The sequence below is a fragment of the Paroedura picta genome, chromosome 1 (genome assembly GCF_049243985.1).
Source record: "Paroedura picta isolate Pp20150507F chromosome 1, Ppicta_v3.0, whole genome shotgun sequence".
In the NCBI taxonomy this organism is placed as follows: domain Eukaryota; kingdom Metazoa; phylum Chordata; class Lepidosauria; order Squamata; family Gekkonidae; genus Paroedura; species Paroedura picta.
The window spans coordinates 146,062,203-146,134,291 of record NC_135369.1 but is presented as its reverse complement, the minus strand read 5'-3'; the positions used below and the strand labels follow the sequence as shown (position 1 = coordinate 146,134,291).

Below are 72,089 nucleotides of genomic sequence, written 5' to 3'. Positions count from 1 at the left end.
GGCGGCCCAACCCAGGCTGGCTTCCAGCTTGGCGACCACAAAACACCACCCCTCCAGTGTAGACAGATCTTCTTCCGTCCCCTTGATCACGGCCCATTCCCTGAGCTTCGGGTTAAGGCCCTCCCGGAAGTACTCGATTTGGGTCTCCTCGTTCCAGGAGAACACCTTGCCTGCTTCCCTCCGGAAAATGTCTATATAGTCCATAACCCCCCTAGTACCCTGTCGAAGTCCCTTGATCCGACTCTTTGCCTTGTCCTCAGCCTGGGGGTCCTGGAATCGTCGGCGGAGCGCGACCACGAAGTCCTGCAGGTCCCGAGTTGCCGGGTCGCCGCGCTCGGCCAACCCTAGGTACCACTGACCCGCCTTGCCCTGGAGACACGAGGCCACCCCCCAGACCAAGTCCTCGGAGTCCTCATACCGGACTCCATACCTCCGGGCATGCGTCAGCGCGTGGAGGAGGAACTGCGGGAGGTCGTCCGGCGTCCCGTCGAAACGCGCCTTAAGCTCTGGGGGGGAACGTTTTGGAGAGTAGTCCGACCCCCTCCGGATCCGGGATTCTCGGCGTCCGCCGTCTCGTCCTGCTCCGCTCCACCGGCTACCAACTTGCCCAACGACGCCGTGCCGCTCCCTGCCTTGCACGTCGCTCCTGCGTTGGTCCGGCTCTCGCCGCCCCGTCGGCTCACCCGCTCCCCCGAGATCCTCTGCTGCCTCGCCTCTCCGCTGGCCGTCTCGCTTACTCGGGACTGAAAACTGCTCCGGGTCGGGGTCCGGGGCCTGCTCACCAGTGCCGGGCTCGTCCTCGTCGCTGGAGACGTCCTCACTCGACGCGATCCCCTCCGCCGTTGTATTACCAGTCCCCCCGGGCCCGGCCCGAGCTTGCTCACGGGCTTCAGCTGCCTGCAAGCGCCTGGCCAAGTCCGCCATGGCCCGCCGCAGGTCCTCTAGGGATTCCTCAGGTCCTACCGGGCGAAGCGCCTGCCTCAGCTGGGTGTCCCAGGTTGGGGCCAACCCCCCAGACCTCGGCGCGCTCCCCGCCGTGCTTGGGAACCCCATGGCCCGGCGCCTTCCCTTGGCCGCCGCTGCCGAGGGTCTCGGGGTCCCGGACAGCTGCTCCTGGCCCCCCGATTTTCGGAGGAAATCTCCCGGGGACATTAAACTCATGTTCCCGGGGTTCGTGGGGGTCGAGACCGCCCCGTTGCTTGAAAACGCCATCTCTGGATCCGTCCCGATGAGCGCTCGGATGCGATGCCGACCCTGGAGTTCGGTGGGAAGCTCTTACGATGTCGGGGACCCGCTTGCTAACTGAAAAAACAGGGTGCCCCTTTGAAGAAAACGTCACGCCAGGCCTGGTGAACGATACAACAGGAACAAGCTTTATTTCAGCAACGTGGAGTCCGCTGGTATGGAGTAAGAGCTTCCACCGAACTCCAGGTGGAAGCTCCCTTTTATACAAAACCCACCTCCTTAGGCTGTATTGCCCCACCCAGTACTTGCGGAGGGAAACATGCTGATACAATCATGACTCATGCACATATGCGAGGTTTTCCGGGGTTCCTGATGGCCCATTTTCCTGGAACAAAGGGCCATCTCCGGGCCCTTGTCAAAAGGTGGAGGGGGACATTGAGGTTCTTTAGCGGCCATTGCCACCTCAACGATCGGGTGGGGCGCCCAGCTGCCGGCTTGCCTATGATCACCATGCCCTACCTCCGTGATCGCGGGCGCCTCTGATGGCGGGGTTCGGTCCGGTTCCCAAGCCACCAAGGACCGAACCACGACACAGTACTGCCCTAGCTTGATAAGTGCTGCCATCTGATGAATGTAACTAACTGCCTGGTGCAGCACATACTTGCTAGCAAAGATGATCTTCAGTGGTGCAAGAGAGGGCTATAATGCTAAATCTCAAGTGAATGAATTTCAAACAACCCATTAACTAATGAGGATATATCAACAGCAGTTACCCAAAAACTGCCATGCTGAATGCTGCCATTGCGCAGATTAAAACATTACTGAAAATGTGTTTTGTTTTGATTTGTGAGCAGCTGTTAAGCTGATCATATAAGGTGTCTGACTTGATACAAAACAGTCATTGCAAACGAAATAAGTATGAATGTTGATCAAGTCTAGAGCAAACATGAAGAAAATGACAAGTTACGTTAAATGAAAAAAAATGAAGACAAATTAAGCTACATCTGTAATCAAGAAAGAAATGGATATAGAATACATTATCTCTTTTGATTACATATTTACAAAAGTAAATGTGAGCTCAGATGCTTAATGGTATTGAGTAAAGCAAGGGAAGGGAAAAGATAACAAAGAAACAAGCAAATAAGGCTTGGACATTGTCAATGAAAAAGTCAATGAAGCTTCATGACATTCACCTATGAATGTAAAATTACTTGAGCAAGCCATTCTTCATAATGGAAATAGTATGGTCTTGGAAGAAAAAAAGATGACAGGTCATAGTCCCTTTATATTTTAAATTGAATAAAGACTGATTAAGGGAATTACAGTCCTATAAACCTTACAATAGAGCCTGTTGTGGCACAGAGTGGTAAGGCAGCAGACATGCAGTCTGAAAGATCTGCTCATGAGGCTGGGAGTTCGATCCCAGCAGCCGGCTCAAGGTTGACTCAGCCTTCCATCCTTCCGAGGTCGGTAAAATGAGTACCCAGCTTGCTGGGGAGTAAACTGTAATGACTGGGGAAGGCACTGGCAAACCACCCCGTATTGAGTCTGCCATGAAAACGCTAGAGGACATCACCCCAAGGGTCAGACATGACTCGGTGCTTGCACAGGGGATACCTTTACCTTTTAAACCTGTACCTGGGAGACATTAATCTTGACAAGAAAACAATTGCATTAGAAACACCATGAGGATGGGGTGCCATGATAGTAATTTTTGTGAAACCGATTTAGTGCTCCTCTTTCCTAAACTATATGAATGAAGAGGGGAACATACCTGTTACAATCTTGAAACATAGCATTCTGTGATCTAGCCCTGGGGAAAGCCAGATTCAAATCCCCATGAAGCTCAATTCCCATCAGCCTAAGCTACTTCAGTGTGATAGAGATAATAAGGGGGGGGGGATCTATGTTCTGCAAATTATTTGTGGGAAGGGTAGAATCATTTATTTGAAAGTCATATAACCCAAATAAAGTTCCCAATAATGTGACAACTAATTTTCTTAGATTTAAGAACAGCTGTTATCTGATGTTTCATATGACATTGTCCTAATATGTATCTTGAAATCCAAAAATGAAGATATTATCATAAAGAGATGGAGAGGAGGATAGCTATTAATAATTCATGTTGGAAAGCCTTCCTCTTCTCTTATTAGTGTATATCAGAATGAGATAGAAGATGTCATAGTATTAATTTAACAAAATTTGAGTCCAATAGGACCTTTAAGGTTTATTCTAAAGCTCTTGTTTTGAATAAATCTTTGTTAGTCTTAGAGGTCCTATTGGACTCAAATTTCGTTGTGCTACTTCAGACCAACACAGCTCCTCACTTGAATAATATTAGCTTGCCTGTTTCCAGGTTGAAAAACACTTGGAGACTTGAGAGGAGGGCCCAAGGAGAGCAGAATTTGGGGATTGAATTTAGCAGGGATTTGATGCCCTAGAAACAACAATCTGAAAGAAGCCTTTTTCACCAAGGGAACTGATCTTTAAAGTCAGGAGATTAGTTGTAGTTCTGGGAGAACTCCAGCCCAAACACCTTGAAGTTGCATGGCATAAACCAATCTAATCAGATCTCAGAAATTAATCAGATGGGAGTACCCCAGAGAAGGCTCTGTAGAGGAAGGCAATGGCAAACGATTTCTGCTTCTTCCTTGCCTTGAAAGCCCCTTGCTGGGTTTGCCATCAGTTGGTTTTGACTTGATGTATGATTTAACATTTTATCTTAAATGAAGAAGTGCTCAGAATAAAGGACATATGCATATTATACAAGAGCATTCGTAGAAATTACAACTTGCAACTAGAATTAAGATTTATTCTCAAGAAATTGAGTCAGATTCTATTATTGTTATAATAGTATGTGAATTAATAATCCCCATGAATTGATGGGTAAATGATCTCTCATGTAAAAGGTTTAATCAGTGTACATTGTCTAATGATGTTTTTCATAATCTGATAATGTAAAATGTCACAAGTGTTGTTCACAACTGGAACAAAACAGCTTTGTTTTGAAGTTGTCCACAATTACCAAACTTGGTCTTCATGAAATCTCCTTTTGAGCAAATAAGTTACTGAAATATCTTCACAAAACTCAAGATGGTGAAGTAGTGCCTCACCTAAAATGAATAAATTAAAAAAAAAACCCTTTGGATCTGTGCTTTGCTACCTTATGTGGAGAATTCTGAAAGTGGGTTCTGATAAACACTTCACCATCTCCTTTCTTCTGAAGCTGCCTAGTGTCCCACACAGGATTCCAGGGACTATATTCTGTACTGAACATCTATGGGTGTTATTTTTATAGCAGTCAATCTAATACCATTGATAAGCACTAAATCTGTTAATTAAAGAAGAAATACGGTGCGTTAGCAAACAGAAGGTAAAATACCCAGAAAATAGCTTCCAATTTCTGTGACCTATTTTGCAGGGAAACAATGGCTCCATGTGAAGTCGATCTTTAGTATTTCTGTCATGCTGATTAATGTAATTGGAGAAATATGCCTGAACCCTGCCTAAGAAAGAAGCAAGTACAACCTTAATGAGTTTCCTTGATACTGCAACTAGCTTAAATAAAATAAGTACACAATTAAGCTTATTCAAATGTAAGAGTAAATCAGAATGTCATTAACTATTGTTCAGAGCACCAGAATATAAAGAATATGCTTTTATGTTTGCTGCAAAGGGGGGGAGGGGAAACCATACAACTTTCAAGGCCCGGGACAGAACACAGGCAAAGCAAGGAATATTAAATGGGAGTTAAAAATAGCTGCTCTTGTACAGTACAACTTTCATGCATAATAAAAGAACCAATATGAATTCACATGTAGAACAGACAAAACACCAGGGAGAACTGGCTTTCTACGTGAAACAATGAAAAATGAGTTACTTGGAAACTCATTTACTGGGACTGGAAAACTGATTCCCTAGTCTTGTAGTTGACAACACACAGGTGTACAGTGCAGCTATGTTGACCTCTTCAATGTCTTGTAGTTTCTGGAGGACTAACAGCCCTCCACACTGCAGCCAGATGCAATGATAACTTTGGGTTTTTTTCCACTTCATACACTATGGCCATTGGTCATATTTATCTGTGTTCTGTTAGCGGTGTCTTCACATATAGCGTACAATTTTGGGGAAAAAATGTAAGAAGGCAGTATACTAAGCAAAACGTCAGATAAAGCACATATCATGACCCACAATAAAGAAAAGGTACTTGCTCAGCTTTGGAGTTAGGCAGCTAATTGTTCTAGTTAGTGGTGTAGGAAGTATCATAAAATCACACTTAGAAGAACAGTTGGTTCTTATATGCCGCTTTTCCCTACCTGAAGGAGGCTCAAAGCGGCTTACAGTTGCCTTCCCATTCCTCTCCCCACAACAAACACCCTGTGTGGTGGGTGAGGCTGAGAGAGCCCTGATATCACTGCTGCTCGGTCAGAACAATTTTATCAGTGCCGTGGCGAGCCCAAGGTCACCCAGATGGTTGCATGTGGGGGACTGCAGAATTGAACCCGGCATGCCAGATTAGAAGTCTGCACTCCTAACCACTACACCAAACTGGCTCTCTTATGGCAACCTCATAGGATGTTCAGAGGTGTTTTGCCATTGTCTGCCTCTGCCCCTATTGGGTAAGTTGAGCAGTTACCTTTCTTTATTGTGGGTCATGATGGCCCATTCCACATGGCAGTGGCTGTGTCAGGCCGCTGGTGTTGTGAAGCATAAAGTTCCGCAATTCACTGTGTCCCCATGGGAGACACAGCACTGGGTCTGCTGCAGTACCAAATGTGCCCCCCAGGAAATAAAGCAGCAGCAGAATAGTTCTGCCATGTCGGGCGGGGCATGTTTTTTTTTTTAATTTTGCAGAAGGGTGGTATTGCGTTCCACACACTCCCACCTCCCTGCACAATGAAAATTAATGCCCTGGTCTAATCTATGTTGCAAAGTGACCAGAGCATCCTGTTGGCCCCTGCAGCAGCTAAGGGAACATGGATTCTCCTGTGTTCCCTTAGCCCAGGGCAACTGAGGGCCTGATCCGCGACAGGCCTGGGGGGGGAGGAACCTGCCCAGCAGCTGCATAATGTAGAAGCCGGGATTTGCCCCGCTTCCATATGACTGCTCTTTCGGCCTTTTCCGCCCATGTGGAATCGGCCGATGGGTGCTTTTTTTCTGGAGTTTTGTTTAGTATACTGCCTTATCTTAAACTTTTTTTTTTCAAAATCGTGCACTTCATATGATGAGATGGCTAACAGAAAACAGATAAGCATTATCAGTGGCCATAATGTGTGAAGTGGAAAAAAGAGTTATGATTGCATCTGGCTGCAATGTGTTGGGCTGTTAGTCTTCCAGAAATTACAGGACATTGAAGAGATCAACTTAACTGCACTATACGCATCCTTGTTGTCTACTACAAAACAATTGTGCTTGAGAAAATTTCAAAAATATTTTGGTACCTCTGCTAAAGTATGAAAACCCAATGAGAAACATATGAGGGATACTACTCTTCTTTAAGCCCCAAAAATGCTGGGGATGTTGACTAAGAGACTACTGGGATGACTATCTTGTGCTAAATTTGAAGTTAGCACATAGAAGACAGTGACTATGTGGGACACATGGAGCAGGAGCTTGCACCTTGTTACTTTGGCCCAGAAGCCACATTCCTCACTGTTCCTGATGATCCCAAGCATCAAAGAGTAACTTCTGAGGGGGGGGCACCAGGAATGGACAAAGAATGGGAAACTAGCAGAATCCATTCACAGTCTCTACCCGACTGCAACACATTTAAAAACATAGATTGAAAAAATCAGTCTAAATGGGAACATGATAGATATTTTTAAGCCACTATAGTCAATGTATTAGCCCTTTCATATTGGAACTAAACTCACTAACCATTTGTTTCTGGCAGAATTCAAAGTGCTAGTTTTGACTTATAAAGGTCTGAGACCTGCAACCTATGACTCCAATATTGTTGCCCAGGGTGAAAAACACTGAAACGTTGATGTTATATTAGTAACAAAATGTATAGTCTGCCTTCCTCCAAAGACTCAAGGCAGGTTACATAAAATATAAATTCCACAAAATCCCATAAACTCCCTAACCTGTATAACTCCCAAGGGCCAGATCCCTCCTGCCCTCCCACATGTGCAATACTTGGAGCATTTCAACACATTGATAAAAATAGTGTTATGCCAGCTGAATGGCGTAGCACTAAATATTATCGTGGTTTCCGGTCTCTCCTTGCCGTTTTGCTGCCTTGCCCTTGTCTGCCACCTTTCTGCGCTTCTCACCCTCCACAAGTGCTGCTGGAAATGGTGGAAGAGAGCAATACGCTTTATACGTGACTCTCTTCTGCCTGTCAATCAATCCAGACAACCAGTCCCCTTTCTCCATGTTTTAAAGAGCCCACGATGCCAATTAATTGGGTTTTTTTAAATTCATACTTCTCCGTTTAAACGCCTATGCATCTAATCATAGATACATAGTGCTTTTTTGAATGCCACTCTTTATGGAATCACAAGTCTTGATACTTTTAAAAATTAATCTCGTTCCTGATTTTGGGGGGGGGGGACTTTGTAGAGGCATGCTTTGTATTGCAACTTTGGGAAAAAATATTTTTGGCATTGCCTGCACGCTTGTCTGCCTATTTGTTGCTCCAGGATGTTAGCCATTTTAAAAAAGACATTCCCGTCCCCGGGAACAAGGGAGAGGGGGGTGGGTGTGAGGGCATTTGAGCTTCCATACCTTCCCTCTGCTGGTTGCTCTCCCTTAGCTAGTGCTATGTAGGTTTATGCGATTCCCCAACTGGCGCTTTAAAATGGAGGATGTAGCCAGCCAGTTACTGCCCAGATGCTGGATGTTGGCAAAGTCATATGGAGGGGCCGGAATATAATGACTACATAAGATAAGCATTTCATTACATTTAACAGGTGCGGAAATCCCTTTATTTTCTTAGCCCATCTACATTTATTTTACTGAGTTAACGAAATAAAATGCATAATTTAACATTTATTTAACATCTAAGACGGAGAAATAGGAAATATGAAAATAGAAAGTAAGAAACAAATCCTGTAATTTTTAGAATTGTATTTGAATAGAAATACTGTCAATAAGTAGGTCTACAAGTATATCTGGATATGAAGTTAAACATTAAACTGAAAACAATGTACTTTTTAATAACTTTTTAAAGTCTTTTGCTTATTTATCTGAAGGACCGCTTGTCTCCTTATGCCCTCCATAGGGCCTTTGGCTCTACAGGTAGAAATCTGCTGGTTGTCCCCAGCCACCAGGAGGGGCACCTGATGGTGACCAGGGCCAGGGCCTTTTCAGACCTGGCCCCTATCTGGTAGAATCAGCTCCTAGAAGAACTAAGAGCCCTGACAGAATTGTCACTGTTCTGCAGAACCTGTAAAATGGAGCTCTTCTGCCAGGCGTTTGGTTGAGGCCGGGCCAGGAAATTTGGCCCCCTCCCTACACAGGCCTATGGAAAAGTTATTGACCCGGATAGTGTCAGAAGCTACCTCCTGGATGACCAACAGTTGAACTTGGGGGGGGGGCTGTGGGAATGAAGGAATATCCTGTATAGATAATGCTTCCCCATGAGCCAGCTGTGCCAGGATTGGCGGTCAAGAAATATAATAAATAAATAAATAAATAAATAAATAAATAAACTAATAAGCATGCTTTGGATAGCAGGCTTTAGTCATTGACCTCTGTCTGTAAAGGCCAAGCCTCTCTGCTGCTCTTATTGAATTTATCTGCAGCGTTCAGTACAGAAGATCATGCCATGTGAATTAGGTGAGGTTGAGAGAACTGAGAACTGTGACAGACCCAAGGTCACCTAGCAGGTGGAGGTGTGGGAAAGAAAACCCTGTTCTCCAGATTAGAGGCCACTACTGTGGCACTGAGGATCCTGTCCCTACAAATGTTGCTGCTTTAAGCAATTATGAGTCAGTTGTAAAACTGCTGAATATATGATAAATGCTTTACCTTGAAACATATGATAATTTCAATGCTTCCTTTTTGAAAAAATTTCATAATTGCTTGCCAAGCCATAAATTATCTTATTCAGATAAGATAATTTTACCAGAGTTCTGCTGTGTTACATTACATTATATAGTTTCAATTCTACCTCATCTTTCATGATCTATTGCTCGGATTTTAACTTAGTTTGAATGTTTTATTATAAACAATTACATATCCTTGTTTCAATTTACCTGGGCCTAGGCTATCTGGAAGTCCACCTGCACCTCTATGATTTATTAAAATCTGCCTTGGAAGTCCTCAGAGGATTTCTCCACTATTTGAAGTAAGACAGGGCAGGATTACAAATAAGGCCCTCTTATAGTCACATACATAGCCTCTTGTGATGCAGAGTGGTAAGGCAGCAGACATGCAGTCTTTGCCCATTAGGCTGGGAGTTCGATCCCAGCAGCCGGCTCAAGGTTGACTCAGCCTTCCATCCTTCCGAGGTCGGTAAAATGAGTACCCAGCTTGCTGGGGGGTAAACGGTAATGACTGGGGAAGGGAATGGGAAACCACCCTGTATTGAGTCTGCCATGAAAACGCTAGAGGGCATCACCCCAAGGGTCAGACATGACCGGTGCTTGCACAGGGGATACCTTTACTTTTACCTTTATAGTCACATACATCTGGAATATTCTTCACTTAGGTTTTCTTACTATATTCATTATCTGTTTTGAATTTTTAGGAAGTTTTTGTGTTTCATGTAATCTTTATTGTAAAATGTATTGGTCTGTCTCTAGGAGATGGAAAGAGCAAGAATCCAGTAGCACCTAGAAGACTAACAAGATTTGTGGCTGGGGATGAGCTTTCTTGAGTCACTGCTCACTTCTTCAGTGTATCTGAAGAAATAAGCTGTAAGCATGATGCATATTTTATGCAATTCTGTTAACATCTTTTGGAATTGTCTGGTTGAATGTGCTTTAAAAATAAAAGCCGCAACGTTCATCTGAGTCCGTAAATGTTGCTAAATTGTTATAACTCTGCATAGGATGGCAGTATAAAATGCATTATTTTATGTAAAATGTTTTGATTTCTTTTTCTGCTTCTCTTCTATCTTGCAAGGTGGTTGTCTTCTTATGTAAACTAGAGGAAGAAATGCAGTCACTCCTTGGAAGTCTATATGGCTTTTTTTTCCTCTTTTGCATGTTCCTGAAATCAAAGCATTTTTTTTTAGGCAGGAGCTGTTTTAAATGGATTTGTGTGACATAACTTTATCTTAATCAACAGTTAAAACTGCTGGTGTTTCTTTGCAAACAGACTGGTAACTTCCTCTTCCTTCAAGCTCCCTTGGCTATGTAGCAAAACCAACTCCAGGCTTTCTCTGAACAATTATTGCCTATTGGGGGAAGGGGATCAGACATCTGTCCTGAGGCCATGACTTAACAAAGCACAGTTAGCCATCAAACCAATGATGATTAGTTTCTGTCCCTTTCCTAGAGGTTACAATGGAATACAACTATCACTGTCTGAAATTCGATATACCTAGTAGGTCATATCTTGGGTATAACCCTTTTACTGTTTTAAGGCTTTTCTACGGTTCCTTGGCATGAGTCTCTGAATTACAATGGCATTTTCATTTTTTCTAATTAATCAGATCATTGACTCAATACCAAGGTCAGTTTAGGGAAGTTGTGTTGTGTTTTTGGTAGAGTGCAATTTCTGGGCAGATGGAAGGCTTGCAGCATATTCTGGTCCTGATCACGTTATAATCGTTTCTCATATTTAGGGCTCTATTTACAACAGTGCTGCCATCTTAATGGTTTGCCTTTACACAGTTTACGCACCATAAACTATGGATGCCTGCCTTCCTTCTATGTGTTTCAAACTGTGAGCAGCAAGCAGCTGATGAACAGAAAACTGGCTACAAACCAGATGGCAGATGCTGATGCTCCTCTTGCAAACAAATTATGAGGTCACAGAGTTTCTGGCAATGAACATTATACCAAAAAGAGAGAGAGAGTAATATCTAAATTTGATGGCAAAGCAGCAAGAGCCATGCTTTTGCATTTATTTCATGAATATGAAGAACATTTGTGAACCAGTAATGGAAGGTAGGTCTTAAAATGTTGTTGGAAATTTAGTCTGTTTATTAAATGACTAGATCAACAACAACAACAACAACAAAACCCCTAGGTGTAATTTTACCCAAGGTAACCTTGTATCACTGATTTGAGATCTTTTAGCACCATATAATTCTACCAAAATATTGGTAATTTAAATTAAAATTAAAAAGATTATGCCTCTTTAAGCATCCCTGTCTTATACAGAAACATTTATATTTCCATACATGTATGTTTTAATTTGTTAGCTACCATGGTGGAATGAAGGTGGAAACACGGGTTATACATTTTGTAAAATAAAACACATTTATATTTTTGCATGTGTTTCTTTTTTCAAAAATATATACATTTAATACATAAACCAGACACACACAATCAATCTGTCTTCACCAAGCTCTCAGAAGTCTTCAAGTGGGTTGGGGTTAGCGTCCAACAGTGATGGCCTATTTATGTGTACAATAAAATATTCACTCACAAGAAGGAACCAAAGAGAAAAAAGAATGATTAATACACATCACCAAAGAGTCAGTGTGGTCAATTAATTAGAATGTCTGAACAGGACTGCAAGATCTGAGTTGCAAACTCTACTTAGTCCTAAAACTCAGTCGGTGAGTTTGGCTAGTCTCAGTCTAACCTACTTCATGTTGGTAGGGTTTACATGTGCAATTGAGGCTGCTTAAAAATGCAATAGTTTTACCAAAAAGATAATTTTGTGTAGAAAGAAGAGAGAGACACCTGTCTAACTGTTCTGTTGTCTTCATTCAGTCTGTGCTGGAAGCTAGCTGGGAGGAAGTATGCTCAAAGGACCAGAAGTATCCAAAACAGTCAATCGAGATGATGGAGGAAGAGATTATTAGAAAGGAAGTTCCTAAGCTAATATGTACAGTCTCCAATGCCCTCTGTCAAGCTTTTGAATCATGCACACTACAGAACTTGCATGTTCCAACATTTCAAAAGTTCTTACAGTGATTGAATTTCTGCTGTCCTGAGCTTCTTGGAAGGAGGAAGGAATAAAAATGCAGTGGGCAGATTGGCATATCCTGTCATTACCAAGCTATGCCTGCACAGAATTCTCTGGTAACCTGTGGTGTTGGGATAATATTATTAGACTGCAGAGGTCACACAAACTCAACTTACCTCTCTCTTCACCTAACACCTAGTAGTATTGGATAAATACCACAGCAGATACAACTACAATGGCTAGCAATGGTGGAAAATGAACTTTTCTGTTCTTTGCATTTGACTAACAAAATATAGCAGAAAATACTGCATATTTTTTGTTCTCAATCCCCAAATGTTGGTATATGCTTTTAGTCTAGTGCCAGGAGTACCAATTATCCGCTAGTGGCCCCCAGATAGATAGAACATCTGTAACTATAATTAAAGGCCTAATGACCTTTTGGGCCTCACAATTTACGGGCCAATGAATGTTCCTGCCTGTGTCATCCTGCCACCTGAGTGACTGGTCACCCAATAGCCGGCCACCCAATCAAGCTGCATCTCCCGCCCCTAACTATTGCGTCCAACCTCTTCACTCACTTTGCCTCAGACTGCTGACGGAGCTGGTGGGCACCTGGTGAGTGAGCTGCCAGGGTTGCATGGGGGCCCTTCAGGTTGGGCTAGTCTAATCTACTCTCCACTCTCAGGGCTTTCCTGCCTCAGTTCTGCAAGCACAAACCATGTTTGAAGGGCCATTAGGGAGCAAAAGCTGTTCTAACAAAGATGTCGGCAAGTTTTGTGAATGTGTTGTGAATGCACTTTTTGTGATAATATATGGACTTTTCATAATCCCCATCCTCTGTACCTTCATGTCCCCTTGAACTTGCTGGGGTCTAATTTTTTCATGTCTCCTACACAGAACATCTGCCCAGCAACGTACCCCTAAGAAGCTTGAAGTCTGTTATGGGGAGATGAAGAGAAGGTGATTGTAAAATGCTTTGAGGCAGCTGAGGCCTGCTGGGTGACTGTGGATCATTCTCAGTTGTCTCAGAGTTCTCTCAGCCCCACATTGCTTACAGGGTGGCTGATAAGGGGAAAGGAGAAGGGAATATGAGTTTAAACTGCTTTGAGACACATGAGGCCTGCTGGGTGACTGCGGACCATTCCAAGTTCTCTCAGAGGCCCCATCTCCATAACAGGGTGTCTGTTATGGGGAGAGGAAGGGAAGGCTATTGTAAACTGCTTTGAGACATCCGTCACAGGTTGTCTATTGTAGGGAGAGGGAGGGAAAATGTGTCTGTAACCTGCAGGTAGTAAACAGCAGGGTACAAAAATTCAGCTCTTCTTCTAAGGGGCAACAGTGAAAGAAGCATGTGGGCACATAACATTTTATCAGTAGTAAAAAATGGAGACAGCAGGGCGAACACCTATGTACTGTGACTATCCCATGTGGATTAGGATAGAGGGACATTTTGTTATCTGTGGCTTAATTTACACAAGAAGGGAAATAAGGTTTAAAGCAAAATGGAGAGGAATTGGCTGCCATGTAATCTCTCCGTAAGAAGAGTCTCCAGTCTGATTTTCCCTTCACATATCTGAAGACATGGCTTTGGAAAGCTCATCTGTAACCACTAAGCCACAATTCCCAAAAGTCAGTCCTATCCCACACTCTACTAAAATTCTAAACCACAGCTTCTTGACACCCATGTCTCCACTCCCACAACCTCATTTGCTACCACAACCAACCATACAACACACATTCAACCCCATGACCTTACATACTAGACAACCACTCCCCTTCCTCTTCTAGCCACCAAATTCTAGTGCCTATTGTATTCCTCGATACAATGGGCTTTGCCGCTAGTAGGAAATATAGGATCTAATCACATCAGAATCAACTCTCTGTGCCAGTGATGTGGGGAAGACTCCTGTGATCAGTATATGGATACATGAATGAGTCATCAAAACATTTTTGTAACTAACTTTTCAATAGTTGTTTATAGAAAATGAAATGACCACATTGAAAGTCCCGTAGCCAACCCCGCCTTCCTCAGACATTACCACCCATATCTCCAGGTATTAGATTAAATTAATTGAAATACAGCTCCAAGGCAGCTTCAAATGTCCAGGTATTTCCTAACCCAGAGTTGGAAACCATAGAAGATCCATTTAATAATGGAAGAGAGAAGGTTTACAGTTTCATTATTAAAAATTGCTGCCTGGTTCCCTATTCTGTATGCAACAACCATTTCCATACTTGGAATCTGCCTCTGGACAACCTTTGAATGTTGGTAGCTTTTAGAGATCCATCCACATGATTGCCTGCATCCCGAAGCTGTCCAGTAGCTGGGTCGAGTTTTGGCCTTTTAAAATTCGCAATTAGGGGAATCATGAAAACTGGATTCACCACCCTAAATCGTCGGTACCATCGGTGAGCAACTAGTGAGAAACCAGGGTAAGCCCATATGGAGTGGGGAAAGCATGATAGTCTCTGCAGATTTGTCCTTCCCTTGTACCCACCCTCCCCTCTCCATGTCTTGCTCCGAGTAATTTTTTTTTATTGAAGCAGTCCATGTTGCAGTATGAATGCCAACCTACGTTGTCAAAGGGAAAATAAACTCTTTAAAGTGATTGAGGGCAAAAGAACAAGGGGATGACAGAGAATTAGGTGGCTGGATGCAGTCACTGAAGCAGTTGGTGCAAAATTAAATGGACTCTGGGGAATGGTAGAGGACAGGAAGGTCTGGAGGATCATTGTCCATGGGGTCGTGATGGGTCGGACATGACTTCGCACCTAACAACAACAAAAGTGTCCACAGTTTTTTGGGATCAGGCAGGCAAAATCAGTTCTGAATCTGTTTACCAGGGACCATATTCAGTGTCTCAGAAATCCACCCAGACAGAAATAAAGTCCAAAAGGATATGTTTTCCAAAAAAGAGGGGGGGGGGGAATGCTGCATTGTGCTACAGTTTCTCCATAGTAATGCAGCAGTGTTGATTTCTATTAAAAATGCATCTCAGAATCAGAATCATAGAGTTGTAAGGGGCCATGCAGGCCATCTAGTCCAATCCCCTGCTCAACACAGAATCAGCCCAAAGCATCCTAAATCATCCAAGAATAGTGTGTATCCAACCTTTGCTTGAAGACTGCAAGTGAGAGGGAGCTTACCACCTCCTTAGGCAGCCTATTCCACTACTGAACTACTCTGACTGTGAAATTTGTTTTTCTGATATCTAGCCTATATCGTTGTACTTGTAAACCCATTACTACACGTCCTTTCCTCTATGTTGTGGCATTACCGGATAGCAATGCGGAAGTGCCTTTAAAAAGAAGAGAGATTAATTTCAGGGCTCAAGCATGGGGAGAAAGTTTCAGTCCACAAGAGGACTGCTGTTTGGTTTTTGGTGGCTTGCTGAGATTGAGAAACCAAATAGAGGGAGAAATTCATTTTGCTTTCCCTTGAAGCCTCGTCCAGAGACAAAAAGCTGTGATGGGACAGAGGAAAAATGTGGGAGGGGTCTCCTGTGAGGAGGGCTGCAAATGTGAGGTTACCATCCCATGTTTGCAAGCAGGAGGCCACTCACATTTTAGCCCTCCATGTGGAAATGGTCAGTGTTTAATCTTTTTTGCTTAAGGCACTAGCAGTTTTTGTCACTGGCTTTGGTCTCGCACATAAAGCAAGCAGAAACTGCTAGTCCTATGTACTTTTTTTTTCTTTCTAAGAAAGTAATGATCAATAAGGAGACTGCCCAAGGAGCTAAAACTGGTGCTTATTTTTATATAAAGGTAACTATTTCCACATTATCCCGGAGATAACACTTGCATGTGGATGTTCAGAGCACACTTCTGGTAGCTCTGATAACTGCGTTTGGCAATGATACTACAATCTACAATGCTTCATATTACATCCAGGTCCTGTGTTTATTACATTAACAATGCCTCAGTCATTATTTAAGGTTGCAGATGCACATGGTATGTAGGAGACACAGGATGACCTTTGGGACCCAAAAAAGATTTTCAATCTGGTACATTTTATTACAAAATTTATGAAATATACAGTCTTGATAAACCCTGATACTGTGCAGCAAGAAATATGCTTTAGATGTTCAGTGAAATGTTTCCTTGTAAAGATAAGCAAAAGCTCAAAATCCCCACTTCCATGGTGCCTAAAAAAAAATGTAATCTGCTTCTCGAAGCTTTGGCTTAGTTTCTTACATTAAAAGTTGTATAAAAAAACGGATTTAATTCCTACAGACTTCCCATTAACTTCTCCCTGGCTATAGCCTTTTCCACCGTGCCTTGCCTTTTGCTTTCATGGTCCTGCTTTCATCCCCTGAAATGCTCCAAGCCACACACCTGTTAAAATGGAGTGCTTGCAGTTCTGCTGATTTAGTCAAAGACCTAATTCCTGCAATGGGCATATACGGCTTAAATTTTAAATTGAGTGTTGCCTAATGTTAAGACCATTCTTCCATCTTGCCTGTGTCCAGAAAATGCAGGTGTGCCTTTCAGGTCCCTTCTGCCTACTAGGGAAGCTCACTTACTCACCTTTATCAGTCTCAGAAGCAAAACAGAGGAATTAATACATCTGACTTGGAAGTGATGACCCCCCTCCAAGAGCTTATAATTGTGCATCTTGTGCAGATGCTTGCTCGCCCCATCACCTACAACGATATTGGACTCATAATGAGGCAAGGACAACACAGACACGAATTATATGGAACTGAACTTCCACATAAATCTTAAACACATCGTTACTGTGATCAGTGTGATCATAGCGGTTCAAAAGAGAAGGAGGCCACTATAATCAAACACAACATACTGACTTCCTATATAGGCCCCACGTGGTAGTCTCAGTTGATGGACACAGACAGAGCTCTACCATTTCTATCTCTGCACCTGGATTGTCTTTGTCCAGGCTTTGTCTCTGGGCCCCAACAGTAAGACTTACCCAGCCTCAGTCTATGCCTCATACTCATTGTCAGTCTGAGTTCTGCCATTTCCCCAGATACCTACTCACCTAAGCAGAAGACACCTAATCAATAGGGACATTTATTTAAAGCACCTCAAGTCCTCTACACTGAGGTTAGTTGGGTCTATTCTGAGATTCTACTATACAAAGGGAGGACATCTTATAGACCCAGTCCTGAAACTATTTACTAGCAAGGTAAGTCTTGTTTTCTGCTGAAATCTGGGGTTGGAATGAAGATATTATCACCAGCCTAGAAACTATTCAAAATAGTTCAGCAGTGGAATAGGCTGCCTAAGGAGGTGGTGAGCTCCCCCTCACTGGCAGTCTTCAAGCAAAGGTTGGATACACACTTTTCTTGGATGCTTTAGGATGCTTTGGGCTGATCCTGTGTTGAGCAGGGGGTTGGACTAGATGGCCTGTATGGCCCCTTCCAACTCTATGATTCTATGAAAATCTTTTTCTCAGGTGTATCTTAGTCCATCCAAAGAGGACATCAGCAGCTCTTATGAGAGCAGAAACTGGTCTGCCCGCATGCTCGCATACATTTGGCCATTGTAAAAGTGTGGAAGAAATGGAAGCATGGGACATCAAATTCACTTAGTGAACAATCTTTTAAGCTTCTGATGGCCAAAGATCCTTCTCGCTCCAGATTTTTAAACAACATTTTGTCATGTTATTCCATCCCAGACGACCTGTTAAAATCTTCAGGAGATAATAACCAACTCAGAGATTGGGTATTTATCTCAGATGCCTTGATTGATAGATCATTAATCCTGCAATCTAAAAGTTCACCCTGGTACAAATTAATCAAAATAAATCATTTGAGATCTTCCTATTTAGTCTATCTTTCAACTCATAGTCTCAGAGTAGCTTTTACCTCCATACAATTTCAAACAATGCCAACAGCTCTACTGAGTGGGCGATACCATAAAATACCAAAAGATCAATGCTTCTGTATTTGTGGAGCTTTAGTTCTAGAGGATATCCCACATTAAATTCTTACTTGCCCATTGTATACAGATCCTGGGGCCAAATTTCTTGCTGGCCTACTAGACGGGCTAAATGATAAATCCGACCAAGAAAAACTTGTATTTTTGTTAGCAGATACTAATTCATTTGTTTCTAACAAAATGTCATTATTTGCCCTTGCAGCAAAGAAAATAAGGGCCAGAGTGGTCCTGCAGAGAGCAAATACCTAGAATAGATGTAGGATATGTGGACGTATGTGATCTGGAAATGTTCTTATGATGTTAAGTAATTATTATCTGAGATTGCACATCCTCTTATTTACTTTTTAATTACTGATTTGAAATGTTTTAAATCCATTTATATTTTCCTTTTGTATCGTAATGGCCTACGGCTATATGCAATAAAATCTGACTTGACTTGACTATCTAAAGCACCTATTCCTGACAGTCTTTTGTGACTGTTACTATAGGAAACTGTTCTTTCAGGCTAGAGATTCTGGCCGAGTGCTGAAGCTTGGGATTTTGCTGCCCCAAGAGGACAGAATGGAGCCCTGTATGTGCAAGCAGGCCTGATAGAAATGCTAGAAACTGCTAAACTCCCTTTCTCTTTTACGGTTTTTCAGAACTGCAGTATATGAATGTTTATGGGCTTTGCTCTGTGACCAGATTATTCAGATTTCTGCAGGGAAAAACAAAGTTTTGGCTTCCCATGCATTTGGCTTCCCACACAAGGCTCCACTCTGCTAGCTTTCCTTTGCAGATCAAGATTAACAGGCATCTATATCTGGGAGTTGTAAAGGCACAATCCAACCACGACTCTGCCATGCATCCAAAGTACTGTGAGATGTCTTCATAAATGAATGCAACATACAGGACTATACAAATTCTACAGTTTCATATTTGAGGGAGAATTATGAGCCCTTTGTACATTTGCTTTAGACATTCAATGCATCAGTTCCTCTCCGTTTCCCCTATGAAACCTCATTTAATCTTCCATCTTTCAAATGCTTGCGCTTGATTGTCCCCTGATCTCCCAGAATACTTTCATTTATTCAGCCTGTTGCCAAATTGATCCCATAAGATGAGAGAGATGCTTTGGCTTTGGTTTTATAGCGAGAAAGATATGGCTCAGTGCATGCTCAACATGGCAAAATCCTCCCACATCAGACTTGTTGCTGGGAAGGAGTCAAATTGCACCCTGATGGTGAATATACTTACACTCATTTGAAGTTTTGCAATGGCCACTTTGTTAGCACAATAATACTGTCATACTGGAATTAAGGATTTATTTCAAGTTCGATATATGTGTTTTAAAATAACTTTGCTATCATGTGAGTTTCTGTCATTATTTATTATTATGATAATTGCCCCTGTCCTTTCCAGTAAATGATTCTGTCTTTTATTTCACAAATGACCATCTAAATACATTCTGGATTGTCTTTTCTACCCATGTGATACTCAATAATTTCAAAGTTACATACTCCTCCAGATCAATGTATAAAGGTATAATGAAGAATGGTCTTTTTAGTCCCATGTTTCTATGACCTGGTAGTCTAATTATTGCCAAAATGCTCTACTTCAGAAATAAATTATCAATATTTCTCATTCATTTTGCAGATTGCTTGCTATTGATATGAATGAACTACATCATTCCCAATCTCCTCTTTTCTCTAAGAGACAATTCTGCTAATATTAATAACACATACAAATACATTGAGATCTAGGAGAAATAACCTTTAATTGCATATCATTTCAGTCTTCTTTGGTGCTTCTGATTTTCTGTTTTTCAAACGTGCATACTTGGTTACTAATACTACTAATACCTGAACTGCAGCAAATGTTCTCTACTTTTGTTAGTAATGTCACCAAAGCTTAAACATTTTCTGGTTCAGAATATGAAGAATCGAAGGTCACAATGCTCACACTCAATCCAAGGGAAGCCTTAAGGCGTCAATAGTTCTCCATGTTATAATTGATGCTGGTGAAAGTCACTGCCTCTCTCTCTCTCTCTCTCTCTCTCTCTCTCTCGAGCCTATTTCTATGCAGCACTTAAGGAACCAGGAAAATATATTTATCTAAGGCACAAGTCCATTGTATACCTGTTCTGGTACCATGCATTTCCAGGTACATCTACATCAAAGAACACTGTTTCCAAGTTTTTGTGGCAGTCTTGTCACTCCACAATATTGCTGCTGCCTTTAGGGATAGAGTCAAAATTTGACTTAAAATAAATCAAGCTATTGTTTTGGTAGGAAGGGAGTGCAAAACAGCTTTCTATATATAATTTTTTCTAGAAGATTAGCCTACCTGATCCTGCCAAATTAATTGCTTAATACTTATTTGCGAAATATTTTAATTTGTTTTTAACACTGTTGGATTGCCCTGTAGGTGGTTGTATCTGAGCATCATTTCCCTTCTTTTCCATTCATTGTCCTCAGCCTCTTCTGCTCCCATCAGATTGTAATCTGATTAGTTTTGTTGATGTATATAATTTGGTTTATGGTTGACAGATGTCTGTGACATCAAGCGATCACATGGCTCATCACGGCCAATAGGATTTGACAATGATAAAGGCATAGGAGGTAGAGGGTGGTGAAGGCACAAGAAAGAAAATGGTTCCAGGATTAAAAGTACAACACTCAAATATGTTTGGAACAAAAAATAATGGTGTTTTTAGATCCTCATGAGAACACAAAATAAGGTAAGTAGATTGCACTCTCCAAAATTAATTCTTCCGCTGCTATAAATAACACATCATGGAGAAAATGTAGGAAGCTAGTATCTGTTCTCATTTTCTTTGTTCCCCCCCCCCACAAATGCAATCTGTAACTGCCTTTTTAAAGAGTTTTCCTTATCTATAAAATGGGGGTGATGGTATCCTATTTATCTGTTCTTTTATTAGGAAAAAATCAGCTCACGTCATTAGTTACATTACTAATAGAAGACTGCCAAAACTGCCTCATCCCTTGAAAGATAGTTCAGCTACACAATCGTTGCCAAAGGATGATAAACCCCCATTACTGGTAGTATTACAGCTATAAAAGTAGCATCATTAAATTGGGCACCTGGTAGTAACCAATATAGTTGAGACTGTAAACCAGTTTCTGTTATAGCTTTTTATATGAAGCTACTCGTAATTTTTGAGATCTTCTGCAATGGAATTTTAGTGTGTCCTGGTGATGATGGGGAAGTGGTATGGAGATAACTCTATTTTTTTAAAGATGCCGTTTCTTTCAGATATAGCCCAGAGCAAAATACAAAAATCATGTTGCACAAGCCAATCAAATACTTTTTTTATGAACAAAGTTACAAAAGCAATTAAGGTTCTTTGACATTTGACAAGGGTGATGAAGAGAGGTTTTTAAAATATTTTTAAATTAAATATGATATAATTTACAAAAGAGAAATATATATTTACTGTACAGGGTGGGCTCTTATATAGTAAGAATAGAGGTGTGTTCACATAAACTGATGTCTTGCCCTGACTCCTTGGCTTTTTCTGCAGTTGTCTGTTCTCTCCAGGTTTCCTTTGTATTGGTCTCTAGAAGGTGACATCGGTCTCTGAATGGCAATAATGAGGATTGGTTTTGCATCGTGCCATTCACATTTACTTCAGAGGCACTGGCAGCAGGTCCCGCCTCCCATGCCTTTCTTGGAGGCATGGGCAGTGGGTTCCATCCTCTTCCTTTTTTGTGTGGCATGCACGTGCAATAACACAAGTTTGATGTAACACACTTGCGAAACGTTGGAAATGACTGATTCACTGAATTCCCCCCCACACACACACACTTGTTCTTGTGTCTTGCTCTCATTGCCAAACTCCCTCCCCTTCCCTTCATCCCCCTCCCATGGAAAAAGTGACCAAGCGATCCCCTTTTCAGTATTCTGCGTGGCTCATCCCCCCCATCTACAGCCTTCTCCAGAGCAATGTAAATTAAAATACACCTTGGGAAAAATGGTGCCTGTTTTCACATTTGTTTTAAGTGTGCCACTTCAGGCAAGCTTCCTGTGCCATCAATTTCCTCCCCCCCCCCCATATAGTGCATGTTATTTATTTATTTATTTATTTATTTATTTATTTATTTATTTATTTATTTATTTATTTATTTATTTATTTATTTATTTATTTATTTATTTATTTATTTATTTATTTATTTATTTATTTGGAGCACCAGTCATTATGTTAGAGCACTAATATGTTGTAAAACAAAGAAGGCTTTTTTTTTTTTTTTTACTTTAGGAAAGCGGTGGGAGGTTGCTGGATGAAATTAGTAGTGTTGGTAGCCTCCCTGCCTGAAGCTGATCACGGCTCGATTTCTCTTCATGAAATTGAGAAAGAACGTTCAGTCTTGCTGGAGGGAGAGATGGGGAGGCCGTGTGTGTGTGTGCTGCTTGTGCTACTTTGGAACTACAATGCAATGTAATCATGTTCAACTTTCTAAAATTAAATACAGCGGAGAGTGGAGGAGAGTGGGCAGAGACATAGGATTGGTCAGATCGCAAAAATCATTATTTTGAGGCGGGGACACAGTGAAGGAAGCCAATGCGACTTTTTAGTTCCAATTTAGGTTCCTGCAAATTCCTTCCCAAGGGAAGAGGGGAACACATGTTTTCTCAAGATTCACAAAATGCATGGCAAACAGGAAATACAGCCAAGGCTGCGCATGAATCAGGAGATTTTAGTGTGAAAATGAAGACATTCCATAAAGCTTTATGGGTGCTGCCATGAAGTTTTTAGTCACTGTGGAAACAACCATTCTGTCTCACAGACAATTAGACAACTAACTGGAAGACATCTAGTCCTGATTACAGACACACAGCAGATAGTCAGAGGTAGTAACTAGCCATTAGAGTTTGTCAGTCCAAAGTACAAATACTGGATAATGACACCTCACTATTTTAAGACCAAGGAGAAATCCAAGAGAAGAGTTCTAGAATGCAGGCCGGGATCCAAGACAAGGGAATCAGTACAGGATACAAGCCACAAGACCAGTGATTAAAAGACACTTTGCTTCCAGATAGCCGCTCCCTTGTTGGCTGCTTTTAAACATCTCAATCAGCTCCTGGCTGCCTCCTCAGCACTGCTCCTTCAAACCCTCCTGCTCACTGTTGATATGGAGCCTGTATTGCTGTATTGCCAACCTGGCACTGTGCCTTCCATCTTGCAGTTCCCTCCTTGTCTTCCTATGCTGTTCCCAAGGCTCTGGTAACTGGGGAGGTTAATTGGCTGGCAGATGATTCTCTGTGGCCAACTCAGGGCTGAAGGACCATTGTATTGGTGCTTGGCTGCAGATCTTTGTCTATCTCCTCAGAGACTGCCGCCTTCTGCAGTCACTGGCTGTGAATGCAGGTCAGGTCTGTTGATTGCCTCTTCCTCAGAGAAGTCCTCTGAATCACTTTGCTCTGCTGTAACTTGCTGATCCATGATACAGACAAAAGGAAGTATCTCTTCACTCAAAGAATAATTGACATGTGGAATTCACTGCCACAGGATCTGGTAATGGCCACTAATCTATGTGGCTTTAATAGCAGATTAGACACATTCATGGAGGATTGGACCATCAATATCTATTGGCCACAAAGACTAAACAGAATCTCAATATTCAGAGGCAGTTACTGTCATTTGTGTGAGGCAACATGAGGAATTTAGGCCTATATATCCTATCTGTAGGGCTTCGCAGCATTTTGTTGGTCACTTAGTAAAACAGGATAGTGGATTAGATGAACCATTAGTTTCATCCAGCACAGCTGCTCCTACATTCTTGGGTTGATAGCTCTCTGGTAATCAGGTGATGTCAGGTTACGCAGAAACACTGTGCTGTTCTATCATGTAATGTCTCTAAAATATATCCAAGATTATTGCTTCACATTGCAGTCATCAAGTGTGTTTTGTCTCAGGACCCAAACAGAATGGCTCATTCACAGATAGTGTCCAACACAGACCAAACTCATTTTCCAATCACATTTATTAGTCATCTCATAGCAATAGACTTACATGGTTGCTGGCGTTCATCTAATTTGGTAGTGATTCAGTGCGGTCTTGTCTGGTAGAAAAGAGTGTGGGTTCCATCTGCTATGAACAACTAAAGTCTAACAATGGAGTTCGGAGGGAGAGGGGAAGGGGCAAGAGTTTTCCCGCCCTGGCTGCTAACCAGGAAATTGGGCTGATCTTCCAATCATGATCTAGGGAACAAGGGAAAGAGCTATCTGACTACAATACCCAGCATCCTAGGGAGAATCTCTCTTACCTCTCAGTATTTTGGCCAAAGACTATCTGGACAGCTCAAAGAGACTAACTCAATATGTGAAATAGTCCTGTATTTCACTAGCTATACCAGTCCCTGGCATCTGACTCAATACTTATTTCAGTGAAATCTTTGCTAAATATTATGAGAGTTATGAATGATTAAGCCTTTCAGGGCAGAGTGATTGGGAAACAGTTCCCCTCCACCTTTTCAATGTTGAATTGATGCAATTGATAGCTCCTGCTCAAATTTCCTCACAACTCTCTCATTATTAGAGGCCTTTCAGCATTCATTTATGCTTTTGTACATTTACTGCAGTGTTTGGCCTAATGATTGTGAACTTTTGTGCTTTATAATTTTATGCCCTGAATGTAGCAAATACACAAGAACAAAGGTTTATCTGTTGTTCATTATTATTGCTGGCATACGCTGTGTGCTTTCTTTTGTTAAAACAGATTCAAAAATCAAACAATAAATTCAATGATTTTGCCTCACATGCCTTTCATTTAAGTGTTCTTTAGATACCCATACTTATCTTCACCCAAACTCATCACAAAGAGAAAGTCATGCATAATAGAATCCACCACAAATTGTATGTATGTATTTATTAATGTATGTATGTATGTGTGTATGTATGTATTTATTTCAATTTTTAGCCTGCTGCTCCCAATTCGCTCGTAGCGGCTAACATAATCCCACAATCGTGGTACAATAAAACATCTGTAACCACTCCGCAGAGCAGTATAAATAAAATGCTAAGGGGGGGGGTGCTGTCAGGGATGGGGGGGCAACGATTGGCCCCTGGCCCTGGCCCTGGACTGACAAGTGGAGGGCCCAATCAGGAAGCGCAAAGCTTAGGCTTAGGGTACAATCCCTTTCCTACTTTGGCAATGGGCACATATTAGCCAGCGCTCCAAGAATTATGGATCCAACTGGATTCCTGAATGCTCTGCAGGTCCCAGTGATTCCCAGTGACTCACTAGTGGTGCTGGTGGAGGACTGACAGTCTCACCTGACAGCTGCCATCAACAATATAACTCCTAGGCACCCTCTCTGTTCTCTCCTCGAGTTGGCTCCATGGTGTACAGCGGACATGCAGGGAAGTGAGATAGCTACAGCAAGTGTAGAGGAAGACACATGCACCAAAATATAAGGAAATTGGATCTTGGCTGTGAGGCATTAGTGAGCTATTTTGCGGATAAAGTCTTGTTTCTCCTCCTCAAACTTCCCGCAACAATTGATACAGTAAATGAACTGGAGGTCTGTTGGCCGCCTTTGGAGGTGACATTTGATGGCTTCAGGTGGCTCTTTTTACCTGAAGTAGACAAGCTGCTAGGGAAGGTGAGGGCTACCACTTGTCCCCTTGATCCCTGTCTGTCTTGGCTCCTCAAAGGAGGGGGCCTTCAGATAGGATAGCAGCTCATGGAAATTATCAACTGTTCCCTCCAATCGGGGGAGTTTCCAGAGTTGCTTAAGGGGGTCAGTGATTTGTCTTCTAAAAAAAACATAGCTGGACCCGCGGGACCCGACCAGCTACCACCCAGTCTTGCATTTGGCATTTCTGGGTAAGGTAGTTGAAAGGGCCGCAGCAGACCAGCTCCTGGCATTCCTGGAGGAAACTTCGGCGTTTAATCCATACCAGTCTGGCTTCCATCCTGGCCAAAGGGTGGAGAGGGTGCTGGTCGCCCTGACGGATGATCTCCATCGCTTCTGGATCGGGGCAGCTCAGCTGTGTTAGTTCTGTTAGATCTGTCAGCCACATTCGACATGGTTGACCACGAATTTCTAGCTACCCGCCTCACTGGGACGGGGGTATGGGGCACAGTCTTGTGCTGGATATGCTCCTTGCTCCTAAACCGGACCTAGAGGGTGGCAGTGGGGAGGAGCTATTGACACCTGTTTGGCTCCCATGTGGGGTCCCACAGGGCTCGGTTCTCTCCCCCACCTTGTTTAACATCTTTATGCGTCCTCTGGCCCAGCTGGTGTGGAGCTATGGCTTGGGTTGTCATGAGTATGCAGATGACATCCAGCTGTATCTCCTGATGGACGGCCATCTGGACTGTCCCCCTGAACCATTTGCCAGAAGCTAGGAAGTCATGGCTGGATGGCTTCAGCAGAGTCACCTGAAACTCAACCTCTCCAAGAGGGAGGTCCTGTGGTTGAGTGGTAGGGAGCAGGACTGGAAGCACGTTTACCCACCTTGGCAGGGACGCAATTGGCCATCGCGTCCCAGGCCAGGAATTTGGGAGTGACCTTTGATGCCTCATTGACATTGGAGGCTCAGGTCAAGAAGGTAGCCAGCCAGGCATTTTTCCATCTTTGCCAGGCTCGGCTACTAGAGCCTTACCTGTCCTCTGAACATCTGGCCACAGTGATCCATGCAACAGTCACCTCCAGAATAGATTTCTGTAACTCACTCTATACGGGCCTTCCCTTAGGCTTGATCTGGAAGTTGCAACTGGTGCAAAATGCAGCTGCTAGGGTCCTCACTGGGACATCTTGGAGGGCCCATATCCAGCCTGTGATGAGACAGCTGCATTGGTTACCGGTTGCTGCCCATATCCAGTTTAAGGTGCTGGTTCTTACCTTTAAGGCCCTCCGCAGTCTGGGAACCACATACCTGAGGGACGGCCTTTCGCCCTATGCCCCCTGCAGGGCTCTACGCTCTGCGAGCACAAATTTGTTGGTCATTCCCGGCCTCTGGGAAGTATGCCTGGCCTTGACCAGGGCCAGTGCCTTTTCGGTCCTGGCCCACACCTTGTGGAATTAGCTCCCAGGAGAGCTACAGGCCCTGTGGGAGCTTTCTGCATTCCGCAGGACCTGCAAGATGGAGCTCTTCCACCAGGTTTATGTTTAAGGTTGGCATGCGGAAGAAGATCTGGACCCCCCCCTCCGCTATTGGGCTACCAGGGGCAAATTAAAGAAGAAATATCAGCCCCTGTCCATCCCTAGGCTTATGAGTGGTTAGAATTGGGTCGCTTTGCCACTGAATACTGCAGGGTTTTAAGGTTGATTGGTTGGTTTTCGGCTGTTTTAAATTGTTTTATGGGTTTTAGGGGGGTTATGCTTATTGTTAGCCGCCACAAACCTTTGTGGGAGTGGTGGGATAAAAATAAAAATAACGATGTGCCAAGAATATCTTATTGTATGCTTATGAAGGTGTTTAAAATAATGGTGAAGGTGGCTAAATGAGAGTTTATGCCACCTCTGTTGCATCCGCAATCTACCTCCCAACACAATTGTGTAAGGTAGTTTGGTTAATTACTGCCCTTGATAGAGGGCAGCAAAATTGTAGTCATTTGGAAGCTGGCTGTGAGGCATTAGCAAGCTTTTTCACAGATAAACTCTTTTTGTTTTTAATGCTGGATAGCTCCAGCCTTTATTAAGTTTAAGAAAGGAAGTAACAGAAAGAAAAACGAACTAAAGATTATAATTTCATGACATCAATTTACCTTACTAATTTATTAATACTTATTAATACATATATATCTATCTAGCTAAATATTGCGAGAAGTACCCCCAATCTTCTTCAAATTATTCTGCTCATCTACCATTTACTAGATTGGTCAGCTTTGCCATTTTGGTCAGTTTTCCCAGCTTTTCGATCCAGTCTGTTATTTTTAGCATATCTTCTTGTCTACATCTTCTTGCGATTACCATCCTTGCTGCAGTTGTCACATGAAAGGAAAAAACACCGGCTTTACAAGAGAGATTGTCCGGGGACACACTCAACAACATATATTCACGACATAATGCAAATTTAGTATTCAACATTTTTTCTAATACATCATGTACTTTCACCCAAAATCATTGCGTATTTTTACATTGCCACTACATATGAAAAAAGGAGCCTACTTTATCTTTACATTTCCAACATTTGATATCATAATTTTTGAAATATGACTCAATAACTTAGATGTTACATACCACCTATAAAACATTTTGAACCAGTTCTCTTTCAATTGCTGGCTCTTTGTACGTTTTGCCATATTTTTCCACATCGATTTCCACTCCTCCATTCTTTTTCACGGATAAACTCTTGTCACTTCACCCAGACCTCCCTGCCACCTTAGAGACAGAAGGGGAACTGGAGGTCCCTTGGTCATTATGGGGGGGAAATGATTTAAGGTAGCTCTCAGTAGTTTGATGACTTAAGGTAGCTCTCAGTAACTGAAGTGGACAAGTTTCTGGGGTCAGTGAGGGTGACCACTTGCTCCCTTGTTCCCTGTCTGTCTTGGTTTCTCAAGATGAGCGACCAGTTGATAGGAGGCATTCTGAGGGATATTGTCAACCTCTCCCTGTCTACCAGGGAGTTCCCAGAGATGCTGAAGGGAGCGGTGGTGAAGAAATCATCACTGGATCAGCAGGACAGCCCAGTCTCACATCTTGTGTTTATTGGCATAGTGGTTGTAAAGGCCCCCACAGACCAAATCCTGGCATACTTGGAGGAAACTTCAGTGCTCAACCTTTACTAGTCAGGCTTCCGTCCTGAACATAGGGGAGGAGACAGTGCCAGCCAACTTGACCGAAGATCTCCAACACTAGCTGGATTGGGATGGTTCAGCTATCCTCGTGATGCTCTGTCAGCCATGTTTGACAAGGTTAGCCATGAGTTATTAGCTCACCACCTTGCTGAGACCGTGATTTGGAGGAAAGCCCTTCAGTGGCTGCACTCCTTTCTCTGGAACCGGACACAAAGGGTGGCAGTGCAGGAGAAGTTGTCATGCCCCTATCAACTCCTTTCTGGAGTCCCTCTCCAGGTCCTCTCCCCCATGTTGTCCAACATTATTATGTACCCTGTGGCCCAACTGGTCCAGAGTTACAGGCTGGGTTGTCACCAGTATATGGATGACACCCAGCTCTATCTCCTGATGGATGGCTGCCCAGATTCCCCCCTGGATACATTTGGAAGCCATAGCTGTATGGATAGAGCAGAGTCACCTGAAACTCAACCCCTCTGAGACAGTGGTCCTGTGGCTGGGCAGGAAAGCAATAGATGTGGAAGCATGCCTACCCATCCTGGCTGGGGTACAGCTTGATAATTTGCCCTCAGCCATGAATCTGGGAGGGATTCTGGATGCCTCTCTGTCAACAGAGACTCGGGTCACTGGCATAGCCCACTTGGTATTTTCCCGTCTTCACCAGGCATGGCTGCTAGTGCCCTATCTATCCTCGGATTGCTTGGCTACAGCGATCCATGCAACGGTCACTCCAGACTGGACCCTTGCTTCTCACTCTTCTCACTCTAGGCAGGTATACTGTTGTCTCTGACCCAAAAAATTGCAGCTGTTGCAGAATGTGGCTGCTAGAGTTCTCACGGGAATACTTTGGAAGGCCTATATCCAGCTTGTTGGCTTCTTATTGCAGCCTGGATCAAGATCAAGTTCAAAGTTTTGCTGTTAACCTTCAAGGCTATCTGCAGTCTGGGTCCCACATGCCAGCAGAACTGCCTATCTCCTTATGGTCTCCACAGGGCACTCTCCTCTGTGTGCAAATCTTTTGGAGTTCCTGGGCCCAAGGGAGGTTTACTTGACCTCAGCTAGGGCCAGAGCCATTTTGGTCCTGGCTCCAACCTGGTGGAATGAGCTGCCAGGAGAGCTGAGGGCCCTGACATAATCTTCTTAGTTCTGCAGGGAGCTCTACCACCAGGTCTTTGGTTGAGGCCAGGGCAAGTAGATTGGGACCCCTACCTGAAACAGCCAGATCATCAGCTGACCGCTCTAGTGCCCCCTGAGGCAGTGGATCAAAGCCTGTGGGGTGTGGGGTGGGTCTACTTATTGCCACTACGGGTGGGTTTTAATTGGTTTTAGTGTTTTAAGTGGTTTTATTGCAGGCATCATATGTTGTTATTAGCCATAACCCGCTTTGTGTGGGAGTGGCGGGTTTATAAATCAATCAAATAAATAAATAACAGTAACTCTTCAACTTTTCATGGAGAATTTCTATTCAACAGGAAGAATATATGCTTTAAAATATTTAGTTGCATACACATCTTATTTTCATTAACAAATAAAGTTCCTTGTGCTGTGAGGCAGCTGCTGGTGAAACAACTCTGAAAAAAAACCTGTATGGCCTGTCAGAAATGTTGCTAAGGGGGAAAAAAAACACCTGGATGCAACTGCTTTCTAAAAACACTTGAACCAAGCTCACAATATTGGGAACCCTTGGGACGGATACAATCATAATAGTAATAAGATTTGGTAGAATATGGGAAAGGCTGAACCTATTTTGAAAGGGATTTGTTTTGATGTGATGGGTGTTGCAGAATGGTCAAAAAGTGATGTGGCGGATTAAAAAAAGAAGCCGCATGGCAGAAACAAAGAAGAGTTAGCTCAGCATGCATTCAAGACTGAATCAGTAGTAGATGCCAGGCTCAACTCCCAGCCTGTCAAGGGACCTCCCCCCTTGGTGCTCTTGAGGCAGCACAGCAGACACTGCTGTCACCTTGTCCCCCACCGGCTCTGCCCTGAGTAGGATGTGTGGTTGCCTAGCACTGCTTCAGCCCTTAAGATGGTGGTGGGAGGCCCATCCATGGCTACAGTGGGTGAAGCTCCAGGGATAGAGGTAGGGAGGCAGGTAGGCTGGTGGATGGGTGAGGGGAAGAGTGTTTCCTGTGGGCAGAAAGGTGCTACCGTCAGGGGCAGAGGGTCAGAGTGAGCCAATAGGAGGATACAGGAGGATACAGGCAGCACCTTGACATTGGTTGCACATGGACCCCACAGAGGCCTGCAGGGATAGCAGCGGCAGAGACAGCAAGAGAACTAGTAGAATTCCACAGTTGCAGCAGGAGGGTGACAACAGAGAAGGTGGCAGCAGATGGTTGATGGCCTGAGGTGATGGTGGTGGTGAAGAGAGATGGAGGTGCCCCATTCTCCCAATTGTTCCTTAATTCCTCTCCCTGCTGCCCCCTCTATGATGAACCAAGAGGCAAGTTTATTAAAAGAATACTCCCTACTACCTCAGGCCTCTCAAAAACTGAGTATATGATCTTTTTATTGTCTGATATTGATGCCTACGTTACCAACAGAGTTGCACTGTTTGCTCTCGCAGCCAGGAAAATCAGGTCCAAATTGTGCAATTAGGATTAAAACCCAAATCATTATGGTTCCTTTTATCTGTGTAACTTTTTATTATTTTTATTAATCCCTGTGATTTTATCAGTTTGATGTCTTAATTTTAACTGACTTTTGTACTGTACAGTCAACTTGCTGGAAATAGCCAATGGCCGACTAATAAACTAAATCTGAATCTCTCCCTGCTGCCCTTCATCATTTCAGTTCTATCTTCCATTGTATTTCCTCCTCCAGGGTGCCACCAACGTTCCAACATTCAAAATATGATTTTGCTGATTCCTAGAAGGGATTGGTATCTGCCATGAGGGGTAGTGGAAAACACGAGCTGGGAATGGGGGATCCAACCTGGGGAGGAGGGGGAGACAATCCTTCCCTCTCCTGGAGGGCCGAGTTTCACCTGGTGATTCGTACTTGGACCTGTCTTCCTAACATGGAGGCCGCACTGTCTGGATTAGTGGAGAATACAGACAGCATGACTGAAAAACATTGCTGGGGAAGTGGCATGTAGCTGACCTACCTTAGCATCTAACAGGCTGAAATTGCTGTGCAACCACTTTTTATTATTTCAAATTATTTGTCTTTTTAAATGTAGTATATTTTTGACTGGAACTGGTCCAGCAGAGGATGAAAGTCTGCTGCAGTTGCCAGCATATGTAAATAGTTCTTTCCTATTTAAAAAAAATGTTCTGCATTCTGAAGGTCAAAGAGTCCTTCAAATAGCTTCAGATGCATTGCAATAATGTAAAGAAAAGTAACAATGATATACAATTACATGTCATTCTAGAAATTAGCTGTACTGTTCCACTAAAGTTTTATAACAGGAAAGTAAATTATTTGCTATTGTTAGACCTATTCTAAATCTATATTTTATCTGTTTTAACTTTCATGCAGATATTAAAAAGACCATGCTTGCATAGAAAGGCATTTGGTAATAAACCAAAGCTTTAAAAGGGGATCAGGTCCACAAACATCTCGTCTATCAATAGCTACTAGCCATGGTTACTAAAGGGAACCTCCACATTCAGTGGAAGCAAACTTCCAGATACCATTGCTAAGAGACATCAGCCTATAGGTCCTGTTGTTGTCTGCAATAATCGGTTGTCCACTTTAACAGACAGGATGGTCTGGATGGACCCCTAATCTGATCTAGCACGGCTCTTTTTATTTTGTTATATTCCTATTTTTATGTTGTTATATAAAGGTAAAGGTAAAGGTATCCCCTGTGCAAGCACCGAGTCATGTCTAACCCTTGGGGTGACACCCTCTAGCGTTTTCATGGCAGACTCAATACGGGGTGGTTTGCCAGTGCCTTCCCCAGTCATGACCGTTTACCCCCCAGCAAGCTGGGTACTCATTTTACCGACCTCGGAAGGATGGAAGGCTGAGTCAACCTTGAGCCGGCTGCTGTGATCGAACTCCCAGCCTTATGGGCAAAGCTTTCAGACGGCTGCCTTACCACTCTGCGCCACAAGAGGCTCTTATGTTGTTATATACAAAGCTGTATAGTAGGCTAAGCAAACTGAGGGTGATTGGTCAAATGCCTCATGACTGAGTGGGGCTTGGCAACCAGATCTAATTGTTCCGGCATAAATGTTCCCCTCACCAGTCCACACTGGCCCAGTCAATGAACAGTTGTGAAGAAAGAATAAAGATTTCCTGATAAACAGCCAACTATCAAATGCTTTATTGAAAGACTGAAAGAGGAATGTGCTGCTAATCCTGCTTGTGTTTTCTCCAAAGCGTAGTGTTTGGGGGAATCTATTAAATATTCTGAGTTGTCATTGTTTAACCAATCACATTATTTGCATAGAAAAGTCATATACTGTTGGGAAGCACAGGCAATGCCAAAAGTTTGTAATGTCACTCTAAACAGTATAAATCTCTACTGTTGCAAAACAAAAGAAAAAATCTGCTTAAGCTTTCAACTGAAGATTCCTTTTTCCCAGGTGGTCAATTGTACTTGTCATCTGTTATTTTGGAAATGTTACAAAATTTAATAGATGAGGTATATCAAACTAACTACGTTAGGAACATACCAGCTGTCAATATGGCTTCGACCCAACAGCATCTTTGGGGAAAAGAAAATCCTGAAATACAGACAGTATACTATTAGTCTGATAGAATGATTATAAGTTCCACCATCTGTTGCATATTTCACACTTAATTGTGATCTGTATCAACAGATTTTTCTTTTGAAAAACTCAGATTTCCGATTTTACAGGAGAAAAAAAACAAAACAAAGACAAAGTCGCATGCTGTATCAAATGAAGACAGGCTGGCACTGGCATTCAATCAGATAAGTTGTGGTTTGATTGTACAATGTAGGTAATCCAAGGTACTAATTAGAGTAAACAGATCTAAAGATATAATTATCTGAATAGAAGAGTGATTTATTCTGGCTTGAAAAGAATTACAACTTTCCTTTTCAAAGAAAATCATTCCGCTAAGCTCTCACGCATCGCAATTATTATTTCCAGAATCTCCAGTCTGTCAAACAACAGAAAACAAAGGCTATTTACACAGTTATCCTAATAAAAACAGGGGTTTCTAAAGCGACAAAATTGATGTTAAAATAAATGCTTTTGGTACGACATTGATACGAGATAAAATTTTATTTGAGATAATGAAATGCTCCTTTGAATAATTTAAAACACAGCATCAAAATGTTATAGGCGGGGTGTCAAAGGGAAATAAATAGTTTTCATGACATCCAGGTGCAGAGGTTAAATAAATGATATTAATTTTTTTTTAAGATTCTCTTAATTTCTACAGTCTCCTTCCCTCTCTGTGTCACAAAGCTCTAGATCATCTCTGAACATGATCCCCCATCTGTTGCCAAGTCAAAGGTCTGGTTTTAGTCCCAGCTACAAATCTGCCAGTCTGGCTGGCTGCCCTTCTCCTTAATAAGCTCTGTGCAGTGTTATGGGTCTGTTGCGTTTATTTAAAAATGAGAAATGACTGTGAAAAGAACAATTCTACCTAGAAAGTGTTATCTGTAAAGGTCCATGGACAAAAGCCAGGACTTATACAATGAACTGTACATTTTACAAAGGGAACAAATACGTGACTGTTCCCAGTAGATGTGCTACTGAATTCACAAGAACAAAACTGAAGTCCAGTAGCACCTTTAAGGCAAGCAAGCAGAACCTTATGCACCATCCATCCAGCGTTTGCTGGCAGGGGCTCATGGGAATTGTAGTCAATGGACATCTGGAGGACCACAGGTTGACTACACCTGTTCTATATGACAGCCCTTCAAGTATTTGAAGATGGCTATCATATCACCTCCCCCCCCATCATCCGGATCACTGATAAGAATTTTGGCCAGTACTGGACTCAGTACCCAGTCCTGTGGCACCCCACTGCTCAACTCCCTCCAATCTGATGAAATACCACTGACACTCCTTGGGTGTGGTTTTCTAACCTGTTCCCTGCTTAAAAAGCCAGTCTATAGTTCTCCAGTTTTTCCATTAGAACATCATGGGGAACTTTATACATAACCATACTGAAATCCAGGTAAGAAACATCAACTGAGTTTCCATGATCTAGTAAGCCTGTCACTCAGTCAAAGAAGGAAACCAGGGTGTATTCTGCATGGGGCTGTTTACCCACTCCCAGCTGAAGATGATGGACAAACATTCCACAAGCTCCCCAGAAAGTTCTTTGAGCACTTTTGGGTGTACAACATCAGACTCGGAGTATTTTAACTCATCCAGTGCAGTAAGGTGCCTCTTGTTAACCTCTCTGTCCATGTCAGCCAGCCAGACATACCTTGCCGATTATCATCCCTAGATGTGACCATATTCTTCAGGGAAAAACAGAGGCAAAACAGGTACTGGGGGTTTCTGCTTTCTCTCCTCTGTCAGAGTCTCTCCAAATAGGCTTCTTGGATCCCCTACCATGTTTCCATCTAGCTGGAATACCCATGGCTTGAACATGCAATAGTTCTTGTTTAAGGAGAGCCCACTTTTCACTTGTTCCTTTATACTTGAAGATGCAAGCAAAGAAGAAACCCAAAGACAGAAGTCATTGTTTTGGGATATCAGTAGCATCATTTGGAGTGTTCCACATGTGTCATCTCAAGAATTTTCATAACAACCTTAGAAGTCAGTCATTCTCTCCATACAACAGAGGAGATATAAAAACTTTCTTGAGGTCACCTCAGTAGATAACCAAAGGGAACTGGGATCAGGTTCATAAGTCATTATTTTAGCTACTATGCTCCATTAGTCTTTCCCATTTAATGCTGATGACTGCAGAAAGATTTAATAACTCACAAAAGCAACCAAACATGGCCTGATCAAGTCACAGCTGAATTCAAAGATGGATGAGCATGAGTAAACAAAAGGTAAAATATTATTGTAACAAAAGACGAATACCATGTTGATTAAATACTAGGCTGATTAAAGGGTCAACACAAAATGTTTAAATATAAACCAAATAATGGCACTTAAAATTTTGCCAAGCATGCATATCAATAATGTTCACATAGTTTAGTTGATTGTACACCAGAATATCATTAATGTATTTCTTTTTGCTTAAACATTAATATCCACATGAGGAGCTTTTAGTCGCTGTAACAATTTAGTAATCAATACCTCAAAATGGTTTTAGTACACTGGACACAAATTGATCCTTTAGCTGGTCTGCCAACATGGACATGACCTTGGCAAATCATGTGGGATATACATTATTGACATTTCCTGACAAAATGTGCTTTGCTGCTCTAGTTAAGAGTCATTATAGATATCCATAATGATGATTTGACTGGAGTAACCTAAATTTTATTCCACACAGCCATAGACCTGGTTCACATATCAAGGGGGGGATCTGGGCCTCAGTGGTAGAGCATCTCCTTATCAACAGAAACATCACATCAAAATCACAACATATCATGGGCCGCTCCTGGAGTACTTTGTGCTATGCTGGAGGCTTCACGTACGTTCATTCGTTTGTTCGTTCGTTTATTTATTTATTCTCCACCACTCCCTGGCTGGCTCGTGGCAGGTTACAGCGTTTTATAAAATCCTCATTAAAACACCCATTAAAATACATTAAAAAGCCCAACATGGTGGAAAAACCACTCCCAACCCCCACTACTAGCAGGGTAGAGAAGGAGGTCTGATGATGTACTACTCAAACCCCAGGGTGGAGTCAATCTACCTCGCCAACCCCAGCCCCAACAATAGACCTCATTGAAGAACTCTGTCTTACAGGTCCTGCAGAACACTGAAAGATCCCGCAGGGCCCGCAGCTCACCTTGGAGCTTCTTCCACCAGGTAGGGGCCAGGACCGAAAAGGCCCTCGCCCTGGTTGAGGCTTCCCTGGGGCCGAGAACTTCAATTGAGAGGCTGCAGAAGAGAGCTAGAAAGATAATATGGGGCCTATGAGGAAAGACTTGATAGACTTAAGAATGTTCATTCTAGATAAGAGGAAGCTTAGAGGGGCCAGAGACCCAGACCCATAGCAATGGTTTTAAATTACATGTGGAATGGTATTGGCTATATATATCATGAAAATATTTTTCACAGTCAGAGTAGTTCTAGGATGTGGACTAGGATGCCTAAAGGGTGGTGAACTGCCTCTCTAAGCAGGGGTCTTTAAGCAGCAGTTGGACAGATATTTATCATGGATGCCTTAGGCTGATCCTGCATTGAGCAGAGGGTCTGGACTAGAAGGGCTCTATGGCCTCTTCCAGCTCTATGATTATATAATTCTATGTCATGGAATTTAAGTTGGCTCCTATTTCCTAGAAGTTCCAACTCTGTGGTACAAATCTCTTAAAAACATCAGTTACATGACTGGAAGAATTTCACCAGGCAATTCTTTTTCTGTCATTCGGATGATGTATTAGGGAAGGCTTTATCAGATGCATTTCTGCTTGTAGAACACTAACCCAGCTGGATAATCAATATGGCAATTCGATAATTTCCTGATTTTAATGTTTTATGCATTTATGAGACCTCTGGTCTGTAACCTCTATAATGTCTTTCTGTGAGGGTAGAGCCCACCTTCCAGGCCAGGTCCCTTCTTTTCCCCTCCTCCTGGATTTATTGATTTCGATTTTTATATCACCCATTTCTTTGCAGCTCTGGGCAGATGTCGGTCTTGGCGCGAAACAGACTCACAGATGTTGGCTTGAGATATTGGGTTTATTGGAGGAAGTTCAACAGGTACAGAGTACGCCCCCCTGAGGTATTGGGCACCTCTCGACACTGTCTACCGAACTTTCTGAGGATGTCCCCGAAGATGTCCCTGAGTCACTAGAAAGAGTAATGTCTTTGGGGTAAAAGGGGTTGGCTCATAGACCTTCCACTCTGTCCCTTGAATGCGTTCCTCTCTTCCTTTCACAGAGTTTCTCTTTACATCCACTTGCATATTTCCTCTACCTCAACCCCCTCTTTCTAACCACCAACCTCCTTCTTTCTTGGCCTGTTCTCATTCACCCACCACCTCTCTCAGTCTCTCTCCTTTTTATATCCTCCTTCCTCTCCTTTGTTCCTCTTGCCACTCCCTGTGGACCAAACTTATTTAAACCTCACCTTTTTCTGAGTATTTCCTTATTTCCTTTCCATAAGTGTGCCTCCGCGTGTCCCGGGTGCAGCCTCCCAACCCAGCTTCTCTTTCTCCCTTCCAGGTAAGTTTTTCTCCCTTCCTGTATTCTGTCCCCTAGCCTCTCCCTCTTGCCCCAGAGACCTTCCCATGTCTTCACTGCTCTGGATAACCCTTTCTTCCAAGGCAGGGCTCCTGTTAGCAGTGCAGACTCCAGGGGCACTGCTGATAGCAGTGCCTGTTCTCCTTTCAGCATTCCTCTCCTGCACGGCCACACTGTTCTCCATGGCCAAGGCACCAGCAGCGGCTTTCCTGGTGGGTGAAGGTGGCAGCAGCAGTGTTCTCAGTGGTGGGTGTGGCAGCAGTAGTGTTCCCGGTAGCAGAGGGGGCGGTACCAGCATTCTCAGTGGCAGAGGCAACGGAGGTGGCTGTGGCGGCATTCCTGGAGGTGGCTGCGGCAGCATTTTCAGCAGCAGAGGTGCTTGTGGGATAAGTCCAGGCATCGTGTGGTTGTTCTGGAAGCTTTCCCTCCTGGGGAAGGCCTTCAGGGTTGCCAGGGTCATTGGGGCAGTCTGAGAGGACACCCAGACACTTCCCCTCTGTGGTGTACCTCCCAGTCATTTCCCACATGCTGCCAAGGTGGGATGCTGCCTGCTTTTCAAACTGTGCCCCGTTGCTGCAATGTTTCTCAGTTCCTCACGGGATTCTCTGTCTTGTATCTCTCCCTGCCTTGTCCCGGATTTCCATTCCTGACAAGTCAGCCGGTGGACCGGAAGTCAGGACTTTCTACTGTTTTTTTTTTCTGTTTTAGCATGTCAATCAAAGTCATGTGGCAGAAACTCCCATTCACCTTCCATCAAGACGTTTGAGCAACCTCCCTTCCCACCTACCCCCCTTCCAAGGTTGAAATTAATCTTATATTTTTTTAAATAAAAAGCTAGAATTGTGTTGCAACACAATTCTTCTGTAATGCAATTACACCCAGTCCACATCATGTTTGCATTGTTAAAATCATGCTTAGGTGAAGGGGCAACCGGAGCTGATGGGGAGAGATGCGGGAGTGAGCCATCTCTAAACTCAGGAGACAGAAAGATGCTTGTTCAATCACAGCCTGATGTGCTTTATGTTGAAGTGAAATGCATTTTTCCCCCGCACTCCAACTTCATGCTTGCTCCCAGGTTTTCTGGGAGCCCCTTCTGTGCCACAAACTGGTGACACCACTACATGTGCTCAAAAGGCAGCCTTGCCACTTTCCCCCAGCTGTGCTGCAGAGCGGAGCTGTGCTGTAGAGCATAGGGAAAGCAGCAGCCTCACTGCTTTCCCCCAGCTGAACTGCATAGCTAGCAAGAAGCAGCAGGGTTGCCTTTTGAGCATGTGTAGTGGTGTCACCTCTCTGAGGCAGAGAAGGAGCTCCCAGCAAGCTTGGGTGCAGGCATATGTTATGTTAGAAAATACAAAGTTGGAGCGTGGGGGAAGAATGTGTTCGGCCTCTATTTGGTAGAATGATGGAACAGTAAGCTCTGAGGTAAAGGGGGCTCCTTTATTCTAAATTAGAAATAGAATTTATTTAGAAGTATAAAAAACACTATCCATGATCTCACATTGTTATGGGGGAAAACAGGAGAATCAGTCAGTTGCATCTCTGCATTCTTCTTCTTCTTTACTATTTATTATGTCTTTTTTACTTAAATGCATTGTGGACTGTAAAATATAAAAATAGTTTAACTAGACCGCAATGCTCATCCTGTTACAAAAATCCCCACCTGAATATTCCTGTTGTGCACATCCCGTAGAATGATAAACATGTGGGTGTGTTCCTGACTCTTCAAGGTATACACACAATTGCCTAACTTACCATTTGTAGAGTGCCATCCACAGATAGTTTTGCTCAAAAGAAGTCTGAAAATTATGTGAGCCCAAGGCCATTAATGGCTTTGTGGATGGTAACCGATATCTTGAACTGAACCAGTAACTCCTTAGTAACAAATGGCTACTGAGTGCAGAGAGGGTATAATATGAACACTCTGTCTAGCTGCAACTAGTAACTGAGCTGTACCAAGTGGTATTTATGAACTGACATTAAGAGCAGACCCATGTAGAGTACCTTACAACTGGACAATCATATATAGAGTACATTACAGTCATTTGGCATTGAGATTACCATGACAAGGATTTGCATGGCAAAGTAATAATGCTGAGTCCAGTATAAGCTTAGGAACTAAGTCTTCAAGTGTCACCTGGATCCTATCAAATCTGGGAAGCTTAACCTTCTAAACTAACATCCCCTCCATATTTTCAAGATTGAGTTTCAGCTTGTTCACCCTGAATCATTTCCAGCAGCACATAGAGTTTAAATAGCATGGAAGAGAAGACTGAACCCTGTAGAATCAAGCAGGACAAGTCCCAAACAGGTGACAACTGATCTCCACTGAGTCAATTCCATAATTAAATATTTAAATAATTCCAAAGTATTTCAATTAATCTCTCATGCTACTGCTAAATGTTTCAACAGGATGGCCTCGTATCAAAAACTGCTGATAAATCCAGTGAGAGCAGCAGAAAGCCATGCCCCCTGTCTACGTTCAAACAGAGATCATCAGCTAAAGCCATCAGTGCCTTTCTCTCCCATGGTCTGGTTTGAAATCAGACTGAAAGGAGTATACAGCAGGATAAATCATTCAGAAAGACCTGGAGTTGTTCTGCAACTGCTCTGTATCACTTTGCCCAGCAAGGACAGATTAGAGACAGGACAATAATTGGCTGCATCCTTCTTCTCTAGTGATGGTTTTTCAAGCATAGTATGGATGATTGTTTCAGTAACATAGGAAAGAAACCCAAAATCAGTGATTGGTTTATGATAGACATTAGGGGCCCAGTAATAATTGCATGATTTCAGTAACCAGGATGTATATGGTTCCAGAGTACATTGTGGCTTCCATAGAGCCAAAGTTCTTGTTGACGCACACCATGGTAACTGAATCAAAAAGATCCTTTAATTCAGGGGTAGTCAACCTGTGGTCCTCCCTGCATGCTGGCAGGGGCTCATGGAATTGTAGTCCATGAACATCTGGAGGACCACAGGTTGACTACCCCTGCTTTAACTGACCAGGTGATGTACTGAAAATGTTTAGTGTTTCAGCTATATCAGCACCATTACCCAAATCAGATTGTATTTGAGGCATCTCAGTGAAAAAAGACACTGCAGAAACCTCACAACCAATAGTGACTAAATCTCTTGTGACTAAATAGTGACTAAAACAAGTGGCTAAATCTCTTAAACAGTGGAACTGGGCATGAATTAGCAGATGCAACAGTGGCAGAAAAGTTGGATTTCTTTGCCACAGTTCCTACCACCTCATAGAACTTTCATTGAGTTTTAAATCACACTTTGTCAGATTTCAGTTGAATTTTCCATCAATGCTATTTTAAATGTCTCCTGGATTTCTTCAAGGCACATAGCTCCATACTAAACAGCCAGCTTGGTGTAGGGGTTTGATTCCCTGCTCCTCCACATGCAGCCAGTTGGGTGACCTTGGGCTCATCATGGCTGTGATAAAGCTGTTCTGACAGAGCAGTAATATCGGGGCTCCCTCAGCCTCACCTCCCTCACAGGGTGTCTGTTGGGTGGAGAGCAAAGGGAAGGCGATTGTAAGCTGCTTTGAGACTCCTGGGGATAACAGCGGCATATAAAAGCCAACTCTTATTCTTCATCGTCATTGCCTTCACCTTCACCTTCATTGTCTTCGCCTTCTAGACGAGAGTGCTCAGTTTGGCTTTAAGAGTTTGGAGACGCCAACAGGAGGCAAAGTGCAGCCATGATTCACTGGGGACACCTGTTGACACTATGAAGAGCGGGAGCCAGAAGAGGCATGACAGACCCTGGTGCAGCCTCAGTTGAGGGGAGGAGGGCTTGAGGCGGCTATATATAGTTGCCATGTACTCATGGCACTCCTCTCTGTCCCAGCGGCCATCGGCAACAGCTTCTCTCTCACCCACCCTGTATTCAAATGTTATGGTTCTTGTGTATTACCTAAAGTTAATGTCATTGTGCTTTACAGTTAGGTTTAATGTCACAGCAGTAGTTTAGGCACAAGGGAGAACCTGTTGGCAGGGAGTCCAGTTTGCGTACCAGACTCCCTGGCGGATGAAGGGATTCATGAAGAGGCTGGCTGCAAATTAGTGTTGCCGACCCAGCTGGAAAACCAGGGGCTCGATGGCCAGGCGGCCAAGGAGAGTCAAATAAGGCGGGTGCCTGTTGATCTCCCCTTTCAGGCCGCTTCCCCAGGAATGGAGTCCCATGAGGTAAGGGACCTACTCTCACGGCTGGGAATGCTGCAGTTTTCAGGGCACCTCAGGGAACCGGAGTTGAGCAGCCAGATAACTGAGGGTCAGGCTTTTCCCCTTGTGCCAGGCCAACCCTCCAGTGCGGGGTTGTTTAACAAATAAAAGCTGTGGCCATATGTTTAATGCCATATGTGAGTTGCGTCTTTCTTCTGGCCTGGAAGGCTATCCTGCCAGTCAACCATGCTTAAAGACACCCTGTGAGGTAGGTTAGACTGAGAGAGCTCTGAAAGAACTGTGACTGGCCGGAGGTCACCCAGACCACTGCATGTGGAGGAGTGGGAAATCAAACCTGGTTCTCCAGATTAGAGGCCACCTGGTATTCATATGTATATGTAAATAAGTAAAACGTGGGCAAAGGAGAAGGCCACGTTTGTATTAAGGGTGTCATTTGTAAAGGAACAGATCTGTCTCGTATGCAGGAAATGGTCTTTTGACACAGAGTCTTATGCAGAATGCCCTGAAGCATTTGAAGATGCTAAATGACAACTGTATTGAATTTTCAGTGAAAGAGAAGCTCCTGGAAACTATTGTGGGAAGAGGAAGGGTAGGTGATTGTAAGCCACTTAGAGATTCCTTCTAGTAGTCAAAAGTGCGATAGAAAGAATGAGTCTGTCTTATTCTATTCCGCCTGGAGATCTGTGTTGTAATTTCTCAGAGTACTGAAAGATAAGAAATTGATGGCTTTCCCTTCTCATTTCTCCTTCTTATCAGTATGCTTCTTGCCTTTGGTTGGCATAATGAACAGGTATCCAGGTGTGCTGGACTGGGAGGTAGAGTAAGGCATGATAGGATTAAGGAAAGAATTTGCAGGTGAAGCAACCATATTTAACTGTCCTTCAGGCTCCCAAATCAAACTGCATTATTGCTAACATTGTAGGATGCTACTTGTTGTTAAACTCAAATATGATATTCATTCCCCTCTTAAAAACAAACTATTTCCTGAAAAATTAAATCCTTATGTATTGGAAAACTGCAAACAGGCTCTCCCGACGGTTGTGAAATGAAGTATCAAGTAGAATAGATACAAATAAAATCTGTCTCCTCCCATTCAGTAGTGTTATATTACATGTATGGTATGGTTTGGCTATCTCCATACACTGCAATCTTCTTGTTTCCTTGCCTTGTTGTCTCTGGTTACCAGTATTCCCTACATATGTTTTCACTTATGTGACTCTCCTGGACTATTCACATCTCTTTAGTGAGCTCAGAGCATTTGGTTAACACAGCAATGTTCATTGTGTTTGTGGGGAAAACCATATGGAATAAAATGCAGCAAAACATTTGACTTTAGAATTCCCACAATTCTACAGTGAAGGCCAAACTTAGGAAACGTCGTCTTGCCAGGAGCTGAGGGTGCTGCTGTTTGTTTGCAATGTATATAGCCTGCTCTTTGTACAAAGTTGATATAAACTATTTCCCTCTGGCTCTGAATGTCAAAAAGGACCATATGTTCCAACATGATGTCTCTGCTACCTGCTATTTAACATCCCAGTTGGATTGGTAAATAGTGTGATAACAGACTTTCATACTATTTGGCACTCCTAGCTCTGGCCTGGCTGGGAGCAAGAAGCGCGTAAGTATGTGGAAATGAAAAGCACTGAATAATCAGAAGACTAGCCAAATGTTCCTGAACCTGAAAATGCTTCACTTTGGAAATTACTTCTGCCAAAGGGGAAAGTTTTGCTTAAAAAAAAAAAACCCACTTCAAAAAGATATGTCTCTGAACATTACTTGCATTTTATGATTTCTAGAGTAAACTCTAAATAAGAGTAAATGAAAAACAAGAGCCTTGGTTCAACATAGTGGATCGGAAAGGAAAGGAGAAAGGAGAGGAAAGGAGAGGGAGGAGGGAGGGAGGGAGGGAGGGGGGAGAGAGAGAAGAAAGAAAGAAAGAAAGAAAGAAAGAAAGAAAGAAAGAAAGAAAGAAAGAAAGAAAGAAAGAAAGAAAACATTAGGATCTGTAACAGGAAATTCAGAATATCTTGTAATGATTACCAGTGTAGAGGAAGAAGCGTTTGAAGAGGGTGGACCTGTGGCAATGAGTCGACTTTAGTGTTCACTCCTCAGAGAAAGTCTGTATAATATAAGATTGCTCTACAGTAGGCCTGCCATTTCCTCACCATGTCAGGGGATTCTGCAGCTCCTGTGGCCAAGAAATAATAGCAATAGTAATATACACAAACATATATTGGTAATATTTCATACATGTTTATTTACTTCATTTATACTCAACTATTCTCCTTCATGCAGATGTCATGGCATTGCTCAAGAGTGATATATATACACACACACACACACACATATATAGTGATATAGAAAAGTCAAGTATAAATGAAGTAAGTAAATAAACATGTATGAAGTATTACCAATCACACAGCTCTACACTGTGTGTATATTCATTTGTTTGTTTATTTACAATTGTCCTCATTTTCTACCACATCACCTGAGACTCAAGGCTTATTACATCGTAATAAAGTACATATATAAAATAATGTATGGAAAAATCCCATGAAATTAGGACTGAAATGTACAGTTCAATATAGTTAAAGTCTCAAACCCAGTTCCAATGTCAGCTGGCCAGATCTTATACTTGCTGGAAAAGGAGGACAAAGGGGCCCCAGTTGACATATAAATCTGGGCTATGGCAGGGAGGCCAGAATAATTCTGATGTTGTTTTTGGCCTCAACCATAGGCTTGGTGGGACAGTTCTGTTTTACAAGCCCTGCAGAATCATTCAAGTTCCTATTCAGAATAGCATTCTGCCAGGCTTTCTCTTATCTCTTAGGGTCTGGGGATCTTGAGCACATTATGCTCACTAGATCTTAGAATTATTTGGGGGCACAAACAGGGAGAAACACTCCCGCAGGTACAATGGCCCCAGACCATTTAGGGATTTGAAAGCAATGACCCAAACTTTAAATCTGATTCAGTCTCCAATCAGGCTGATCCTGCATTGAGCAGGGGGTTGGTCTAGATGATCTTTATGATATCTTCCAACTCTATGCTTCTATGATTCTAAGGCCACAGGTCTTCTTTGTGCCCTCCACTGAGTCCCCATAAGATATCATGCTGCTGCATTCTGAACCAGCTGGAGCTTCAGGAATAGACCTGCATAAAATGAGTTGCAGTAATCCAGTCTAGCAGTGACCATTGCACAACAACTTGCCCAAAGACTCCAAACTGCTCAATGAAATCAGCTCCCTGCTCACAACTAACAAACAGAGTTAATTGGTGCTTAAACACCCCAAATCAGCGGTCCGCAACCTTTTGGCTGCCGTGGACCACTGCTCCGGAGTGGGGCGAGAGGGCGGCTCGGGGGCCCGCGCACGCGTGGCAGCCCCAGCACAAACGCGCATGCGCGGACTGCCGCGCACACGCATTTGCGCCCGGCAGGGGCACAAACGTGTGTGCGCGGCAGTCCGCGCACTTGCGTTTGCGCCGACGCCATGCCGGCAGCCGCGGCTTCCCCTCCCGGCCCCTCCGGGCTGCCAGCAAATCGGCCGCCAAAGCGGCTGATTAGCTCACGGCTCGGCAAGCTTCTCTTCCCCCCCCTTCCCGAAACAAGAAGCTTGCCGGGCCTGGCGAGCTTCTCGCTTCGGGGGGGGGAGGGAAGAAGGAGCTGCGGCCCGGCGCCAAAGTTCCAAAACTTTGGAATGCAACAAACTGGCAGTACAATCACATAGACTGCTATGACCAAGTGAAGAGACTTAGGATGACAAGGAAGTCTCGGACAAGGGTGTATGCTAGACTTCGGCGTGCTCTTATGCCAGCATGACTCTGATGCCAACATGTTAGCACAGGGAACAGAATTAGATGGCATCAGGATACGGCTGCCAGGGATGTAGATTCCCTGCTCCTAGCTCTCATTTCCTGTCATTGCTCCCACAGCCAGAAGGACAAAAGTATTGTGTCTATGAAGCCTCTAACAAGCATAAGATTTCAGTGGTCTCTGCAAACAATCACAGTTGACCCACGGCAATACATGAACCCCAAGTAAGCCACCCATATTTAATTAATAATTGTTCAGATAATAATCTCTCACTGTTATAGCAATGTGGGTTATCCAAGTTGGAACTTTGGTAAGAGCTCTGGAGAAAGGGCACTTTATACAAATAGCGAAGGTAGGAAGGGAGGAGAACTGAAAGTATATCTTACTGTTAATCAGGTGGGTTAAAACTATTTTTGACCTTGTGTACTGTCTATTGAGGTGCTTATTGGGCACAGCAGTCCTGCACATGCAATACAGTCATGAGGTTTTATACCTATGATGGGAGAACCATATCTATGTAAGCAACTATCTCATGGATGATGGAGTAGGGGTTGATCCTACTCCATCTTTTGTTATGCTATGAAATGCTACAATTCCTAAAGTGCCCATTCAATGGTTAAACATTGTTTGTGACAATGCAAAGTTCTGTAATATTTTGTCTCTGTAACTTAGCTTCTGGAAGTATGTCTTAATCAGAAGGCCTTGTGAGGAGGATGTACTTGACCATCTCTTGAAATGCTGCCAAATAGTACCAACGTTGATGTACCGGGCTGGCCTATTTCCAAGGCCAGTGGAAGTAACTAGAATTATTGATACTAAACTATTGGAGTTGGGCAGAGGGCTGGGAGGAACAGAAAACTGCCTTTTGGGGCCTTTCCGGTGACTTTGCAAAATGGCAAAGGGTAGTCCAGGCGGTGGTCCAGGGGGGATGTGCAAAGGGTGTAGACCTTAGGTTATTGGTTTGACCCGTAAGGGCATCACCTTTCCCACCTCCAATGAGAAGTTATATAATTTCATGTATCTCTATTGTTCGACACACAGGCTCTTTCGGGAACAACCCACCTGTGTCATTTTGTTCTTCTGCAGTTGAATAAAATCATAAAAGGTTTTCCAATCTAGTGGTCATTCTATTTGAGTACTTCACACTAGGCAAATGATCCCAAAAGGCCCAGACCAGGCCCTGGGCCATCATGGGGAAAACTACTCGTATTCCAATTTTAAAAGTGTATAATCACCCATCATGACCATTTTAAAGCAGGATTTCTAAGGTAATATACGATGGACCGATTAGCATTTCTGAGAAAAACCGTGTCAGGCTAGAAGAATTCTTAGCAGTTTTGTTTCATTTTCACAGTTTAGAGAGGGTTTTTGCACATCTCACTTTAAAAAGGGGAAAAAACAACAACAATAAGAATTGTATCCAATGACAAAGGTAGCAGCCCTCCTCTGTGAAGATATGCTAATACAGAAATTAATTTGAATCTATCTTCTTACTTGCAGGTGAACAAATAAAATGTGAAGGTGTTGAATAATTTACATTGCTGTAAGGCAAAGTGGATAACTTCAATATTTTAACTGCCTCACCTTTGGTGAAGAAATATCTTTTCAGTAACAGAGAGAGAGAGAGAGAGAAAGAGAGAGAGCATGTTCACTTAACAACTCTGCAGAACTGAATAGCTTAAAAAAGGACTAGCTGTGCCTTCAAAAAGTGCTTTTTTCCAAACTTATTTATCTATTTTATTTGTACAGCTAGTGATTTGTCAGTTTCAGGAAACCAATGTGATGAGTCAATAATTTTCTGTGGAAATCTTTGGGATATCCTCAGTATATCAAGAAGTGAAATTATAAAGATGCCTGACACTCCTAAATAAAGGTCTTTGGTATTGATGATGGCAGTTGGAATAGAGCTGTCCCAGACAAATTTATGAACGCTCTTATGAGAGCAGTAGAACTGCGCTTTTAAATATATAAGAAAGTCTCCTCTTGGCTGCAAAGTTGGCTTTGTGCTGCTACACTGACAAAGCAATACAAGATTGTCCATCCTGTCACCTATTTGTTGGAACTGGAAAGCAACCACCAGCACTTTTGCAAACGTTGCTTATTTGTGTAACAAAGGCTAGCCTGGCTGTTTTAATTCTGTAGCTGGACTTTTTGGTTTCTAACCCTCTGATTTTCAGGCACAATATTAAGCCTCCTAAATGTGATTTAATTAACCACATCTCAAATGTTCTCTTCCCTCCATACTCACTTCTGCCTTGTGATAGTCCAATAGATGATGCATAATCTCAAAATTACATCTAGGGAGCTCTGAGGAATTCATGGGAAATGTGAAATCTATTGTACAAGTTCCACTGAGTCCTGCTCCCTCCTCTCTTGCTCAGCCCCCAGCTACCAGATTCTATCTTTCTCCCATAGAATCATAGAATTATAGAGTTCGAAGGCACTCCAGGGCCATCTAGTCCAACCCCCTGCATAATGCAGGAACACACAACTCCTGCCTACCTACAGTGGCCTACCTACAATTTCATGCCCAAGTGATCCCCCCACTAAACATTTCCAGAATTCTGCCTGGCCTGGAGGGAAGTCACCTACCATCCCACAGTGGTGATTAGCCACTCCCTGTGTATGCAAGGAAGAGCCACAAGAGAGGAACACTGGCACATCCCTTGCTGCCCACCCACTCACAATTTGTCCAAGTTAATATAAACAGCATTTCTCTGCCTAAATTCATAAAATCGGTATTTCTGTCATGCCTTTTTCCTTCCTTTCCCCCATGTCCCTTTCTTCACTCCAATGAAATGGAGTGGCCACCAACATGAATATGAGGGATATCTAGCTTGAAAGAAAACAGGGATTACAAACAATGCACTTTCCAACTTCGAATTTGCTAGTTCTGAAGATCACAGTATCAGTACCATAAACAAGGCTGAAAGCTTTAGTCCATGTAATCAGTTGATTAACGCAAATGAAACTTTAAATCAATTAATCAGTATTGAACACTTTAAATTGGTAGCCCTACACACATTTATTTAGACTGTTTATCCATTCTCTATTACTGAAACAGGGAGAGGGGAGATATGAAAGAATACCTTTGGTTTTAGAAATGTAGACATGAATATATCATTCAGCATTACCAAGGGCAAGCATATTGGCATTTTGCTAATGTGCATATTTATTAAAATTTAGTAGTTCAATCAACTATTTGAAATATAGATTAACTAATCATTAAGCAGCCAAATTTCTATTATTATTAATTGATATTCATAATCTACTAAGAAAGACAGAAGCTGATATAACAAAATAGCACTAGTCCTTTTCAGATGTTATAATTATGGATACAAGGCTATTATCGGCACATAATGGGAGCGCACGCCATCCCATGATCCTTACAATATCGGTGATTGTCATGTGAATAGGTGAAACATGCATATTCACATTTGCTGTTCGTGTACAGGCTTGGTATGCATCAAAGTGAACCCTGAAAAATTAACAAAGGTATATATGCATGGTAAATATATGAGTTGCCTCTTTTCTCATGACATGGTGACCTTATTATTGGGTGGACTGTGGGTAGAACACATGCTAACTTGGTGGGTAGTACACATGCTGACTTGGTTGATAGGCCCCCCTATGGATGAATGTACCATCTGTAACATGGACATTCATTCAAATTGCACCCACGTAGCCCTATTGCATAAGATTCCCTAAGATTCTTTGGGTAGCTAATCTCGTTTTCTAAAATTTGAACAGGCAGCTGTCAGGAATGGTTTTGTAAATCCTACACTCAAAGGACTTTTGATTTATTCCTATTAAGGCCATATTTCAAATGATTTAGCAGTCACATTAATCTGATGTATCAGGGTTACTCATTATGAGAGACTGTCATCACCATAAAATATGATCTTAAAGACTTCCTTCACCTAATTTTATGTTCTATCCCCTCTGGGGTTTCTAAGGCAGTCCAACCAGAATGATGTCTATGGAAAGCCCATCCCCAAAAATTCTCCAAGTAAATATTAACGAATTTATAGAGATAACATGGGTTTCTTCAAGATTTTATATTCTAATAAAAATCATATCTAAACCATCAAAAGCTGATTCTGAAAAAGGCACTTGGTTTGGTAAGGCTGTATAGACAAGATACCCTTCTCAGCGTGACTCAGAACAATACCGTACAATTTTACTGACCCGACTGAGGAATTACGTTCACTGAGGTTGGTTTCCATATGCATATTTCTAAATGCAAGGAGAGCTGTTTGTGCAACTAGATGCTTTGTGAAGTTGTGGGTTGTGGAACTGGGACACTACTTTAAAAACTAAAAGCCCATTGCCTGGGAGCAGCAGTTGGCAAGTGAATCCAATTGCTGAATTCAGTCCCCTTTTCTGCCAAGCAGATCATCATTGGGATCTTACCAGTTGTTTTAATGCAAACTTTGTGGTACAGAAGTAAAAGAAGAAGAAGCTATCATTCAGGTTTAAGGAAAAGGCACAAAATCAGTAGTAAGATAGGAAAGTTTAGTCAGATTTCACAGAAGAATGTATGCTGTGTTAAATTTTTAATGCAATCCTAAAGCCAATAATGAATAGCTTTGGGATGTTAGACAGAATATGTGATTTAGTCATTTCAGAGCATGCGTTCAACTGATTATGGAAGAACAACCAGTACGAAGCTGATTATGCATGGTTTCCTAAACTCTTTTCTTTGTGTCCGCAGACCAGATTAAATTCAGATTCATCGGATAAAACCTGTATCTCAGGCTAAATTTTCATGCCCCCTTGCAAAAAACAAAACAAAACAACAACAACACAAAACAGGAAAGAAAAGAAGCAAAAGAAACCTGCGGAAATTAAGTTTAAGTAACATAATGTAGGGTGAGTACAGAAGCCTGGGTACAGTGCATAAATATTCATTAAAATGCAGAATTAAGTCACACAATAAATAGGCAAGAATCTGTAATATGTGGTTCAGTTTGGCTCATGGTTCATGGCATGCCTGGTTTGCAAACCACAAACCATCACAAACTTTTAGCAGCCAAATGAACCGTTGACATTTGTGACCCAGTAGAACGGATCCTGTGCAAGTTAGAGACACCCACTTTGCCTGTAATTTCCACAGAAAGCAAAAACTTCTACAAAACATAAGTGTTAATTTCTCAAACTAAGATTTCTTTCACAGTCAATCATTCATTTCCCAGTTTGCCTTGATAATGTTGGTTTCATGTCATTTGTTGTCTAGAAAGGCCTCCCCAGGTAACAAACCAGGATTAAACCTGCATGACTGCAGTTAGCCTCATATAAAGCTATAGTTGAGAATAACTGTACTTGATATACAAACATCAGCTCCCAGCCTGATGACTCTGACTAGTCACAGGTAGTACTAGACATAGTTTAATCCAGTTATGTTTTTGTGCTATGTCTGAACTGAACAGGCAAATTTTTTGAATGTGTTGGAAAACTAATTGTTAGATACGTCCATTGTGATTTGAAGGCTAATCCCCTCTAGATTTTCTTCAGAACAGTATTGCAAAGTGTTTTTTTTCTGTTGTTGCATTTTGATGGTTTTAATATCTTAGTTGAAACCCACCTCACATAAGTCTCTGTGTGATGGCACACACATTTTCAAAGTACATAATAGCTGAAATGCTGAAGATGATCTGAGAAGGTTTACTTCCAAAAACAGAAGCATGTCTTATATGACACATTCATGTGGGTACATTTAACTTAATATGAACAATGTAAGAGAGAGAAGAGGAGAGGTCCTACATAAGATTCAAACAGAAGACAAGCAAAGGCCCATGAGACTCAACATCTAACTGATCAGTTGATGGGGCCAACTGCCAAGTGTAACTGGTAATTCTCATAACCCTTTCCCTCTCAGATCTTCTTGGATACAGAGTTACAATCAGGAATGGGCATAAACCAACCAATGAATAGAAGCTCATTGCATCTTTTGGCTGATTCATGGTTCACAAAGCAATATTTGTGAACTGACAGACCACTACAACCTTTCATGGATTTTCATGCAGTTTTTGATGACTGATGAAACGCCTCATAAAAAACATAGCTGAGCGACAGGGAGCTCCCCACCTCTGAGTTGTTTGGTTTAAATGGCTGGGAACTATTGAAACCACAGCTTTCTGCTCCCAGCAAAAAAATACAGGAACTAGAAAGCTGGAGTTTAACTGGCTATAAGCGCCTTTAAAAAGCTGAGTCACATGGAGCAGGCTGCCCCGTGGCTTAGCTGTTTAGATTAGAAAGAGCAGAGCCATATGCTCAGTATGAAGAAGAGAAAAATATTACACAAACATGTTGTATGTGTAAGACACTCAGTTCTAGCCATTTCATGGTTGGCAGAAAAGAAGCTCAACACTAGAGCCAGGATTCTGCTTTATGGAATGGATAAATAAATGAGAACTGTGGACAGCCTTATTCTTCCCATTGAGGGAAATTCTGGGCTTGCCAAGATTCTCCCTGTCTTCAAGCAAGAGGAGTCCTGCTTGCATCAGCAATGCTATTATCTAAGTACTGAACAGGGATGATTTTGAATCTTCATTCCTGCTGTGTCCGCTTGAGAGTTCCCATTTCAATTTTGTTTCTCCCTTGTGCAAATTGAATCTGCAAGTCCTTAGTTCTCTGCCATTTTGTGATTCCTTGCACCAAGTTTCCCTATTCATGGTAGATATATGCATAAATTGTGTATAAAGGCTAGGTGTTTATGCAAAGTGAATGAATCTATAAAACCAACAGCATAGGATGGAAAACCACAACAACGTCTAAAAGTATCAATGAAGATAAAAAGAGATGACACAGGGACATTTGTCCATTGCTAGTACTGAAATCAAGCATGCCTTCCTCCTTAAGAAGAACTGGGCAAAACATGACATGAAAGCCAGCTATGGTCCAACAGCATTGCTACGGAAGCAGATTTACATAATTGCACATTTAAAATAGCATCATTTGGATGCATAGAAACTACTATATTTACTAGCTAATTGAGACTCTGTAGAGGAAGTAAATGCTAGAAATATCAGTCTTAAAATGTACACAGCTGGGAATTTGCCTGCATAGCCTTCATTTCCCTGAATTCCACTCATAGTTCTATTTAGGATGTGCTAATGATGTTGGGGGTGGGGGGAGCCCTAATCATTATTCAGAGTTGTGCAAGCATAACTTATTTATTTATTTATATGTTACTTTGAGGTCCCCCACTGTGGTTACGCTGCTCCAATTTGAAATTCTTCTAGAAGCTGCACTGATTTATTTATCTTTTTAAAGTTATACAAGATCCAGGAAATTATTTCCCTGCCTTTTGTTGAAACTGTGAGCTGAAGCAAGAATGGGCCACATCAGGAAAGAACCAAGGAAATCATAGATCCTGGAACAATCGGGAAGGTTAGGGAGGTTTACTGTTCAGTCCCCAGGAAAAAAAAATATATATGTTTTTTTTAAATTAGTCATACCTGTAAAATTCTGCCTGCTTGGAAATCCTGGAGCCAATTGATACAATAACTGTGTTATTGCTGTACACTGACAAACCTTTTGAATCAAAAGACCATTTAGTAGTAGCTGCTCAAAACATGCTGCACATTCAGACTGGACTCCTCTCTCTTCTTCTTTTTAAGGCTAAGTAATAGGGATGACACCTTTGCCTGGTATTGCTGTAACATATAATCTGTCCTTAAACTCAAGGGGCATTTCTAAACATCGGAAAAAATAATGGTATGCAAGCATAATGGCATAACGCTAAATATTATCATGCCTCCAGGTATTCCTCGCCTTCTAGCTGTCTTGCTTTCTTCTGCTGCCTTTTCACACTCCTTACATTTCACATTGCCTGCTTGAAATGGCAGAAGAGAGAAACACGCTTTACACCCCTTATGGAATCACAAGTCTTAAAAAAAATCTCATTCCTAATTTGGGAGGAAAACTTTAGAGAGGCATGTTTTGTGTGAGAACTTGTGTGGGGGGGATTTTTTTGCTTTGCTTGCATGAATGAACACCTATTCTTTGCTCCAGGCAGTTTGATTAAAAAAAATACATCCACGGAAGAAGAGAGAGGGAGGCGGCTGCGAGGGCAAGCACTGGAGGCAGGGATAATGCTACTCCAACTCCACACATTTCTTTGCCATATGGCTTGCTGGGTGCTCTCCTCTTGCTCGCGCTAGATAGTTGGGGGAATCCACTTTTTGGGATTCCCCAGCTATTGCTTTAAAATGGAGGGTGTAGCTTCCGGTTTGCTGCTAGGAAGCTGGATGTTGACAACATCATGCAAAATGCCAAAAATATGGCATCTGCAAAAGGTAAGCCTTTTACTTTATTTTCCAGGTGCGGAAAGGCTTTAGGCATAATCTATTCATGTGTTTTCAGGTTGCAGGTATGGGACTAATTTAATGCTTTTTCTATATAACTTCATTGCAAAGTTTTTTAGAAAAAGCACAAGGCAGAAAACTTCTTGCAGAGCTTGCCCAATTCATACAAGCTTTTTGCCCTCAGAGACTGTTGCCATTTAGACCCATCAAAAATATTAAATGGCTACCTGTAATCAGAAATAGGACTGACTATCCATCACCTCATGACTTAACATCCCTGTTCTGCTACAGGTGTAGACCAAATCTATTTGTAGAACAATCTGAGAAGCCAAAACATTATGAAGTAAATAAACAATGAGATTTGCTGACTCTCGATTACACCAAATGTTCAAGAAAAGGGGGCATTGTGGATTAAGTATGGGAGGTTGTTCAGGACATACCATAGAATCATAGAATCATAGAGTTGGAAGGGGCCATACAGGCCATCTAGTCCAACGCAGGATTAGCCCTAAGCATCCTAAAGCATCCAAGAAAAGTGTGTATCCAACCTTTGCTTGAAGACTGCCAGTGAGGGGGAGCTCACCACCTCCTTAGGCAGCCTATTCCACTGCTGAACTACTCTGACTGTGAAAAATTTTTTCCTGATATCTAGCCTATATCGTTGTACTTGAAGTTTAAATCCATTACTGCGTGTCCTCTCCTCTGCAGCCAACAGAAACAGCATCCTTCCCTCCTCCAAGTGACAACCTTTCAAATACTTAAAGAGGGCTATCATGTCCCCTCTCAACCTCCTTTTCTCCAGGCTGAACATTCCCAAGTCCCTCAACCTATCTTCATAGGGCTTGGTCCCTTGGCCCCAGATCATCTTCGTCGCTCTCCTCTGTACCCTTTCAATTTTATCTACGTCCTTCTTGAAGTGAGGCCTCCAGAACTGCACACAGTACTCCAGGTGTGGTCTGACCAGTGCCGTATACAATGGGGAATTTGTTGGGGTTACTGTAAAGGAATAATTTGTGAACTAAATATTTGTATTGAAAACTATATTCTTTGAAAGCATGTAAAGTCTGTTATGTACTGCAGGATAAAATGAAAACATATCTGGCTCAGAAACTGATTGAGTGACCAGGGCTCCACATTGTAGAGAAGACTTATCTTCTCCCATTAAAGGTAAAGGTAAAGGTATCCCCTGTGCAAGCACCGAGTCATGTCTGACCCTTGGGGTGACGCCCTCTAGCGTTTTCATAACAGCTGCCAATTACAGACCTGTCTGAGTCAGGTCTGAGAAATGTTAAAGAGAAACTTATAAATTCACCAAATTATATCCTACATAATTATTAATCTTTCCTTAAAGTCTCTGCTTGTGTGTGAAATAGAACTTTAATTATCTTGTACTGTTAATCCCCTTATAGGCAAAGACAATGGCCAAATTAATGAGATCCTGAGTACAATTGAAATGCCTGAAAATATAACAGAGATGAATGAAAGGTTGAGGGATCTGGGCATGTTCGTGGTTGGAGATGTGAAGATTAAAAGGGAGCATCATCAGTTTTCCATTGCTTTAAACGGCTGACACATAGAATATGAAGAAAAGTTATTTCAATAAAAACCAACTGAAAGCATATTTAAGTGATGGAAAGATAGAATTAAAAATTACTAGGAATATCTTCCTAATGTAACAAGGAACTGGGCAGGATGCCTACGGTCAGCCCTCCATTGTTCGTTTCTTTTTAAAAAGAGGTTAAAGATTAATCTCTTTCGGATGAATTCGGACAGGGTGAATGTTGACTCATTCCAGGGGATTAGGTTAGTGGAACAGTCTGCAGTCTGTATCTCCAGAACCAAATATGGCCCAATAGGAAACCAAATATGGCTCTTTAAAAATGCAATGAAATATTTAACCAAATGCAAGTAAACTAGCACGTGGAAGAAGAAGAAGAAGAAGAAGAAGAAGAAGAAGAAGAAGAAGAAGAAGAAGAAGAAGAGAGTTGGTTCTTATATGCTGCTTTTCTCTACCCAAAGGAGGCTCAAAGCGGCTTACAGTCGCCTTCCCTTTCCTCTCCCCACAACAGACACCCTGTGAAATGGGTGAGGCTGAGAGAGCCCTGATATCACTGCTCGGTCAGAAGAGCTTTATCAGTGCTGTGGCGAGCCCAAAGTCACCCAGCTGGCTGCATGTGGGGCAGTGCAGAATCGAACCTGGCATGCCAGATTAGAAGTCTGCACTCCTAACCACTACACCAAACTTGCTCACCAGCAGACTCAGAGGTCAGCCAGAACAGTTTTCCAGATAAAATCTGTTTTCTATTACCTTTTCCTCAGTGGCAAATCCTAAATTATAAACAGTCACAATGAATATATCATTTTTAATGTTGTTAGATGTAAAATAAAATAATTCATTTATGCTCACCATACCTCTCTTTTTTAAAATGCAATAAATCTAAGTAGTAGTTCTTCTATAACCTATAAACATAAATATCAGCCAATTAACTATCTTAAATGCAGTGAATTCACCTCAATACAAGTTGTAATATAAATTGGCCGATGGCTCAAAATAGTATGGAGATCCTGTTCCCAAAAGTCAAGGTCCCAATTACTTCCCTCAAGTATCTCTAATTTATCTCTGAAGATCAGGCTCCAGGCATTCTAATGATCCCAAATCTTAAAGGGGCTGCTCACTGAAAACAAGAAAATTCCTGTGCCGAATTCCAGCCTTGAGGCTGTAATGTATCCAAAGAGTACATATAAAAACACTCTCTTTACCTCCATTTTCTTTGAATGTCCACTCTTTGATTTCCTCCCAATGTAACTTGTTCCAGTCCAAAGAAAAGAAGATCCTCAGCTGCATGATTCTGTTCCAGGCAGTGACTCATGATAGGGGCGTCGATTATATGGTTTCTGACTCGGGATTGATGCTCTTGAAATCTAATCTTCAAAGCTCGAGAGGAAATTCCCACATACAATTTACCACAGAAATTCCAGTGATTCTTGGAGAGGCATGGCATACCTTCATATTTTCCTGGATGTAGCATCCTAGCATTGCCAGTAGTGATTTTGTTTTCTTCCACCAGCCAATGAAGTTCCATTGGGCAAGGGAAATGAGAGTTCTCCCAATACAGCAAGCACATTGAAATCTCTAGCAGGTTCTCTGAAGCAGCATCTTACATTTTTTTTAAATACATAAAGATGCCAAACATCAATCATAGGCTGAAGTAGGTTTCACTCCCCTCCTTTTAGTGCAAACTTTGTGCAGTTCTACCCTAGTACCAAGATAAAAAAGTGATCCAAAGTAGGTCTACTCAGAATCCTACTCCCATCTAGCCCATGGCACTTACTCCCATGAAAGTGTTCTTAGGATTGCACTGTCAACATGGCAGTTAAGCCATTTCTCACCATAGCCTGCACATCAAAATGTCCCAATAGATGCTGATAATCAATGACATCTTGTGATGTTAATTAATACATAGGTTGCCCTCTAATGAGTTGCCTCCACAAGCCCTGAAACTATTCAGCTTCTGGGATGGTTCTTCTTACTCACACAAACCTTCCTGCCAATAATCCTATTAATTCTCATGTCCTAACAAGTCCTGCCAAGTATACCAGCCTGCATTCTAGACTAGTCAATGATTGCTTTTGTTTGGAAAAGATTGGGAGCAATATAACAGCTCCATTCCAAAATGGTGGGATGCTGATTCCCACCCCCACCCCCCTGGTCAACATGAAGTTAAGTTGGTCTGCTCCAACTTGAAGGTACCTGTAATTAGGCTTCCCTGCCTACACCAACTTTATATTTTTCAAGGTTGGATTCAAGAATGTGGTCATTGGCTAATCATGGCACCTGTGTTCACTTTTGTAACTAGATGGGAGGGGGAAAGCAGGAGTGGATGTTATCATCTTCTGGAAGGTTCCATCAAGTGAGCTTGATGATTGAGTTTGGGAGACCACCTAAAACAGATGACCAAAGACTATAATTAAGCCATAGGTAAGAGGGAAGACATGTTAAAATTCATGATTCAACTGGGTATGGCTCGGACTATGCCAAGTCATCATTATGAACTGTTGCGTAGATAACACAATCCTCTGGTTTAAATATTATTAAAGTTATGCCATCTAATACCAGGTAGAGAAATGGCAGAGAAGTTAGATTTTCTTATTTTTTATTTCTGCAGGATTGTGTTGCTTAATAATATCTTTATTTCTTAAAACATTTAAGAAACCTTCATATATGTGACCAAGATCTGGTTTTGTGTGTGCAAATAACCTTAAGGACCCATAGGTCTGAGTGCTGCTCAGTTTGCTCAGGGGATAATGACCAGACTTGACACGGGAACTGTTCTTTTGTTGTTCTTCTGTATTGTATATGACTTTGAGTACTTTAAGTGCAACTAATAAATATGCAAAATAAATAAAATTCAATAATGTGTTGGTTTAAATTGGGTTATTCTACTGAAGAATGATTAAAGTGCTCATAAGCCTTAGTGCAAGGCTGCCTTGAATAAACACACCAACATGTGTCTCATTTCATCTTCTCAAATCCAATCTAAGTTGGTATTCCAAGCCTGTACTCCATAAGTAATGTGGTAATGAGAGGCACTACAACTCAGAACATGAACATTAATCAGAAGATCTTTCTGCAAGGAGTGAGATCATTTTAATCTGCTTAACTCTACAATGTACAATGAAGGAAGTACAAAGCCTAATAAAGAAACAAATTATCATGTATCACATTCAATTTTTGTGGCACTTCATCAGAAGTAAAAAAAAAAACATAATCTAATAATCACAAAATAATGAAATTCTGGTTACTCATCTTTGTCTTCATAAATGTTTTCACAGCAGTAAACACGAATATTTTTTATGCTTATTCCAAAAATGAAATTAATAACATATGCTTGATGGAAGAGTAAGTGTACCACTTTGCCTGTGATATTTGTATATAAAATTACAAAATGAAAAGGCACTCATTACCATAATGTACAACATGTACTGTGATGACAGAGCATGTGCCATTTTTCCATTGCAGAAGTATACCAAAGAACAATTTGCATTTGATATTCAGCAGATTTTTTTCTTGCTATTAGTTAATAATGATGGTAGAACAACTTGGAATAAGATATAATTTCATTTTAAATGTCCCGAGGAAGGTTAAAAAGCATGATTATCAAAATAAATTACTAGTCTACTAGGATGACTTCAAAGATGGGTGATTTGGTCTGGGGGGGAGGTATTATAGAACAAATCTGCGTTTTAAAAAACCTTTAGGAATATCAAGTTTCGTGAATACTCTAGCTCAATTTGAATGCAGCAATTTCTTCTATGGTTTCTTGGTGCATTAGCTAAGATTCCAATCATTTTTATCACTGAGGAAAATAAAATTTGACAAGAAACTGCTTTTTGGAGTTAAAATTGGCATGTAAACAACTTATTCTCCCAGTTCTTAAGGAGACAAAGAAACACAACCAACAATATGCAGATACAGGTCAGGACTACAAAAATGAAGTTTAAGCCTATTCCCAGTAGGGTTGTCAGCCTCCAGATGGTTGTCTGAAGATCTGGCCTTATAGATGATTCCCAGAATATGGAAATCAGTTGCCCTGAACTGGATTTGAGGGCATTATAACCTACAGAGGTCCCTCCCCTCCCTAATCTATGTGCTTCACCCCTAAATCTTCAGGAATTTCTTAAATGGTAACCCCTCTCTCTTATCTATGGTGAGGGTTAACCCATCACTCTTTGAATGTGAGATACTCATTTCTGGGATTCTGAGAGATCTATGTATTTAATTACATGCAATAAATATGCAATCAGGGGTTATGTAAACACTGCCCTCTTATTGTATTGCCATTGAACCGTAAAAACATGAAGAAATATTCTCACAGGACCGCATCATGAAAGTCTTCTGATTCAATGGGTTGGTGCTGGCAAATATCACCTTGTAGCTTTGAAGTGAATTTTGACAGTCCTTCCAGTTCTTGAAATACACTCTGAAGTTTCGAGGGAGTGGAAAAATTCCATTCTTCTCTCCTCCCAAGTATCATCAAGAGGAACCGAGTAATTCTCCTCACCACTACCATTAATATAGAGATGCACATTTAACTATCTGTATTTACGATGTTGTTTCTGTTCTCATAATTATTATACCAATAAAAAGAATTGGAGAAATCATAACAAACAAATTAATGAGATAGATGAGCCAGCCAAGTGAGATATATGATAACGGATAACTGCACATGGGCTTTTTTTTTCCTAGAGTGGAAAAGCCACCAAAAATAAATGCAGTGAATTGTGTGCATAAAAGCTTTTTAAAAACCCTATATTTTGATAAACTGCTTCTGTATTTTTAAAAATAAGCAACCATTATTTCGATCAGTGGTGATCCTTAATCTTCATTAATTAAAACTAGAACATATAACTCTCTGGAGGCTAGCAACTGTAATTGTGTTAATTCAGAATATAATTATCACTATTCTGGAACTGTATTCCTTGAAAAGGTGTTTTTATTGAGATGAAAACAGGGAGGCAAAAATATCACACTCAAATAACAACTTTTCAAAAACAAAAGACATATTAGTAGTAGATGAGGCTACCCATTCAGCCTAGGGAAGTATTGTCAATTATTAGGAGCTCAGTGATGAGTCTCTAGCAATTCCAATTATTATTTACAATTCTGTATTTTATTTGTTTCTTTTAATTTGGGGGCATGGTCCAGGAAACTGCTTCTACCACACTTATTTTCTTGGGAAATGCAACCATTTCATTTGTTTCCCTTATGCCTTTTGTTGTGTCTGTAGATCTGCTGAGGACCAAGCATGAGGTCCGTGGCAGGATCATAACCCTGCCAGATCCAGTCAGTTCAAACTGAAACTGACCAATAGTGTGCACTGGGGGAAAGATCTATTGTGTTTTGGGTTTTGTAAGGGTTTTCTAGTTCAGTTTTTTGCCTCTTGTACTATCATGCTGAGATCAAATAAAGAGCTAAAATAAAGAGAGCCAGCTTGGTGTAGTGGTTAGGAGTGCGGACTTCTAATCTGGCATGCCGGGTTCGATTCTGCGATCCCCCACATGCAACCAGCTGGGTGACCTTGGGCTCGCCACAGCACTGATAAAGCTGTTCTGACTGAGCAGTGATATCAGGGCTCTCTCAGCCTCACCCACCCCACAGGGTGTCTGTTGTGGGGAGAGGAATGGGAAGGCGACTGTAAGCCGCTTTGAGCCCCCTTCGGGTAGGGAAAAGTGGCATATAAGAACCAACTCTTCTTCTTCATCTTCTTCTAAAATGAATTCCCAGTGTCCAGGTCTCTGAACCCATGAATCTAACACTTTTTTTTTTTTTACAGTAGGTTCATTTTTACATTAAATGTTATTTTTGCATTACTTACCATTGCTATGATATATATGCTTTTTTATATTAACTGTATTCTATTTAAATCCACTTGAAACAAAAACAGGAATTAAAACATAAGTGTGATTCTGTGCACTTGCACTGCTGGGTCTCTCAGTTAAGGCTACAAGGCTTTACCCGCAGTTCAACAGTGTCTGTATTTGCAGATGTTTCACAATTGTTCAACTGTATAGGAGAAAATAAAGTTTCGAATATTATTGGGAAATATTCACAATTCCACATATTCGCCAGGTGACCAGATCTCTGTAGTCTGGAGATTAGCAATAAATCTGGGAGATCTCCAGGCCCATGAGGAGGTTGGTAACTCTATATAGGCAGGAACAGCCACCAAAGGGCAATTGGATTGATAGTCATAGTCAACAAAGCAGGAAGTTTTGCTTGCAAAGAGGGAGAGTAAGTGACAAATACTCTTTAACTTAGAAGCCCCCTGGCACACTGTTCTGTTTCTACTGTATTTTTGTCATTAATTTTTGTATTGGAAGGTGTTTTGAGGCCCCATTGGAGACTGAGGAAGGACACAAATGAACAAAAGTTTAACATTTTACATTTAGCATTTTATCTTCCCAAACAGTACTTCACTCAATCAATCGGGTGGAAAGAGCTTCCAGAAGAGCTGAAGCCCCTTTCTCATTTCCAAACAGTCCGTAAAATGGAGTTCTTCCACCAGGCATTTGGGTGGAGCCAGTAAAATAACAAATTATATAATCAAAGGGGCTCTCCCAAAGCATAACCCACCCCCAGAGATTCCTTTTGAGGGGGAGAGCTTTTCCCTTCTGCCAAACAGCTGGCTGATAAGGACATTTAAAATACTGCCCTGGCCGAGGGTTAGACACAGCCAAGCCATGTGAATTTCTTCTTCACAACTCTCTGCAGATTTGAAGCCTACTGCGCAGCATTATTTTGCAGACAAAACTGGATGCTGTTGCGGAGGTTCTCCTGTTTCATCTGCACAACAACCCTGTGCAGTAGGCCTCAATTCTTTCAATTCAACAACAACCTGTGCGGGAGGCCTTAAATGTTTCTTCACCACAATCCTGTTCAAAGTAGCCCTTTCTGCCTGGGAAGCTCATCTTCAATGAGCTGTAATTCCAGGAGCTCTCCAGGCCCAACCAGGGGTTTTGGCTACCCCTGGGTTAGAAATATTCCTGGAGGTTTGGACGTAGGACTTCAAAATCATACAATGCCTCAGAGTCTGGCCTCCAAAGTAGTCATTTTTGCCTGCAGAGCTGATCATTATAATAGAAGGCTCCGGAGAGCTGCGGGTGGGGGGGGGGCTGCGCCGCCTTCTCCCGGCCGCTGGAGCAGCCTGGCCATGTCGAGCACATGGCTAGCCCGCTCCAGCAGCCAGGAGAAGGCTCCGGAGAGCTGCCGGTGGGGGGGGTCTGCGCCGCCTTCTCCCGGGCGCTGGAGTGGCCTGGCCGTGTCAAGCACGCGGCCAGGCCGCTCCAGCAGCCAGGAGAGGGCTCCGGAGAGCTGCCAGTGGGGGGGGGGCGGCTGCGCTGCCTTCTCCCGGCCACCCTAGCTCCCATTTTATTCACCTTTAAAATGGGCTTTATTCCTAGTCATGACTATAAAACAGTTATAGTTGTTTCCCTAAATGACATCACAGGTGAGAATTCCATAGCCTTGATATCATCAGAGGGCCTTCCTAGTAGTAACATTGCTGAAGCCATCCTTAACACGCCCGCGGCGCCGCGGGCACCGCGGACTAAATAATTTGTTAAGCCCTTGGGAGGGCTTTGTCTGTGATGAGGAAGGGGCCTGATTGGCCCCTTCCTCCGGACAGACCATCGGCCGGGCCAATCGGCAGGCGCGAAGCGCCTGCCGATTGGCCCGGCTGATTCCCACCCTACTGACAAGGAAGTTGCTCCCTTGATGGCGGCCTGATGCATCGGGAGGCGCAAAGCGCCTCTCGCCGCATCAGGCCGCCCACAAAGGGAACCCCCTTTGTGGGGTTTCTCAATAGCAAAAAAGGTGAGAAAAGCTGACACCGATGCAGTAATTGAGAAACCCTTTGTAAGTTCTTTCCCAACCAATGTTTTCATGTTTGTTTGAAACATACAACTATTTTTGATTTACTTTGATATTGAGCTGAAATGAAGAACATACAGACTGAAAAAGTTTCAGTTCTTCAAGCAAATTTTGCTATCAATGAAATATTTTCATTGAAAGAAGAAACTGTGACACATTTATGAATTATTTGATGTTTATTGCTATTTGCATCCCATAATCTCTCTGGGGCACAATGCCACAGAATTTACCCTTTCCAAGCAGCCCTTTCATCTCTAGGAGCCAGTTTTTTTTCCTTGGGAGATGATCTCAATAGTCTGCAGATGACCTCATTGCAGAGTCTGAAGCATTTTACACCCTGTACTATTTTATGCCATCAGTTTGTACAACTACCACACAAAAAAAAGATGACCACAGTTTTATACTTCATGTGGGTAAATCATCAGGAAAAAAATGCAACTTTTAATTGAACCAGAGTTCTTATGAACATCTCAGAGGCCATTTTAGCACCTACTCTGGAGTTGGTTAGTATTTTTTCCCCTCACTTCACATCCTTATGTACAAAATCATTATTCACGCTGAACAGACTTATTTATCTATCAGCTTCAGTGACTGTTTTGTGTTGTGTGTTGGTTTTTAGTTCATTTAACAGATTTATTTCTTGACAACATTCACTTAATATTTTTTATTGTGAACAAGGAATTGGTAATTTAAATGTGCCAGATTTATAGTACCAACAAGGATTATTCTTCAGTCAGACATTTACTTACATGAGTTTCAGTGGACAGCAGAACAATTGCGTCATGAATTTAGGATTTCTTAACATTCTAAAGGCGCAAAGCATCAAGGTCAGGAATACTAGGACTGTTATTAGAAGCAAACCTTAGAACAACCTATTTCCTATCACCTGAACTACTGTTCTTTAGTGTTGCACTGCAATCTTAGCATAGCTGTATCACCGAAATGGATTTTGGTGATTGGACTTCATTTCCTAACTCAGCTGAATAAATAAGCATGCACTTTCAGTAGAAGAAAATGAAATAAAAGTCCCAATGGGTGAAAAGTTACAATCACTTTTCAGTGACACAGGCGCATTTTTTTTAAATGATTTTCCTTTCCTGGTCATATGCTTTGCAATCTGCCACATACTTAGGGGGAAAAATGGCATGAAAAACAATCCAGACAGTAAATAAATGCTGGGGTCATGGAGCAATTTGGGTGGTTTGTTTTAACAGGAAAAATTATTTCAGTAGGATATTTGTTGGCATTATTTTTATCCTTGAATGTCTACTATGAAGAAATATGGGGTGGGGGGGGGTGAAAGTCTGACCTGAGTTTTAAAATTAGTAGGTAGTTTTAAAAGGTTTCCTTCTAAGCCGTGAACAAGCAGGGAGGGAGAAGTCAGTTCAATACCTCTCCAACCTCAACCCAGCTGCCTCTTACAAAATTCTAATAGGCCCAGCTGGAGACAATAGGATATTCCAGTCTCTCCCCCTCCCCTCCAAAAAGGAACAGTGATTTGGAGGTATTAAAGATCAGAAGGACTGCAGGAAGAAACTTCTTAAGACTTCAAGAAAAAGCTTCTTTGACTCAGCCTGACCTGGTCAGTGGATGGAGAAACAGATATGATGAAAAACTACTTGTAACCTTTGAGTACGGAATGCTCATTCCATCAAATCAGACAGAACTCTTAACTGAAGGCTGGAGGAGGTGGCCATTGCCATGTGCTGACCTGAACAGCTGAAGGAGGATGCAAGGTGATGGAAACACAGTACAGAATGATAACATAACTGTCCCAATGCTGACCAGGTACTGGGCAGCAGGATACATAGACACAAGGCCTCAGGACTTAGATTGGAAGCTGGGAGTCCTGACCCTCCTAGTGGATAATTTCTTCAAAGGTCATATTGTAATAGCTGGCTACCAGAGAGAGAGAAAAGCCTCTCCAGGTGTTGGGAATACCTTGGAGGGCAGGATGGAATAGGACATGCAGGCCAAAGCAGGACTGCCCCACCACACCTATCTATACCACATTTCTGAATGGAAATGGATGCCTGCCATAAGGATACCTTTATATGCTATGTTAAACATCTAGAAATGGCTGGATAGCCAGCATTGCATAGTAGTTACAGTTTGAGTCTAGTTTTTAGTATAGGATTCCCCAACCATTTTCAGCTTGAAGGCACCTTTGGAATTCTGACAAGGCTGGTTGCTGGGTACAACTGCAAAATGGCAGAGTCAACCTCAAAATGCCTAGGATTGATTAGTTGGTCTTCAACATTTCAAGCAGAAGTTTTGTGAACAGCTGAAAAATCTGTGATTAAGAACTGGAAACTGAAAATGGAAACTGTTTTCTGAGAAAAGAAAAGTGGTTCCTCAATCCCAACAACCCTCTCCTCTTTGTAAACAAAATCTTTACTTTGTTTGAAAGAGGACCTCAGTGCCATTCTGATGAAGGGGTTTTAAGGTAAAGACAGCTGTATTTCTTCCCAGAAGGACTGTATAATGCCAAAATGAAAACTGACCAAGTGGGACAGTAAGCTTAATTAATTTGGAGGGAAAATTTACTTCAATAAAAGGTGTAGAGAAGTATATGTCATACCAGGCTCACAAACTGAATATGTTTCTATAAGCATAAAGTGGACAATGAACAATTCAAAGATTGCAGGGATTCTACTTGACATGATATCACTTAATGGAACCCTAGATGTGATGACACATCACTTTAGGAGTCATTGGAAACTCTGTTATTTTACCATTACATTTCTGCCAATCCCTAGAGCAATATGACATCACTACCAGTTTTCCCCAGAAATTATGTCATGTTTCATAAGAGAGCGGCACCCCTTCATGTGTCCACTTTCCATCTCACACCAGGTGCTAGGCGGGTAACCCTAATTATAAAAATATTCCTCAAGAGTTTTTGTTGATCAGTTCTGAGTGACAAAAATATTTGCATATATAAATGATTCAATATTTACTTATTTTTATAGTTGTGAATTACACATTCTCTGTTGCTGCCTAGTGAGGAACTGTAAACAGCTACTTTTTGGAATATGCAAGATTTGCAGTGTGCATGACTGAGCAGAATATAAAGAGTACCCTGCAGGGGGCATTTAGTATAATTAGATCAGGAACTTCTTGATATTTTTTTCCAAATTATCTCCTCCAATATCCTGATTGGTTCAATAGAAGACTTCCTGCTCCTTTGAACACACAGCTTGCCTCCAGAAGAGCAGTTGAACAGACAGAATGACTGCAGACAGCAATTAGAACAGTCAGTTCGGTCTCTTCTTCTCTTTCTATACATAGTTGTTTCTCTTATGAATAAAATCTATCTAATTCTTTAAACAACCTGGCGATTTTACTCTTTTCAACCTCTGCCAAGACTACTGAAGGGAGTAAACAAGGAATGAGTATATTTAGGGCCCAACATGGAAAACAAAGCTGAGAGGAACAGATCACTGCAAGATGCTTCACAGACACAAGGATGGTGAAGAATGGTTCAGTAGGCAACTGTGGCCTTTCACAGAGTTGCAACTGTGACTGGACTACACACTTCTGACTGCAGTCAGGACAGAGTTCACATGATGGAATGCTCCCTCATGAAAAGATCCCTGCACATAGCAAGCTACTGGGTTAGAAGGCAGCCTTTGGGTTCACTTCAGCAGTACAGATACTAACATCTGAACGATACAGAGAACATTAGAAGGCAGTCTTTACTAATGCCTTTAAAGTGCAAGATAACAGGACAGCAAAAAGATGTGCAAGTACTCCTTGCCTATTGCCTGGAGGAAATGTAAGCAAGGAATCCTCCTACTGCACAGAAACCATACTCATAGGTGTCCCTGATATGAGGAGTAATTTCTGGTTTGGAGAGTGTGATTTAGGATTTTACCCTTTATAGTACAAGATAAATCCTAAACAGGTCTACAAAAGGGGCATGGTTGCCAAGTCCATATCATCTGAAACTATCAGACTCATTAGACAGGGTATTAGTGAAAACAGAATTAATACTATTTCCACATAATACTAAACATAAACCACATGGTACCTGTAGATAGTCACAGCCATGTGACTTTGAACAGTTTGATTATTTACTGGCTAGAACTGTGGCTTGTCCTGGTGAGGGCCCAATCAAAAGGCACTTCGTGCCTTCCAACTGGGCCCTCACCCAGCCCCGCCCATTCTCCACCCCCCAAGCCCTTAACCAAATATGATAGCACTCACCGAGCGGTTACAGATGAGAACTGAAGCCATCTGCAGAGTGAAATCAGCCTCACACAATCCTGATAAAATTTGACCGTCTGCATATTCAACAAAATTTTAAGTTTTGGTGTATTGATGTAGGATAGAATGTCTTACATTTCAAATTCTCAAATGGATGAAAAGGATTAAAGATGATTTTTTAAAGTGGGATCTGTAGCTAATTGCAAGTATATTGAACCAATATGATGAAATGTTACATTGTAGGTTAAAAATCATAATAACCTCATTGCTGAGTAAGACCAAAGCTCACCTGTGCCAACAGCCTTTTTTCTATAGTGCCTATCAGCCAGATGCTTTGGGGATCTCACTGCTATGGGCTTGAAAGTGGCAGCCTTCCCATGTGTATCCCATCTCGGGGTAGTTTCCCATCTCTCAGTAGTTTCTACTGACATAGACAAAAAAGCTCCATATATCTCAGAATATATACACACACACACTCTTTTGATTATATTTTATTTTTAAAGGAGGATTTATATTGCTTATCTGATGAGATATGATAAAATCATAATTTTTAAATTAAAAAATAATTTTTAAATTAAAAATTAACTATACCATTAATGAATCAAACTAATTCCCAAGAAGTTGGAAGTGCTACTGAAAAGTGGAAATTCTGACCCAGGATTTAAGGTGTCACTCACTATGAAAAGCTTTGCACATTCCTTGAAGCAACAGGTCTATAGTTTGGGGGTTCTCTTTGACCCAGGCCTATTGCTGGATAAGCAGCATGGTGTAGTGATTAAAAGCAGTGGCCTTGAATCTGAAGAACCAGATTCCTCATTCCTTCACATGCAGCTTTGGGTGACCTTGTGCCAATCACACTTCTCAGAGCTCTCTCAGCTCCACCTACCTCAAGAGGAGTCTGTTGTGGAGAGTGGAAGGGTAGGTGACTATAAGCTGCTTTGAGACTTCTTCGGGTAGTAAAAAGAAGGGTACAAAAAAAAAAAACAGTTCTTCTCTTCAGCTTGCAGCTATGGCCAGGATTGCCTTTTACCACATTTCACTGGTTAGACAATTGTGGCCTTTCCTGGGCATTAAAACTCTGGCCACTGTGACATGTATTATAGTCATAACCAGATTAGATTACTAGAATGCACTCTTTATGTGAGACTGTCTTTCAAAAGAGTCTGAAAACTTCAGTTGTTGCAAGATATTACAATCAAGATGTTGGTTGGAATAGGTTGTAAAGACCATATAATTTTGGTCCTGGCCCAACCACAGTAGCTCCCATTCTGGCTCCTGATGTAATTCAAGAAGCTGGTATTTAAAGTTCTGTATGACATGGCACCTAAATCTCTGTAGGACCTCTTAGAAACCTATCCAACTATTGTGCTTATCTTCTGATGTCTTGCTATGGGTAGCCCTACATTCTGAGATTAGGTGAGTAAGATCCAGTCATGGCCCCAAAATTCTCCCCCAGGGAGTGTTGATTGTCCCTTCTGTTGGCATCATCTGTCAGTGAATAAAGACGTCTTTGCTTTGTTTGCCATTTCATCCATGGTCGCTCTTTCCTGTCCTATATTTTAATTTTGAAATTTTTTAATATGTGTTTTGGCTTCAATTTTAGTTGCTTTATGTCAGGAATCAAGCTGAGCCCAGCCAGTAGAGTCCGTGGTAAAGAAACATCCAAGATTCAACAGGCAGTTGAAAGTTCAAGGAAGAGCTTTATTAAACGGAAACTACAGAGTTACTAGAAAAGCCAAAATCTCCAAAGCAAAGATCTTGAAAGTTATGAAGATACAATGCACACCTCAGGGTTATTATAGAGTACATTCAATAGGGGAGAGGGGCATAGGCATTTAGGCGGGAGAGCACAAGGCACCAGAGGTGCAAGAATTCCCAGCCGGGACAGATGGCTCGGCTTTGATCCCAACAGTTACATTTCTGTTGAGTCTCCGCTGTCTTTGCAAGGTCGTAGGAGCAGTTGAATAAGGCAGGCAGATAGTGATGCCAAAGAGGGTCCTTTTGTCATGTGTGAATTACCCCAAAACATGCAGCAAACCTGTGTGAAGAATAAAAGAATGCATAGATTTTTATATGCCTAACTCATATAATTGGCTCAGAGGGCTGACTGCATCCCTGGACCAATGCAATAGTGCCACTCTCTGAGAGTCATCTCGAGGTCCACTTTGGCCCTTCCCCAAAGCCACCAAGGGTAGCCCTGGAGCCTTGATCTCATATCTCTGATGGGGCAGGGTCACCAGGTCAGCACTTACCTTTCAAGCTTATACTAAACACAGAATTTCTAAACAACCATCTACCTCTGTCACCAGATTGTAACAGGCTCAGCTCTCTCTAGAAAGTTAAGTTGCAACAATCCTTAATTTTAGTCAAAACACAATTCCTTAGTATATCAGTCCTCCACCCTGCGAGATTATTTCTCTGGGCAGGGTGCTGACCTGGCACGCATGACCAAGACCTGGGTGAGAGAGAGTGAAATGGTTGCCCTTAAAGATCTTGCCCCACCCGGGTTTGTGGTCCTCCACCAGTCTTGGCTCTATTGTGGGGTATAGGGGTGGCATTCTGGTCTGGGAGGCTTACTCCTACAGGGCTCTCCCAGCATTGTTGATCGTTGGGATGGAATGTGTCAGAGTGGAATGAAGTATGGTGGAAACCTTGGCTATCTGGGTGGTTTACCATCCATCCAATGCTCCCCCTCAGCTAGCATTGCAAGCTCCTGGAGGTGGTGATGGCTTGGGCTTTGCAGTTCCCCAGGTTATTGATCCTGGGGGACTTCAATATCAATGCTGACTCACCATCCCCTGGGTCTGGTTTGGACCTGTTATCGACCATGACAACACTCGGGTTCTCCAAATTTGATACCGTACCCATCCGGTGGTCTATCCTTTACTGAAAACCCATTGCTGGACCCGCAGGATCTGGCCAGCTATTGCCCAGTGTCGCATTTGGCATTCCTGGGCAAGGTGGTTGAGAAGGCCATGGTAGACAAGCTCCTAGAATACGTGGATGAAACATCAGGGCTCGACCCATACCAGTCTGGCTTTCATCCTGGACACGAGGTGGAGACAGTACTAGTCACCTTTATGGATGATCTCCGATGCCAGCTGGATCGGGGTGGTTTGGTCATACTTGTATTATTCAATCTGTTGGCTGCATTTGATGTAGCAGACATGAGTTGTTGGCCCACCACCTTGCCAGGGCCAGGATTCAAGGGACAGTCCTTCTATGGCTGTGCTCTTTTTTCAGAACTGGACACAGAGGGTGGCTGTTGGAAAGGAGTTATCACACCCCTATTGACACCCCTGTGGGGTCCCACAGGGGGTAGTACTCTTCCCCCACATTATTTAACATCTTTATGTGCCCTCTGACCCAGCTTGTTTGGAGTTATGAACTAGGCTGTCACCAATATGAGGATGACACTCAGCTCTACCTCCACGTGGACAGCCACTGGATGGTTAGAACAGAGTTGCCTGAAACTCAACCCCTCCAAGACAGTGGTCCTGTGGCTGGGCAGAAAGGAGGCAGAACTGGAAATGCATTTACCCACTCTGGCTGGGGTGCAGCTTAACATCATGCCCTCAGCCAGAAATTTGGGTGTGATTCTGGGAACCTTGCTTTCTATGGAGGCCCAGGTCACAGATGTAGCCCATATGGCATTCTGCCATCTCCACCAGGTGAGGCTACTAGCACTCTACCTGCTGTTGGACTATGTGGCAACAGTGATCCATGCAACGGTCACCTCCAGATTAGATTTCTGTAACTCACTCTATGTGGGCCTACCTTTTTCTTTGAACCAGAAATTGCAGCTGGTACAAAATCCAGCTGCTAGGGTCCTTACTGGTAGATCTTGGAGGGCCCATATTCAGCCTGTCCTGAAGCAGCTGCATTGGTTGACAGTTGTGGCCAGGATCAGTTTCACGGTTTTGGTATTAACCTTTAATACCATCCGTGGCTTGGGCCCTGGCTATCTGAGGGACTGCTTATCAGCTTATGCCCCCTGCAGTGTTCTTCGCTCAGCAGGTGCAA

The 72,089-nt window shown here is 42.3% G+C and overlaps 1 long non-coding RNA gene across 1 annotated transcript; it reads right to left on the bottom strand.

The window, feature by feature from the left end:
• Positions 1 to 27,920: 27,920 nt before the first annotated feature.
• Positions 27,921 to 57,285, bottom strand: LOC143844327 (uncharacterized). The gene is made up of 3 exons (XR_013233957.1): positions 57,188 to 57,285; positions 33,490 to 33,540; positions 27,921 to 28,045 (listed from the first exon to the last, which is right to left on the bottom strand). It is a non-coding gene; the product is annotated as an uncharacterized LOC143844327 (long non-coding RNA).
• Positions 57,286 to 72,089: the final 14,804 nt, after the last annotated feature.